The sequence below is a fragment of the Protobothrops mucrosquamatus genome, unplaced genomic scaffold, assembly GCF_001527695.2.
Source record: "Protobothrops mucrosquamatus isolate PMUCROS unplaced genomic scaffold, P.Mucros_1.0 scaffold8, whole genome shotgun sequence".
NCBI classification, from domain to species: Eukaryota; Metazoa; Chordata; class Lepidosauria; order Squamata; family Viperidae; genus Protobothrops; species Protobothrops mucrosquamatus.
Genome location: NW_015386395.1, coordinates 132387 through 204475, shown reverse-complemented (window position 1 = coordinate 204475; position 72089 = coordinate 132387). Strand labels below are relative to the sequence as shown.

The 72089-nt window shown below is 43.1% G+C and overlaps 1 protein-coding gene across 1 annotated transcript; it reads left to right on the top strand.

Moving 5' to 3' along the window:
* The first annotated feature begins 16611 nt into the window (after window positions 1-16611).
* LOC107282533 (glutamate receptor ionotropic, NMDA 2D) lies at window positions 16612-48855 on the top strand. Its single transcript, XM_015810325.1, has 12 exons — window positions 16612-17010; window positions 17597-18189; window positions 19979-20093; window positions 20812-21008; window positions 21576-21729; window positions 22886-23039; window positions 23985-24110; window positions 24267-24496; window positions 30450-30610; window positions 35272-35459; window positions 40829-41061; window positions 47413-48855. Exons 1-12 carry the CDS (start codon window positions 16612-16614, stop codon window positions 48853-48855), a joined length of 3993 nt encoding a protein of 1330 aa, XP_015665811.1.
* Window positions 48856-72089: the final 23234 nt, after the last annotated feature.

Genomic DNA, 72089 nt, shown 5'->3' with positions numbered 1-72089 from the left:
TTGTCCATCGTATTCTCAGAAATCTTCCCCAATCCCAGTGTTCAAAAGTGTCAATACTCTTTCTATCCTAACAGAGTTTAGCATACCGTGTTTTAATTGATCTTGTGTGAACAGATCAACCTGGATTCCCACAACCTTAGCCCAAAAGAGAGTTTTGGAGTTCAGTGGGGCTGTATCTTTGCCATCTAATACTCAGCCTGAGTTCCCATATCCTACATTAGAGCAGCAAGGTTGCTCTCTGGGACTGACCCACAGATTCCTATACTTTTCTAGCCTTTCTTCCCAACTTTATTTGGGATTTTTTCATAAGGAAAAAAAATCATAGGAGAAAACATAAGGAACCAATTGCTAAGAAAAGTGTTTTGGTCTCTCTGCTATCCAAGGCCTGTGGACTAAGTGCTATTGCAGATGCAGATGGAGAGACGTGCCTTCTGGTTTTCTTAACTTGCCTCTTGTAGCCTCAGCCTTTCAGATTCTGCCAGTGAAATATACAGTCTTTCCTTCCAGTGTATTTCTGTAGTATAATATAACCCTTGGCTTGGAAGGGGACATTAGACCATCTGGTGCTCACTCCAGGAATTCAGATTAATGCAGTGAAAGCATCCAGACAGGTGGCTGTCTAGCCCAGTGTTTTTTCTCAAACTTAGCAATTTTAAGATGTGTGGATTTCAATTCCGATGCTGGCTGGGGAATTCTGGGAATTGGAAGTCCACAAATCTTAAAGTTGCTAAGTTTGAAAAACGCATCAAATGAAAAGGAGTCCATCTTCCTCTTTGGGATGTTGGGTCATGATCCAACTACAGGTAGTCAATCCTCAACCTACAACTACAGCTGAGCCCAAAATTTCTGTTGCTAAGCAAGACAGTTGTTAAGTGAATTTTGACCCATTTTATGACATTTCTTGGCCACGTTAAATGAATCACTGTCGTTGTTAAACCGGTAACATGGTTGCTAAGTGAATCTAGCTTCCCAGTTGACTTTGCTGGTCAGGAGGTCGCAAAAAGTGATCACACGATCCTGCAACCATCATAAATAGGAGTCAGTTGCTGAACATCTGAATTTCAATCATGTCACCATGGGGATGCTGCAGTGGTCATAAGTAACCTTTTTCATTGCAATTGTAACTTTGAACAGTCACTAAATGAACTGTTGTTAAGTCAAGGACTACCTGTACTCTTACTATTGGGAAGGGTTTCCCTCCCCCCCCTAACATCCATTTGGAATTGATCTTCCTGTGTCTTCAATCCTTTATTCTGCATTCATCACTGCAGGGTGAGGGAGAATTGAGATGGATGAGTGGGGAATAGCTCAGAAAATGGAGTGGAATTTCTGTACTGTACATGTTGTAATTCAATTCCTGGTCTGAACCAGAAATCAGAAAGAGTCCGTAGTACTTTTCAGGCTCACAAATTTTATTAAAAGGCATAAACTCAGTGGAGGCTCACAAAAGCTTATGCCCTTTAATAATATCTGTTAGCCTGAATACATGCAGCAGAATCCTTATTTTTGACTATCATAAACTCACACAAACGTCTTCCCACATGGTCTAAACCAGGATCTTTTTTTTTTTAAAAAAAAAAAGATAATTCAGAATGCTCAGGCCAGGTAGTTCAGATGAATGATACTGACCTTTTGAATTCCACCCTCCTTTGCCTTCAAGTGATGAAGTGCCTCCTTTATACCCTTAGTATTTTGGCAGCGTTTATGCTTCTTGCTGCAGTGTTAACTAACAGCATATTACTTTTGCCAAACATAACAAAGCCACAGTTGTATCCTGCACTCTATCAAGAAGGTTCTGCAGAAACCCACATGAAGAATTTCTAGGTTCGCAGAGACTCCCTTAGGAGGCACATGCCCAACTGAAGCATCCCTCCAAATAATGGATGTACTCCATATGAGAAACATCCAGGTTGGACCCCAAGCCAAGCTGCCATCTCTTTTAATCCCGGGTGAGCGCCATCGGCCGGACCTGGGTGTCAGGCAGAGAGGCCCTGCGCCCAGATGGGTGGCATTCAACCAGCCATGTCTTACACCTTGAGGCCGTGTTCTTTTCTGCGTTCTTCCGACTAAGACACGCGCAGAAATACAAAGCAAGAAAAGGGACAAAAACACAGCACGACTTGGGCCCGAGGGGAGGAAGAGAAAAGGCAGGAAAAATCAATATCTCCAGCAGGAAGTAAAGAGGGAGGGGGGGGGTGGAGAAGGAAAGAGAGAGAAAAAGCTCTTGAGAGATGGGGGAAAGAGGCAGGGATGAGGGAAGTGAGAAGCAAAGCTTGAGAATAATGGAGCAAGAATCAGGAAGGACTCCTGGAGAATGGAGAAATCCGTGCAAACACGTGCGTGTAAATATAGACATTAGCAACTCCAGCTTCCCTTTCATTTTTGCTGGAACTCCTCTAAGCAGGTGGCAGGCTAAATCCAGACTGAAAGTGAATTCTTTTTCAGAATTTTTAACCAGCTCTTCCTCAGAGGGCGCCAATTGAGGGCACATCTTTTCCCCCTTGATCTCACAAAGATTTGGAGGGGGAGGATTAGCAGAGAGGCAGACCAGTCAGAGTCTCCCCAAGGACCCCTGGGCTTCTTTAGCCTCCTTCTCCAAGCTGTCGGACACTATCACAGTCCTTCATCTCACACATTTAAGAAGTTCAAGGAGACTTGGAATATTTTGTAGCACGATGAGGAATTACCCCTTCCTGTTTGTCTGTATAATCTCAATCTCTCTCTCTCTCTCTCTCTCCCTCCTCCGGTTCCACTTACCTCTAAGCAGTCTTTTTCAGCCTCAGCAATTTTAAGATGGTTGGACTGTAACCCCCAGAATTCCCAAGCCACCAGCCCAGTCTTAAAGTTGTTGAGGTTGAGAAACACTGACCCAGAGAGATTAGCTGACTCTGTTTCAATTTGCAAACGATTCACAACTACCCCAGTAAGAAAGCCTACTATGATATAATTCCCATTTTACAAAGCGGGCATGATGGAGTTGTGAAAAAGCAACTTTCTTGAGGCTCTAGACATCTATAGCAGAGTTTTATTTTATTTTATTCTTCTAATTTCTACGGCCACCCATCTATTCAAGGAGTTCTGGGAGGCGAACAAAATAAAAAATCAGGGTTTCCATTCAACCTTGGAAACTTTGAGAGGGGGGGGGATTTCCCTGAATTCTCCAGCCAGCTCTCAGAATTTTGGATGTTGAAGTCCACCCCTCTCAAAGTTGACAAGGCTGACAAACATTGCATTAAAGCAAGAGAAATCAAATAACCGAGTCACAGTAAAACTACAAATCTCATAACCCAGGGCTTTTCAACCTTTTCACCCATTGTACCACTTTTAGGATATGGCAACATCCGAGTACCACCAGTCATCTAGCAAGGTGTCAAAAACTTGATGACCAAAAAAAAAAAAAAGGAAAAAAGTGATAAAGTACAGATAGTCCTTGACTTACAACAGTTCGCTTAGTGACTGTTCGAAGTTACAGTGGCATGAAAAAAGTGCCCCCCAAGCCACAGCCGAGCAAGACACCTGCCTGCCCACCCGGCCGCACTCTTCCTCCAGTCCGAGGTTTTCATTGTTGTGAGCATTTCTGTTGAGGATTGGCAGCGGGAGTGGGGTGGGGGGTATTTGGTATTTATTCCCATGTCTGCTGGGTGGTTGCAGCAGGTTTTGGTCACTTCACATGACCCCGGGACACTGTGACCGTCATAAATATGAATCAGTTGCCAAGCATCTGAATGTAAATCACAAGACCCTGGAGATGCTGCCACATTCCAGCTGATCGGTGCTTCTTATGGGCTCAGCAGAAGCGTCAGGATCAGTGCCGAGCTCCAGCTGGAGCCTGGCACTGATTCTGGCGCTTCTGCAGCTCCAGCCATCTCTCACTCAGGCTTGTATTGTATGGTGCTGCCACAGGTTCAGCTCATTCCCCTCCCCTGCTACCACTTTTCTACTCCCCTGCTACCACTTTCGCATACCACCTGCCAGGTGCTAATGTACCACAGGTGGTACCCGTACCACTGGTTCAAAAGCCCTGTCATAAGCCCATATCAAGCCCCACCTTGACTTCAATTTCTGGGGAAGAGCTAGGTCTTCAGGGCCTTGCAAAAGGCCAACAGTAAGAGCTGCTTGTATTGTGTAGGCTGGAGAGCTGTTCTGTAGGGCAGGTGCCAGAATGGAGAAGAAATTGACTCTCCAGCGACTCCCTCTGTTCCTTCTGGATGCAAGCTGCCCCCTTCCCCAGACTTGCTGCAAGACACTCTTCTGACCAGGCTGCCGTCAGTTCTTGGTTGCATGCCATTTAGTGGTGGCAAGCAGCAAAACCAGTCTGTCATTTGGCTTAACGCATTAAAATGCATACAAAAGAACTCCCAGATCTCTCTCCCCACCTCTCCTTCCAGGATATCCTGGCTTTCTATTATTATCCCTCTTTTTTGTGACTCTTGTCCCTTCCACCACCACCACCACTGCTATTCAGGATGGCCTCTGGATACAAAAATAAGGATTCCTCCCCCCCCCCGCCCCGGGGATGGAGTGACAGAAGCAGAAAAGGGAAAGGCAGCATGGAGGCAGCTTGGGGATGCTGGTCTCTGCTCGCACATGGCCCTGATGAGTTGGGCAGAGTGCTGGTTTTTGATTGCGCTCCCAGGAATAGAAACACTTCTATGATTGCAGAAATTGCTTCCTCCTCTGCGAAGAGACGTAAGAGATGGGTGCTTAACTGCTCCTCCATTTGGGATCGAACCTGTAGACCCGTCTCTGCAGATCAGGTCTTATTCTCTTACATCTCTGAAGGAGATCAAGGATTACTCTGTGTTCCATCTTAGGTAGACAATTTAGGGGCCTGCTTAATTTATGCAATACTGTCAAAAAAAACCCATGGACTGTTTTCTCCCAACGTTGGTGTTGTCTACGGTGCATTTTTACAACTTGTATTTGAAAGAAGAACTCGGTTTACTTCTAAAAATCTAAACATAAACAGTACATTTCAGAGGAGAGAGAGCTCGCACTAGCGCACACGCTTCGCCTGTGGTGAGAGAAGAAAACCTCTCCTGAAGTCACTTGTAATGATGGGTTTGACAAAGATGTACAGAGGCTTGACACAACCTTCTGTGTATTTGCCAGCAGATCGCACTAGCAAGGTGCTGTCTGCATATATGGGTAAGGACATGGTCACGGACATAGACATGTCTTTGTTGTATATATACATGTGACATACATGTCTGTCTGTGGTGTGCCTTTACTGAATACTGTGTGATGTTGATAATGGGATTCTGAATTGCAGTCTTGGCACATGGAAATGTACGGAATTCATCTGAGTGCACCTATACCAGGGGTAGGCAACCTTGGCTCTTTTATGACTCGTGGACTTCAACTATCAGAATTCCTGAGCCAGCATGGCTGGCTCAGGAATTCTGGGAGTTGAAGTCCACGAATCATAAAAGAGCCAAGGTTGCTTACCCCTGACCTATACTGTCACCTATCCAAACAAGACCTGGTAGGATGTTGAGCCTTGCAACTTGGTTTCCTAGGGCAATATGTACAGTATTTTTCTCTTGAATTATCATCTTTTGTTTACATTTTTTAGAAAGCATTAATATATTCATTTTCATGTTTCATTCCAGAATGTGATGTATTATTTTTCTATTTTTTTTAAGAATTTGGTTTTTGGTGGTTTTGTCTGTATATGTGTGTATTTGTGGGTGTGGTATACTAACACATAATTAAATCACTGCTCTAAATGACAGGCAAAACACATCTGAGAAGAAGAACTTCTTCTTAAAAAAACACCTTTACCTTGAATTAAATGTTTCCTGTTTGGTGAGTCATCTTATTTTACATCATTCCCCATAGAACACTAATGATGAATAGCCTCTTAATTGTTGCTGAAAGTCTATTTGATTTGCCCCATTGTCACTTCCCAATCCTGTAAAGAGAGAACCCTTTAATTCAGGGGTGTCAAACTGCTGGCCTGCGGGCTGGATGCGTCAACAGGAAACCATGCCCACCCCATTGCCGGCAATGGGGAAAAAGCTCCGATACGTCGCGTGACGTCACGTGACGTCGCGAGTTTGACATGTCTGCTTTAATTGAAGAATGTATAAACCTTCTCCAGAAGCTATAATCCTAATAGTGGGAGAGCCAAGGGGGGAAAAAACCCAATTTAAATGTAATTTAATGAAAAGAAAACCATTATTTTACCCATATATTTAATAATTTTATCTATCTAACTCATTGATGGCATTTGCGGGGAGGGAGATTCAAGGATTTGAGAGAAGTGAAAACCTAATTTTTGGATTCTCAGAGCTGGCAATCCTCCTTTAATTATTGTTGCTTGGAGTTTGATTTTTGGGTGCAAATGTAACAACTATTTGCAATTTCTTAAAGCAACTAGATTGCATGGGGAAAGATGTAGCTGGTTTAAAGAGTTGCAGACAAATACTGGGCAAACCCCACTCCTTACTAGCAATGATGACGTTACCTAGTTTGGGTAATGAAAAGTCTGCAAGAAAACAACCAAGTTCAGAGAGCACCAGGGACCCCTCATTTCAACCCTGAACTACAAATAGTCTCCTTTATTGAGACAAATACTGTGTTTGCATTCTGAAACACTTCACAGCATCTTTTTGGAACTGAATCTGAAGGCCAGCATAGCCTTAGTAATTGCTGGATAATATAGCACTGATCTTTAAGCTGTGATTCCACCTGGCTGTGGCAGGTGAAGGACTGGGATTTGGAATCTATGCTAGTCTGGGTCCTGACCTCTCTAAATCATTTCCATTTAAGCTGCTGCTGCAAGTACTAAGAACTAGTGCCCGAATGTTCTTGTTTTTTTCTTCCTCTTCATCCCCTTTTCTATTTCTGCCATTCATTTATAGGACTTCCTTACTGTACTTGTAATTTATCTGTAGCACTTTAGGGGTATGGCTATTAAAACTAATAACATATTCAGTGTTGCTTTTGATTTTAGTTCTGTTGATGGAGAGGTATTGCCTCATCAGCATTAACACGCATGGTACTGTAAGTCCACCTCAACCATTTTTGAGAACCCATTTGCTAATACAGATTAACCACAAAATTCCACATATCATCATCATTTTAGCCATTGTCTATCCCACAGGTAGGCAACCTTGGCTCTTTTATGACTCGTGGACTTCAACTCCCATAATTCCTGAGCCAGCCATGCTGAGGGGAAAGGGAGAGGTTTCCCAGCTGAGCCATGCTGGCTCAGGAATTCTGGGAGTTGAAGTCCACGAGTCATAAAAGAGCCAAGGTTGCCTACCCCTGGTCTATCCACTGCAGGATAAAGGCCTCTTCTGCATGTTTCCAACCAATACGGTCGTGAGCTTTCTTTTGCCAACTGGGCCCGCCATACTTGCTGATGTCACCGATCCATCTTGTTTTAGGTCTCTTTCTTGAACAATTTTTATTAAGTGGGATCCATTCTATGACTGCTTTGGTCCACCTGCCATCTGCTCTTCTTGCTATATGACCAGCCCATTTCCATTTCAGTTCTTTTACTCTCTTGATGATATTGTATACTTTTGTTTGTATATATATATATATATATATATAAATAAATATGTAAAATGTAGAATATAAAATTCCACATATGTTTTGAATAAGAAAGCAGAAATTTAAATATAAAAATATAAAAAATTAAATATGAAAATATGAAATATAAAATTCCACATATATTTTGAACAATAAAGCAGAAATTTCCTATTTAGGGTGGGCCCCATATAAAGCCTTTATCACACAAATTCTTTTTTTATCTATTTATATAGGCCCAGTACCATCTTCCTTCCTTCCTTCCTTCCTTCCATCCATCCATCCTTCCATCCATCCATCCAATTATTTATTTATTTATTAATTGCATCCCTTGGCTTTCCACTTTGGCTCATATTTAAGCCATTAACCAAACGCATTGATCCAAAAAGTTAAACACATATTAATTTGTATGAAAATTAATAAAATCACCACACAGAAGTCAGTTAAGAAATACAGGTCTGGCAGAAGAGATGCGTTCAGAGGCCAAAAGCAATTTCCAAGGTTGTTGATAGCAGAAGCATCTTCAAAAGAGCCTCTCCTGATTGCAACAGCTACATAGATCATTAAGGGAAGAGACTTGTTTTGATATTCAGACTCTAAATGGTGCAGGGCTTTAAAGGTTAGAACCAATGCCTCAAATTGTGGCTGGTGAGCAGCTGGAAACTAGTGCCAGTCTGTTAGTACAGGTACCAAATCCTTCAGAATGTTGTAGCAGTCAGCAGCAGCCATCAAATCCACCCAGTTTCATTTCTCTTCCGTGCTTTTTCTATTTCATTTGTCCTTCTCCTCCAAATCTTTTCTGGACAAAAGAGTTTCATGTTGTCTTGGTAATGCTATTTCTCTGACATCCCCCCCAATTTAGCTATGGTTTAAACCACCACAGTTGGGATTACACAAAAGGGCAGAATGAGATGAGGGAATAAACCTTATAGTACCGTATAAGGAATGCTCCCTTTGGCCAAGCTTTTATACTCAATCAGCGTTAGTTGATCAGTTGCATCCTAGTTTGTTTTAAGGCTCTCGTTTCTATTTTGGTTCAGACGGCAAATTCACCGAGAGTTTTATAACTTTGTAAAATGTGATTTTTTTTGGTGTGGCCTGGAGCTGTTACCTGGAGACAAGGTATACATTTCCCAGAGACAAGGTATACATTTCCCGAGGAGCAATATTAATACAGGGGTAGAAATATCTGGTTAGCTGTTGCAGGACTTCTCTCCAAGAAAGCCAAGTTCCCTTTTGCCCACGCATTTATGATGGCACCAGGCCATTGTGTATGCGTGGGCAAAGGGTAGCTTTCATTTCTTGGAGAGGAAGCTTTTCTCTTTCTATAATGCTGAGAATGGCTCAGTGGCATTGAAAAGGATCGCAGACATAAAACAACAATAGAGAGCAAAAACCAGCAGGAAATTCCTGCTTAAGGATCAAGATGACTGATAGGCTGGAAGAGGCAAATCTCTACCCAGCTTCAGTACAGGTAGTCCTCAACTTACGACCATAATTCAGCCCCAAATTTCTGTTGCTAAGTGAGACATTGGTTAATTGAATTTTGCCCCATTTTACGGCTTTCCTTGCCACAGTTGTTAAGCAAATCACTGCAGTTATTCAGTTAGCAACACGGTTGTTAAGTGAATCTGGCTTCCCCATTGACTTTGCTTGTCAGAAGGTCACAAAAGGGGATCACCTGACCCCCAGACACTGCAACCGTCATAAATATGAGTCAGTTGCCAAGCGTCTGAACTTTGATGATGTGACCATGGGGTTGCTGCAAGGGTCTTAAATGTGAAAAATGGTCATAAGTAATTTTTTTCACTACTGTTATAATTTTGAATGGTCACTAAATGAATTGTTGTAAATTGAGGATTAGCTGAATTGAGGAGGATGACAAGGCGTGTGCATGTTTGCAGATTTGCGTGCCTGAGATGGAGTGGGCATGATATGCTAGGCATGTCTCCATACACCTGATCTTCTCTGGCGAAGGAGGGAAGTTATAGACCAGGCATTTGTGGTTTGGACCTCTCTCTAACTACCACTTCCCTGTCTCTTTGTTCTGTCCTGGGTTCCTCCTACCTGGATTCCCTCCATCACTGAGCAAGCCGTCCTGGTGCCAGTCCATTCCCCAACTGCTGGTATCACCCTTTCTCAGGTACATCCAAACCTGAAGGAGTGGAGAATGATGAACCCACTCTGTGCCAGGGAGGTGTGTAATACTTAACTTGGCAGCAAACACCTGTTTGGAATCAGCTCAACATTTCTGGTGAATTCAGCAGCGGCTAAAAACCCTTGTGAGACACTTTGCCTTGGGGAATGAATTGATCTCCGCCAGTGTTTTTCAACCTTGGCATCTTGCAGATGTGTGGATTTCAACTCCCAGAACTCCCCATCCAGCCCTCTGACTGGGGAATTCTGGGAATTGAAGTCCACCCATCTTCAAGTTTCCAAGGCTGAGAAATACTGATCAATTCTCAGAATTGCAGTGAAGGGGAAGGGATATTCCAGAACAGAGTTCTTCATTCATAAGGAAGAAGTCAAACTCATGCTATTGTCTGCATGTCAACAGTCTCCATCATTAGGTTGTTGCTACACCCTTTTTTATGGCAAGCCCTGTCTGAATACAGAGAATGCAGTCTTCGGAGGGAGAAAGTCCAGGTGAATTCACCATGGGCCAAGAAGCATTGATTGCAACAGTTGACGACAGAAAATGCTCCATCACAACCAGGGAGGAGGCTGAGAATTAAGAACCCAGACAGATGGAGATTGTACCTTCATCCAATTATATTTATCTTTCAGCACAGATGTTTTCTGATCCCAATCCTTAGAGCTGTCACTTCTTCATGCTGGAAAGGAGTTGCCATACCAAATACAATTTGTTATTGTCGTCAATATATTCCCACAAATGATCTAAGCTGCTCCCTTCACTGCCTGTCATTTAGCATGCGAGTTCAAACATTCTCTTAAAAACAGATTAATGTGCGTTATGGTTACATCCCTAACTAAGGATCATCCAGTTCCACATGACTGGTGATCTGAGCATTGATTTGAGAAGAGGATTAACAGGTGCAACCAGAAACCAATTAAGGGAGGCTTGACAGATTCAAACTGGAGCTGAAAAATCGTAAAGGTATCAAACGATAAAGAGAAAGAAGCCTAAGCAAGAACCAGAGCTAAAGTCAGTTGCGCAGAGCCAGGGTGGTGAGAATGAAAAAGACCTTGTTACACATTGCTATGAAGCTGTGGCTTTAGGTCCCCAAAGCAGGATTTTCGTGCCTATGGCAGTGTTTCTCTACCTTAGCAACTTGAAGACGTGCGGATTGCTGGCTGGGGAATTCTGGGAGTTGAAGTCCACACATCTTCAAGTTGCTAAGGTTGAGAAACACTGGCCTCTAGCATTGCAGGAGATAACTGGTCGGTCAAGTGTGCTGGGCACATCCGGAAGTGAATTGAGTTCTTCTGCTGTAGATGAGATCTGCATGGTTAACCTTTTCCATCTGTTGCCAGATCAAGAGATTTGGCAATCATCGGATGCAATTTTGCCCATTTTTCTGCAGGGAAATATCAGCTGGCACGGTTGCCGTCAGTGGGGCTTTATCTTGTTGGGTTTTTTCCCCTACCGCGACCGATTGAATGTGCCAAGTGGCAGTGGACCAGGAGCAAAAAACTCACTCTCACACTGCGGACTGCATCACAATAATACAGTGAGCCAGAGGGCCGGAGCTCATTTGCATATTAGAGCAGTCCTGAATTAACATAGTTGGCATAGGATTTCCTTGAATGTGGCAGGTGGTGGCCATATTATTATACATTATAATCCCCGCGGCACTTGGTATGTGTAAAGGATTTTTACAATATCTGTCAGCTCTTCAATTCTCATTGCAACTTTATGGGCAAGGGAGCCAAAATCATTTTTGCTCGTGAGATGAGATACCTTCTTCTATCAGATAGGGGAAATGATGGATACGCTTGATCATTCACCCCCCCAGGGAAAAAAACCACCGAAAAGGAAGAATAAAGTATCGTATATATAATAACAGGAACAACATGACTATATATATATATAGTCATGTTGTTCCTGTTATTATCAAAATAGGGTTGAAATGTACATTTTGTGAATGCAGATTCATCTATGTGGCAACTGATTTCTTTCAAAATCAGTTGATAAAAAAAATATGCATTTTACTTTTATCTATGCTATAAAAAGAAAAAGTTATCAGAAGTTTTCCTTCCAACCCATATTTTTAGCTTCCTGATAATTTGAAAAACTCTTTCTGTAACATATTTTCTAATTGTTGTGGTTAGAAGGTCCTCAAATCTGAACAATCCACAAATGCAGCTAGTCCACAACTTACGACTGCAATTGAGCCCATAATTTCTGTCGTTAAGTGAGACATTTGTTAAGTGAATTTTACAACATTTCTTCCCACAGTTTTTAAGTGAATCACTGCAGTTGTTAGTAACATGGTTGTTAAGGGAATCTGGGTCTTCCCCATTGACTTTGCTTGTCAGAAGGTTGCGAAAGGGGATCACATGATCCCGGGACACACTGCGACCGTCATAAATATGAGTCAGTTGCCAAGCGTCTGAATTTTGATCACGTGACCATGGGGATGCTGCAACGGTCGTAAGTGTGAAAAATGGTCATAAGCCACTTTTTTCAGTGCTGTTGTAACTTTGAACGGTCACTAAATGAAATGTTGTAAGTCGAGGACTACCTATACATTGAATGAGTGCTCTTGTTTCATAATTAAAGGACTTCTGAAGAAAGAAAGAAACCGTAGGTACTAGTAAGTTCTTTAAGCCACACATAAGAGAATACATATTTTCACCAATGCTGATTTTTTTTTTCCCATTGGGGTGGTGGTGGAAATAAACTGTATTGTTTTAGTTTGAGAGTTATTGTCAGAGGTTTTTGTATTCTTAGGAGCATCCTAAAAATACTTCATGTAATTTATGAAGCAGACTTGGAAGATGCTTCTCCATTGTCCATAAAGTGTTTGTGCTAATGATCAATTGGGTTTGGCAGATTGCTTTGAGGCAAATGAAAGATTCAATATAACTACAAGTTAAACCATTCTGTTAATATTCTCTCTCTCTCTCTCTCTCTCTCTCTCTCTCTCTCTCTCTCTCTCTCTCTCTCTCTCTCTCTCTCTCTCTCTCTCTCTCCCCCTCCCTCCCCCCTCTCACACACTCACACACACACACACACACACACAGATAGGGAGAGAGGGAGGGAGGGAGAGAGAATTGATTCAGTTCTTGTAGGCTGCATGTTTGGGTGTGTGTGTGTGCCTGTTTGTGTCCTGTGTATGTCCTGTGTACAATCTAATTCACTTTTGGTGAATGTGGGTGAAATGTCAGGAGGAAAGGAAATAAGCAGCAGCTTAAGGTTACTGATATCTCAGAATGACTCTTTGTGGAGAGCTGTGTGGGTAAATGGCCACATAGATAGTCTGTTTCAGGGTAAAAGTGGTAATAAAAATTAGTAAAGGCAACATAGGATTCTTTGTAACATTTTACCTTGTGATAAGAATTTCCCTTGTGAAGAAGAGGCTTTTGAGGCGCACACAGAGATAGAGACAGGTGGTTAATTATAGTTTTAAAACTGCCCAGCCGCCAGTTGTCTAACATACCAGGGGATTCTCTTGGCTGTGTAGCACCTGGATGGTAAGGACTGAGTATCTATAGTAGGGGTCCTCAACCTTGGCAACTTTAAGACTTGTGGACTTCAACTCCCAGAATTCCTCAGCCAGCACTGGCTGAGGAATTCTGGGAGTTGAAGTCCACAAGTCTTAAAGTTGCCAAGGTTGAGGACCCCTGATTCTATAGGATAAAACTGGGGGTCAAGGATGTGTGTGTTTAGTCTCTGCCTTTAATTTGCAGGTTTCTGCTGACCTTTTTTTCCTTAGCTGAGATGAAAATAATCCCAGTTAGATACTTGCAATTTGTAGGCACAAAAGGGTAAATCCTCACTCCCTTCCTAGGACATCAGGGAGTTTAAGGATTGGTTCACACACACACACACACACGCGCGCACACACACACACACACACACAAAAAAAAACCCCTTCCTGCCATACATAACCTTCCTGCCTCATTTCTTAGTAAATCAGTAGCTTCCGCTAGTAATTCAAGAGTTTGGATGATAAAGCATTATAAAAAAAAAATCACAATAATTAGATGTGGTTTCTGCATAGTTTATATTAGAGAGAAACTTTATGAACAGCAAGATTATACGCTGCAAAGTTTCCTGGATTGTGTTTCCAAATAAATGAGAATTTCATCTTTGAAGGGTGTCTTGTCTCATATATTAAAACATGCCCTGCCCATAAATAGTAAGTATTTATTGATATCTTTTCTCTTGAGGACGAAAAGTAGAGTCTCCCGCCATTTCCCCCCCCCCCATAATCATCTTGTGAAGTAGGTCAGGTTAAGACCGAGTGACCCAACATCAGCCAGACGAGATCCATGATCAAATTTGGTGGAGCGTTGGGTAGGAACGATGGCAGGAACACAAATGCACGTTTGAAATCCAGAGATGTGGCTTTTGTTTTGTGGGACTTGGCTCTCTGCTTCTGAAGTAGCATTTCACAATGTCTGAGCATCCATTTTTATGCAGTGAAAGAAATTATATTATGTGCAGGTAATCTTCGACTTACAACCATTTGTTTAGTGACTGTTCAAAGTTACAGTGGCACTGAAAAAAGAGAGTTCAGCGGTCTCGCACTAATAACCAGTCCTTTTTTTGTTATAGAATGCACCAGAATGGAGTTCCAGCACCTTTTTTTGATGGATTTTCCAAGTTTTAAAAGTAACTTTTGAAAAGTTGATCTTTGGTCCACGTGGACTTGAATTGCCCCGTTGAGTGTAGCAAGTCGGTGGCAAAATCATTAAAATGGTGCATGTGGGCTGCTTGTGTGTCGAGTCTGATGCATGTGTACTTCGTCTGCGCTGGTTGTGATGGCGCTGCTCGGCTTGTGGTACTGCTCAGCTTGTGATTGGTTGTGTGGTCATGCACTGAGTGCTTACTGCAAGCGGCGACGGTTAGGTTTCGTTACACAACTGACATGTGTGGGTATGTGTACACTGATTAACTACGTGCGAAAGGTAAATGATTTCTTTATTTTCTTTATTTTGGTGAATTGAAAATCTTTTTAAAATTTTTAGTGTAAAAGTGTGACCCCAAATTTAAAAATGAAAAAAAAATACTAATTACTTCTCAACCATCGGTCCTGTTAAGAACTGAATATATAATTTTTTAAATAAAAGATTAACAAGATGTGAGTTCCAGCACCTTTTTTCTTACAAAAAAAAGTACTGCTTGCAACCATCACAGCATCCCTATGGTCACGTGATCAAAATTTGGATGCTTGGCAACTTGCATGTATCCACAATGGTCGCAGCATCCCAGGGACACGTGATCGCCATTTGCAACCTTCTCAAGCAAAGACAGTGGGCGAAACCAGATTCCCTTGGCAACCACATGATTCCCTTAATAGCCATGGTAAAAAAAGTTCATAAAATTGGGTGTGACTCACTTAACTTCCGGTCCCAATTGTCATAAATCAAGGATTACCTGTACATAACCATAGCTAAGTGGTTATCAGTCCTATCTCATTTGAATCAATTCCATTGAACTACACTCAGTCTGTGTTACGGTCAGTGCTTTTTTTGTAAAAAAAAAAAAAAGGTGCAAGAACTCACACACGTCATACAACCTGCCTTGCCTACCCTACAAGGTTCCATCCAAAAAAGGTGCCGGAACTCCGTTCTGGGCGTTCTATGACAAAAAAAAAAGACCTGATTACGGTTAGCTTGATTTTCTTTAATTGGCCTAATCCAGGGGTAGGCAACCTCAGCTCTTTTATGACTCGTGGACTTCAACTCCCAGAATTCCTGAGTCAGGAATTCTGGGAGTTGAAGTCCACGAGTCATAAAAGAGCCAAGGTTGCCTACCCCTGGCCTAATCTTATCCACTGCTTCTTTGGAATAGTACAAATGTAGCGAAGGACTGACAACTGACAGTCAGACTCTGAATTAGGTTCAATAGATTTGGGTGAAGTGCTCATTTTTAGTTGGAAACGATGGGATTTCAATCATATACAGGTTGTCCTTAACTTACAACCATTCGTTTATTGACCGTTCAAAGTTACAGCAGCACTTAATGACTGTTTTTCACAGGACCATTGCAGCATCCCCATGGTCATTTAATCAAAATTCGGATGCTTGGCAACTGGCGTGGTTTTATGACGGTCGCAGTGTCTCAGGATCATGCGATCCCCCTTTTGCGATCTTCTGACCAGCAAAGTCAATGGGGAAGCCATGTTACTAACATAAGAACTGCAGTGATACGCTTAACAACTGTGGCAAGGAAGGGTGTAAAGTGGGGCAAAACTTACTGTCTTGTTTAACAACAGAAATGTTGGGCTCAACTGTGGTCATAAGTTGAGGACTACCTGTACATCTACAGGACTGGAGTTCAGAAGGACTGACCCTTCAGGGAGGAGAAATTGGGAAATGTGCAGTTTGGGAGAAAGAGTTACGTCATTTCATATGATCAGCGGATTCTCTTTTTACCTTCACAAACCCTGAGCTGGTCCGTGTAGCAGGGGGAGGAGAATGATATAAAGCAGAGGTGGGGAACGATGGCCCTTTTATGACTTGTGGACTTCAGCTGCCAGAATTCCTGAGTCACCCATGGGAGTTTAAGTCCACAAATCACAAAGGAGCCATGGTTCCCCACCTCTGATATAAAGCAGGGGTCTTCAAACTTGGCCCTTTTATGACTTGTGGACTTCAAGTCCCAGAATTCCTCAGCCAGGCACGCTGGCTGAGGAATTCTGGGAGTTGAAGTCCACAAGTCATAAAAGAGCCAAGGTTGAAGACCTCTGATATAAAGGAATTGGGCACCATCAGGAGCTGCCTTGGGAGAGAAAGTCTAGACTAGCCCAAACACCAATTCTTTCCATTTGAGCTCTGAGGTCACAATCAGCCTCCTGTCCTCTTTGATCTTCTGCTTCTCATTCCCTAGTCTCTTTCTTCTTCCAACCTTCTACAGGGGGAACTTAGAGGTCCTGCGAGATGAGCCTGCCCCCGGGCACCCCCGCTGCTAGGATGCTCTTTGTTATGGCTCTGGCCTGTGCCAGCCCTTTCCTGGACCTACGGCGACGAACCATCAACATTCCCATTATTTTCAGTGGCTCAACCTACACACCAGAAAGTGCCCGGTTCTCACTTGAAGATTTTCGCAATTTCTCCATGGAGATCAATCCCATCCCTGTCGTTCTGAATGACACCAATCCTCGTAGCCTAATTGTACGGCTCTGTGATGTCCTCTCCTCCTTGCATATCCATGGAGTCGTTTTTGAGGATGATACGCGAACGGAGGACGTTGCCCAGATCCTGGACTTCATCTCAGCACAGACCTCAGTTCCAATCATTGGCATCAATGGAGGATCAGCCATTGTTCTTACTCCCAAGGTAACATAACTTCCTGTGCTTATTCTGCTACCTGAATATACATGGAAGCTTGGTCACTTAACAGAAATCTGCTTACTCTGTAGGCAAACAATTTGGAAAAAGGGCCCCTAGGAGATAATTTAAATGCTAGATGTACAGAAATGTGCATACGTGCGGGAGGGGATTTGGTAGGGATTAAGAAATACTAGCAGAGTTGAAAAGATCAATATTACCAAGTTATAATATAAATATACTACATCTTCATTTTCAGTTACAGATAGGAGCTAATAGTTCTAACAAGATGATCTAATTCTGTTCATAAAGACTTTGGGAATTATTTTTGTGAAAGACAGGTTGTTGGGAAGGGCTGGGTTAAAAGCAGAATTTAAAACTGAACTTTTATCTCCTCAACTGAAAACATTTGGAAATCTCTGTGCTTTATTTGAATCTGGATGGAAAACAAGGGGAAAATTCATTTTAAGATTGTAAGCTGCCCAGAATTACCTTGTGATAAAGTGGGCGGCCAGTAGATTTTACAACTAAATAAATATGTAAAACTGTTTCTGCTTTTCAACCTGATCACTTTTGTCCTTTCTAAAACCCCTAGGAGAAAGGATCAACATTCCTGCAGCTTGGTTCCTCCACCAAACAACAGTTGCAGGTGATGTTTGAGGTCCTGGAACAATATGACTGGACAGCATTTGCCGTCATTACTACCCTGTTTCCTGGCTATGAAGATTTCGTAGATTACATTGAGGTCCTGACTGACAGCAGCTTCATTGGTTGGGAACGCCGCAGCACTGTGACCCTTAACCTTACCGATGACCCAGATGGAGCCCGCCTGAAACGCCAGCTCCGAGAAATAAATGCCCGTATTTGCCTTCTCTACTGTTCCCGTGAAGAAGCCGAAAGCATCTTCCGTGCCGCTCGTGAAGTCAAACTTACTGGTCCTGGGTATATTTGGTTCATGGCAGGTGCCAACTTTGGTAGAACTGCCTATCTGCCTGAGGAACTGCCCGAGGGTCTGTTCATGGTGCTTTCAGCAGGATGGAAAGATGATCTTTACCATAGAGTACAAAACGGTGTGGCCATAATTGCCAAAGGGGCTGAAGCCCTCTTCCAAGTCTATGGCTCAATTCCCAAATTCAACAGCGACTGCCGGGCACCCAATCTCACCCAATTCAACGAGAATCTACATCGGTTAGCAGGGAAAGAGGCTGGGGAGGGCGTTTTAGGGGGGAGGGTAGTATTCTGACCCAGAATTAAGTTGCATTGTAAACCCAGGTCAGATAGATAAACTCAATAGAAATGATTGCAAAACAGACATATTTATTCAGAGAGTTACTTGCATTTTATGATGGTTGCTTCTGGATATTACACGCCCATTCATTTCCATAGGTGAGAAAATAATGCTACCTCCATACCAGCTTGTAGCTTGGAATGAAGCCAACTGAGGTGTCCGAATGGCTTCATGCTTCTCTCAGACAAAGAACATTCCCCTCTGGCTGTCCAGGAAGTCCTCCAATGCCCTTTAGAAACTCCTCCCACTGACCTACTAACATGATATAGCTGACTAGCTAAACTACACTACTCATTAGCCATCTCTTAAGGAGACAGCACTTAACCCAATAAATGCCAGATTCTAACATACTGATACATGCTCTAGTCAGGTTTACCACGGTCCAGAACAGGTAGTACAATCAAGAGGAATCTACTATTCCCTTTCATGAAAAACTCTGACCTGTTCCTACCCTGTGCCTTTTTTTCTCCACTTTCATTCTTTTCTTGATTTGCACATCATCCCACCCATTTAATTCCACAATCTGATGCCTCCCAGATGTGTTGGATACAGCTTTCACCTTTCCCAGCTGGCATCAGATTGTGTTGTATCCAAGACAATTGGAGAAGGCTCATCTTAAGCAATAAAAAATCTTGCACCATGCATACATTTACAAATGGCATAAGCCTGAATGGACCACAGTTGTATCTAAGCACCTGGAGTCCAACTCTATTCCTCTGTTATGTCTTTGAGTATAGTCATATTACACTTCTTCCTTGGCACTGCAATACTGCTTCCATAACGGTGTTCTAAGCTGTATTTTTACCTTCAGATCCAGCAGCTCTGATAATCCTCCTTGTAGTCTCCAGAATAAGGGATGCCGAAGTAGCTTTTTATTTATCAGTTTCAGTCCCATTCATGGAAGCAGCTAGTCAGTGTCAGTTCTGCCATTCTAATTTAAGGTAGAGTACAGGATAAGGACAGGACCACCTTCCTTCTTCTCTGGTCTGATTCGCTCCTCTGGGCCGTCTTTATTTCACATTATTTTTACTTGGAAGTTGTTTAAATGAAGGAGAAATGCAGCACTGGAGAAACGACAAGGAGAATATTGAAGCCAGACCCATGCCAGTTCATGTTTTCCCCATTGGCCAATAATAAGGGGATAGATGTAAAACCTGGACAAGAAGACAACTCATGTGGTCAATAATGAGTGGCACCTTCACAAATCACGACAAAACCATTTGACTGCTCTGTGGAACAGATGTAAGGAAGGCAGATGTAAGGGATTAGCAATGGGTGCACCAATGAATGCTGACATGCTTTTGTATTGTTTCTAAAGTGGGTAGAGAATATCCTAATTTATTAGTGAGAAAAGTTGCTTGGATTTAGCTGAGGGGCCCCCAAAGTCAGCTAGCTTTTCTGCAGCTGTCAAGAAATACGGTAGCTCTGTTTCTTTTCTCTCTGCAATTTTACCTGTTCCCCACCATCTCATACTCACAAACTGAATTCCGCACACATGTCATCCATCTCTACTCAAAACTGGCTTATTTTTCTTGGTTTCTTTTAGAAGCCTAGTCCACATCTTCCCAAGTACTCTGTCTCAGACATTGGATAAAAGTGGTGTCAGGCATGAGGACAGGAAAGAAAGTAGGGGTTAAAGACACAGATTGGGGTTGTCCAAAAGAGCTTCCCTTCTGCCTTTTCACACAGATATTTCATGAATGTCACTTGGGGTGACAAGGACTTCTCCTTTAATGAGGACGGCTACCTGATCAATCCATCTTTGGCTGTAATCTCACTTAGCAAACATCGGACTTGGGAAGAGGTGAGTTTAAGGAGGTGGGGTAGGGGTGGAATGAGCTGTAGGTTGGCAAGAAAGATAACTGGAGGACAGGAAGGTTTAGAGAAGGCGTAATATGGAGTGAAGGTGACTTTGGGGAAAACATGGTATGTGTGAATTTGGAGTTGGGGCAGGTTTCTGGAAGCTTCTGAGAACTAGAAACAGAGAGAGAGAGTCTTCCGGTCTCCATTCTGTCCCTGTCATTCACATCCGAGTTCCCTACAGATAAAAGAGACTAAAGAATTTTTAATTACTCACACAAACAAACTAAATTAAACCAGATTTTATAACCACTATATGGCTTCTGGCCAGCAGAAGAATGTAGCGGGCTAATGTATACAGTACTGACTCCAGCTTTGGAAACTGCTGAGGGTGGACACTGAGCCAAGCTAAGCTGCTGAATGATGCCAGAGGACATGTCTCCTGTCTACCCAATATTTTTACCTCTGTCTTAGTCGGATGTTCCCAAAGGACGTTAGTTGAAGGATGAGTGTGATTTTAAGGGAAAAGGGTTGATGGGAAAATTCAAAAGGTAATATAAGAAGCTGAATTTGGGAGCTCTTTTTTTTTTGAAAGAAATGTCTGCTTTGATGGATTGAAACAATTCTTGTATATTAAATGAATTTGGCATCCCTTTAGGGGTCTGGCAGGAATATGAAGATTGGGGATGTGTCTAATCTCTTCTCTTTGCCTTGGGAGGCAGGTGGGAAGGTGGGAGCGACGGATCCTGAGTATGTCACGCTATAGGAAATTCCTACAACCCGTGGATGACAACAAGCACTTGATGGTGGCAACTCTGGAGGAGAGGCCCTTTGTAATTGTGGATGACATTGATCCTGCCACCAAGACTTGTATCCGTGACTCGGTGCCCTGCCATCACCCTCTCAACCTTACTGACAGGTATTTTTAATATGCTTGAGGAGGGTTCTCATAAGCATGGTAGATTATTCTTAAACTTGAATCCTGTTCTTCCTGAAAAATATCAGAGCACCTCATGGGACTTATATACTTAATTCCAGCTAGATCCTACCTTTTTCCCAAGGAACCTGGAGGGGTACAGGTTGTTTTCTTTCACAGCTCCATATTTCTTATCAGTTTTATTTATTAATTTATATCCCACTTTATTATTTTTTATAAATAATTCTAGGCAGTGAACATACTAATACTTCTTCCTCCACCTATATTCCTCGGAATAACAACCTGTGAGGTGGGTTGGACTGAGAAAGAGTGACTGGCCCAAAGTCACCCCCGTCAGCTTTCATGCCTAAGGTGGGATTAGAACTCACAGTCTACTGGTGATTGGCCCAAAGTTATTCAGGTGGCTTCCCCAAAGTCCCAGCCAATGAAATTTACGACTGGCTGAGGAATTGGGTTCCACACTAACCACTATGCCATGCTCGTTCTTAATTACTTTCTACGATGTTCCTAAATTACTCACTGAGTTCCTTTTCCCTTTCCTGTTCACAGCAATCAGTTAAAGAAGAGATGTTGTAAGGGGTTTTGCATTGACATCCTGAAGCGTTTGGCGAAAACTCTAGGATTCACCTATGACCTCTACCTTGTCACCAATGGCAAACATGGGAAAAAAGTCAATGGCATGTGGAATGGCATGATTGGAGAGGTAATTGGGAAACTAGGGGCTTCAATTTCTGCACAAAATCTTAGAAATGCAGGTTATTCCTATTCCTGTTCTCAACTTCTCCTGAACACTAGCTACTCTTGTTCTTCTTGACTCTTAAGTTCTTCTCTATGGTAGCCCTCCAGTTGCAACCATTCGTTTAGCATCCATTCAAAGTTAAAATGGCACTGAAAAAGGTAACTTACATTCCTACTCACACTTATAACAATCACAACATTCTCCATGGTCCCATGATTAAAATTGGGGCAACCGGCATATATTTACTGTGGCTGCAACATCCTGGAGTCATATGATCGCCATTTGCGACCTCCTCAGCCAGCTTCTAACCAACAAAGTCAATGGGGGCTTCACAACCACATAATTCATTTAACAATTGCAGTGGTTTTGTCAAGGTTCCAACTGACGAACCCAACCAAGTAAACATCTTTGAGGCTTGTCAAACTTTTAATGTAAAACTTTATTGAGTACATCATTTCGGCACGCATGCAAGCAAAACCAGCTCTGGCAAAACCTCACCCGATCCCATATAGTAAAAGTATAGAATTCCCCCTCCTCCTTCTTTGTCAAATCACGTTGCCCAATTGGGAGGAAAAATATTGTTATGAGAAAGTGTCTCTGGGTCTGGCCAGACACCTGGTGAATGGTCCTTAGTTCTCACCGTCTGCTTTCTTGATGTTTTGAAGTCTGCATTATGATCCCTTTCCCTCCCCCAAGTTCATTGGCAAGCTGAGAAGCAATAATTGTCAGACCAGCAAAAACATGCTTGACAGGTTTGCTTTATAAGCTGGCAAAAAAAAGGATGTAACCTGGATGTGACCCATTTAACCATCTTGCTTAGCAACAAAAATTCTGATCCCAATTGTGGTCATAAGTCAAAGACTACCTGTAGGCCTTCCTGGATATTGTATGGAAGAAAGGGACTATAACAATTCACTGACAGTGACTGCTCATCTAATCTTCATCACAGCTTATGGGAAAGCTGCCCCTGTCACCTTAAAACTATATATCCCTGCTTCTTATATTATGCCTTTAGACAGTATTAATCTTTTCACCTGGGTCACAAATCTCAGGATGTTTATTTGTCTCCTGCCTCAGAAAAACCAGCCCACTCTCTCCTCCTGTCTGTTTCTCCCATCAGGTGTTTTACAAGCGAGCTGACATGGCAATTGGATCCCTGACCATCAATGCAGAAAGAGCTGAAGTCATAGATTTCTCCGTGCCCTTCGTCGAGACAGGCATCAGTGTCATGGTGTCCCGCAGCAATGGAACTGTTTCACCTTCTGCCTTCCTAGGTGAATGCTCAGGCCGAGATTTGAGCAAAGGAAAAAGCATTGGGGGTGGTGATGCTGATGGGACAAAGAGCTTACAGGTCACTCTTATTCCAAAACATTGCACTAGAAATCAGATGCAAGACCCTTAAACTCCCCCATAGTAACATCCACTCATTCCAGAACAAGGGTTTAGTTCAGGGGTAGTCAACCTTGGCTCTTTTATGACTCGTGGACTTCAATTCCCAGAATTCTAAGCTGGCTCAGGAATTCTGGGAGTTGAAGTCCACGAGTCATAAAAGAGCCAAGGTTGACTACCCCTGGTTTAGTTAGTCTCAGGGAAAGCATCAGAGGCAAGACAAGAAACAATGGATGGAAACTGATCAAGGAGAGAAGCAACCTGGAACTAAGGAGAAACTTCCTAACAGTGAGGACAATTAACCAGTGGAACAGCTTGCCTCCAGAGGTTGTAGGTGCTTCACCACTGGAGGTTTTTAAGAAGAGATTGGTCAGCCACCTGTCTGAAGTGGTATAGGGTCTTCTGCTTGAGCAGGGGGTTAGACTAGAAGACTTCCAAGGTCCCTTCCAGCTCTATTCTGATTGATTAAATAACATAATAACAAACTTGGAAAGGACCTTGGAGGTCTTCTAGTCCAACCCCATGATCAAGCAGGAAACCCTATATCATTTCAGACAAATGGTCGTCCAATCTCTTCTGAAAAACCTCCAATGTTGGAGCACCCACAATTTCTGGAGGCTCATCGTTCCACTGTTTAATTGTTCTAACTAGTGAGCTTATGTCTTGAATGTTTTGTTACCGCCTTTAATTTGGTATCAATAATATGACTTGGAGGCTGGAAAATGAAGACATGGGACGAGCATTTTAATTCACGAAGGAGAGAGGGGTTCTTTTCTTTCTTTTTTTGTCTGTATGTCAGATAGGCACCCACCCCATTTCTCTTTCCACAGAGCCTTACAGCCCTGCTGTTTGGGTGATGATGTTCGTCATGTGCCTGACGGTCGTTGCAGTGACTGTCTTCATCTTTGAATATTTCAGCCCAGTGGGCTACAACCGCAGCCTCAGCAACAGCAAACGTGAGTATACCACTGCTTCAGGGAGAGAGGGAGTGAGTGGAAATCTGGGCTCCCTCTAGAAGTCAAGCAATGCATCTTATTGGTCTTCAAGCCTTCTCAGGTCACGCTAGTTTTTGAAAGTTGTTTTCTCCTCCCATTTCCCCATCTGCTTTCTAGGCACTGGAGGCTCCAAGTTCACGATTGGAAAATCAATCTGGTTGCTTTGGGCATTGGTGTTTAATAATTCTGTGCCTGTGGAGAACCCCAGAGGCACCACTAGCAAGATCATGGTGCTGATCTGGGCATTCTTTGCTGTAATCTTCCTTGCCAGCTACACAGCCAACCTGGCTGCCTTTATGATCCAGGAGGAGTACGTTGACACGGTGTCTGGGCTGAGTGACCAGAAGGTGAGAAGAAGGGAATGGGTAATGGGGTTCATGAGGAAAAAAAAGTGCAGACCTACTCATCTGTTTGGCCTTCCATCCCCAGACAGATTTATAGACACAGTTGCACTGATTCCATTTCACGTTCCTCATTTCTTGGGCTTTCCCCTTCTCTTTCATCTTTAAAACAGTTTTGCTTTCGTTAAAATAAAACAAGACACTAGGTGACGAAACCTGACCTTCACTAAGGTTAAATGGATTGACAACTCTGCTATTTTTTAAACTGAGATGTAAATGAAGGTTCTAGTGACAGAAAACTCCTTGTCAAGTCCATTGCTCCGATATTTGACTAACTTAAACATCAGGGAGAGGCATGCTACTGGTACAGTTTAAGATGAAGAGTAGGGTTGCATCTTTGTTTTTCCTTCACTGTCCATTTTCATCTAGCATTTCCTGAAGAAACCAAGATTGTTTTTTTACATAGTCTGCTTGCATTGTCTTAGATCTGAGCTCCGTGAATTGTCTTTCAAAGCAGCTTGTCTTGCAAGATAACCTTCCTTTGATTGAGCCATTCAGACTTTGCAAGGGTTATTTTAAATAGTGTTTAGAAGGTGTACCTGGCTGTGATCAGGCCAGCTCAGCAAAGGGAAAACTTGCTCTGTATTCTAAAGAGTGGCTCAGGAAATGTCAGTCAAAGAGAAGATGGAATTATCCAGAATAAGAAAGGAAGGCAAGGACCTATAAAGATTTTTTTTTTCCCACTGCAAAAGGCCAGAAAGTTATGAAGTCTGTGATTGCTGGAGAACTATTTGTAAAGACCTTGATGAAATTAAATTTCAGACTTCCTATATAGAAAGCAAATGTGTTCGTCGTATTATAGTTTGCACTACCCAGCATGTGCTTCCCTTGAATTTGATAATTTTTCCTTTGGAGAATCAGAACAAGCCCTGATGGCGTGGCTATCAGAAGAGCTACCAGCTCTACATCTGCCACAAATCCAGCATGGTTTTGTATTTTTTTAAATAGTATACCCTCCTGTCTGACCCATAAAAAGGCATCTCAATAGCCAATGCAGGTAGTCCTTGGTTAACAACAACAATTGAGACCAGCTAAATCATGTCATAAAACAAAATGACACATTTTGTGGCCATATTGCTTAGCGATGGCGATTTCAACACTTCTTGGTGTTGTTAAACAAATCCTATGCCATCATTAAGTGAAGAAGTCACATGGTCACTATTTGTGACTTCCTGTAGGAAAGCAACAAAGAAGTTTCAAATGGCAGCTAGCTGACCATTGTAGGGATGCTATAACAGCTGAAACATCTAGGACTGATTATAAGTACCACTCATTCAAATGCAAGTTAGAATGGCCATTGAACAAGTGGTTCTTAAGTGAGGACCATTTGCTCTTAATTTCAAACATAGAGGTTATATGTTTTATATGATTATATGATTATATTATATGATTATATGAGAGAGAGAGGGAGGGAAGGAGGGAGGGAGAGAGAGAGAGAGAGAGATTACAGGGACATAATAATAAGTATTAAATTTGTATGTAGCTTGATTGCAATGACACTAGTTGACTCACAATAATAAAAGAAATTACATAAAAGATAAAAAAAATGGCAAGCCTGAGAGACTGGATGGAAGGAAGCAAGGGGTCTTGTTCCCCATGTTTGTGTATTAAGGTGTAAATTATCTAAACCAGTGTGTTTCTCAACCTGATGCCTTCAAATGCTTTGGACTTCAACTCCCATCCTTCCTTCCAGCATGGGACCTGAATTCCAGTACCTTTGGAGATACAAGTTACAGGAGATGGACAAGCTGTTGGATTCATCTGTCACATTTAGTAGCTCCACAGGGCCCTCCACCAGAAGCCTTGTTGGTACCCAGCATGTATTGGATGTATTTATAAACCAGGACGTGGCTGATTATCGCCTGGCAATTAGCCCCTGACGAACAACCACAGCTGTGGGAAGGAGGGGGCCACGCAAATCGGACCAGCTGTGGCATGGCAGCCCCGTTCCCATTGAATCTCTTTCGTTAAGAGCTAACAAGCCGGGGTGTAATTAATAGGCATAATTAATGTCCAACAAGAAACGCAATCTCAGATAAATATTAAACAGCTCAGTTTAACAAATTCACACTGGGTGGGGAGGGAGGGAAAGTTGGTAATTGGAAGTAGAGAAAGGAAAGTTTTGCAAAATGTGCTGGAAATGGGCATTTCTGGATAGATTTCATACTCTGAATTAAGCCACACAGAGCGGGTGGTTTTCTGCCTTGGCAGGCGTATCTGGGACTGCAGATTTAGTGGTGTAAAATTCCACAGCGGAGGCCTGTTAATGTCTTACAACACTACAGTGAGGAATCTTTCAGTAGCAGTTAGAAACAAACAGATAAAATTGGAGATGCTAACTTTGAAGCATTGCTCTTCTGGAGCTTGCTGTGGGGAAAGGCACCGGTTTTCGTTCTTTCGTAGCCATGGGCAACCTGAGGTCTCGCTCCTCTGGCCTCATTTCAAAGCCCCCAGCAAGCCTTTGGCTCAGAGTACCGGTCAAGAGAAATGTGCTCCTCTCCAGAAGTGAAAGGCAGAGATGGCTGGGGCAATAAAAGAAGGGGAAGGGAAATTCTTGTTTTCCCCCTCTCTTTGGCTCCAGCCCAACTATTTGCTGGTCTGTGACCCTCCCTCATGTGGCTGTTGAAGGATAAAACTTCTCCAGGTTGCTGCCTGTTAAAACAGAAACCTTGCCTTTGTTTTTCTGTCAAAGTTGCGCAGTCCATAAAACCTAACAAGCCAGTTCATCTCGAAGGTATCACAAGCCTCTTCGTGTTCTTAATCACAAACCTTTCTCCATTTCTGCATCCTCATCTTCTCCTGCCATATATTCTTAGCCACTTCCATTGGTCCTTGCTCTGTTCCTTCCCTCCCCCCCTTCCTTGATTATATCCACAGTTCTGTCAAACTGCAGATAAACTGCGCCCATCGCCTTATTCCTTTCCAGCTTTCTCTGGAGGCACTTCTCCCTCTAATGCAGGCTGTCCACAAGTCATAAAAGGGCCATGGTTCCCCACCCCTGCTCTAATGGCTCTTCAGCCATTTGCCACCGAGTAGCCTTTATCCATAAGAAAGGCTGAGCGACAAAGAATTGAGGCCTTTGAACTATGGTGCTGGAGAAGACTCCTGCGAGTCCCTTGGACTGCAAGGCATTCAAACCGGTCAGTCCTAGAAGAGATCAACCCCGACTGCTCTTTAAAAGGCCAGATCCTGAAGTTGAAACTCAAATACTTTGGACACCTAATGAGAAGGAAGGACTCACTGGAGAAGGGTCTAATGCTGGGAAAGATTGAGGGCAATAGAAGAAGGGGACGACAGAGAATGAGGTGGCTGGATGGAGTCACTGAAGCAGTAGGCGTGAACTTAAATGGACTCCAGAAGATGGTAGAAGACAGGAAGACCTGGAGGAACGTTGTCCATGGGGTCGCGATGGGTCGGACACGACTTCGCAATTAACAACAACAACAACAGCCTTTATCCATCGTCCTCATTTAGAAGAATCAATCCCTTTGGTGTGCTGACCCTCTAATTTTTGTCCCTGACTAGGGATGGGTTTCCTACTGATCTGTGCCATGCTGAGGAAGGATCCAAGGGCCCCCAGAACAGCAGTCTCTTATAGGCAACCAATTTGATGAGGCTTGAAATATGACAAGGATGTTTTTTTTCTACAGCTTTCTGAAGAACAAACAGGCCGTCCCTGCCCTTGATCCTTCTAAATATGTCCCGGTCTATTTCCGTATTGTTGATCTCTGTGCACCTCTCTGTCAACAATCATTTTCTGACAACTGAATCCTTTTGTATGTAGAATTATCTTTTCATGGCGTCCATCTATTTCCAAGGCCAGTGGAGGCCTCACTTCCACCCATTGGCCCATCTCCTGCTTGCACTTAGCCTTCTAAATCATTTGCCCTCCTTTTCTTTTGCATAAAACACAAAGTTAACTGTTCACCCCAGAGTTTAAATCTATATACATATAAATAGCTTGAGTTTAAATCCATGCATACATACATCTTGAGTTTAAATATATGTATGCATGTATCTTGAGTTTAAATGTATGTATGTTTAAATGTGTGTATGCATGTATCTTGTTTAAATGTATGTTGAATTTAAATCTATGTATGTAGTATATATGTATGTATCTTTATGTATGTACAGTGTGCATGTATGCATGTATCTTGAGTTTAAATGTATGCATGCATGTATCTTGAGTTTAAATGTATGTGTGTATGGTTATGTATGTATCTTGAGTTTAAATGCATATATATCCATGTATGTATGTGGAGAGAGAGAGAATCAGCCTTGAAAAGCTTTACCTAAATTTTGTGCAGCCTCAAACTATCTCTGGAATTCAGGATCTCTCTAGGCTTTTCCTAGATACCACTTTCATAAGTGTTCTTAACTTTTAAGCACTAGACTGTAAACCTAGTAATTGATTACAACCTGTAGGGTTAATAACCAGTTGTGCTGCATGAAATTGACGTGCAGAGCCATTATGAAATACAAGGTAGATTCAAAAAATAATATTTAGAGCAGTGAAATACAATCAACAGTGTTTAATTTTCTTTCTTCCTGACTGTTACTATGTGACTTGCGCTTGCACATACCGTATACGGCTGTTTTTTCTGCTAAGGGGATACAAAAGCTTATTTGGCCTCACATCCTTGATTCTGAAAACCTCTTTCCCAAAGCTGTTTTTAATTACAAAATGATATTGGAGTTCAGTTATACCTGCTTATATGTGACAAGTGAGGAGCCCCTGAGATATGCTTTCAAGAAATACTAACATCGTTCACCTAGATTGCGGGCAGCGCTTTGATTGCCAGAAAAATTAAATAAAAGGAGACACTTGACTACATCCTTGGATATAGTCTCAACATTCTTTCTAACCCTCAAAGTCCTTTTGTTAGAATAAAATACAAAGAGTAGAAAGAGAAATTAGATCAATATATAAATATATATTGCAGTGATGGCAAACCTTTTAGAGACCGAGTGCCCAAAAATGGGCCCCGCCCCCTGCCCTGCTCCCCCCATCCTCCACCCCGCCTGCCCACAGGACCACTCACCGCTTCCAGGGCCCACCGCAGATCGCCCAGGCAGCCCAGCAGCGTATGACGGCCACACCCTCTGCCCGCGCCCTGCAGCATCAACTGTATGATGGGGCGTGAGAGCAGAGTCTTGTCTACGCTGCCTGGCTGCCATGTCCTTGGCTGCGCTGCTCCATGTGGGCCACGCTCGAGGGCAACTCTCCTTCAGGGGGGCTGCTGGAGAGGAGGGGGTCGTGGGGGGAGGCAAGGCTGTGGCAACGGCACATGTGCCCACAGAGAGGCTCTCAGTGCCGCCTCTGGAACCCGTGCCATAGATTCGCCACCACTGATATATTGTATATTTTATATACATTGTAAAAAGGTAAAGCAGTTTCTGTGAATTTTTACTGTGCTAGTTGTGTCCAACTCTAGGGGGCGGGCGTTGCTCATCTCTGTTTCAAGGCCATATATACCCGCACAAAATAAATACACACATACACACACCGCAGTGGCTCAGCAATTAAAACGCTGGGCTTGTTGGCTGGAAAGCCAGCAGCCCAGCTTAATTAAGATTAATAAATTTAAAAAAAAACACCAAAATTTTCATCAGTCCAGCAATGAGCTATCCTCCTAATTATCCATCTACCAGCCAGCCAGCTCTAGGTTTACATGACCCCTGACATAGCAGAAATCTCCTGATATCTAGAAATCCTTTTTTTTTTTTTTTAATATGATGTCTATTGTGATCAGGGCTAGCCAAACATCATGTATTTCACTCAGCCAAAACACAGAAGCCTCCAATCCTCCCTGATAGGATTAGTCTCTTCTTTTCTGAGTGTGTTTCCGTTTCTAAGGATGGGCTGGCAATGCCTGTTTCATTTGTCTACTCTCCACAGTTCCAGAGACCCCAGCACCATTATCCTCCTTTGAGATTTGGCACAGTTCCTAATGGTAGCACCGAAAAAAATATTCGGAACAACTATGGAGAAATGCACGAATATATGGGGAAGTACAACCAGCGCAGTGTGGAAGATGCACTTCAAAATCTGCAGACAGGGTAAGTAAAGGGGGAATGGCAGAAAAGATGGGTATAACATTGGGAGAACTGGGGTAGGGAAGACAAGATTGTTATTGTTCTTCCCCTTGTCTTCATTTAGCCACCCCAATTTTAATACTGTCTTCTGTGACCTAGAGTATATGGTCTGTGGTCACTCACATTCCAGCTGGTGTTGTCAGGTACAAAGAATCAGGACGAGACATTAAGTTCCAATTAAGAAGATTCATAAGCATCTAGTCAACTACCGGTCAGCACTAAATTGGCACTAGATAAGAGTTAATGGAATTCAAGAGGGGCTGGTCTTAGACCTTTGTAGGAACTTAAGGACTCCAGGCTAATTACTCACTTGACTCCACCTCCAGACTCTGCCTGCTCTTCTCCTACAGGTGTAACATCTGAAGATCTTACCGGCAAACACATTCCAGCAAGTTTTAGATGTATCTCACATGCACTCCATTGATTGGCTACGCTTGGAGTGCAGTCATACACCCTGAAAAAGGGGTCATGTTTCGCCCTGCTTTTGCAACTCACAGCTGCAAAGGGATATTAATTGCTGTGGTGATTACAGTGTGACATTTGATTAAGCAAGTGTCATGGGTGGCTGTTGGATGTGGCTGGTGACATGGCTGACTCTCACAGCCATATTAGTTTGTGACCTTGTAACACAAGTTTGTTAATTAGTTTTTATTAAATAAATCTTAGTCAAGTCAATAACGTGAGTTTTGGTCAATTAATCAGTGAGTCGGTTGAAAGACTCATGTGAAAAAGGAGCTCTAAAGGCGTATATATATATATATATATATATATATATATATATATATATATATATATATATATATATATATATATATATATATATATATATATATATATACCAAATTTCTTTTTCTGACATTGGATTTAAAATGTTTCGCAGTTGCGACTTGAGCCTGCTTAACGCCCCTAGCTGGGGGCTGCATGGTAAAAGATATTGTAAAAAGAAAAACTGCAGTATAGCAGTTAAAAATGTCAAGGTGTACTCAATCAGACCGGTCTGTCTGAGAAACTTCCTGTAACCTGGGCTGTCTGCATGTTAGGCAGATGTATTAACCTCTAGACCACAGGCTCTTTCTCACTTTGTCAGCTATGAGACAATCAATATATATATATATATATATTTTCTGAGGTTTTCGCGGGTGTTTGTATGTAGGTCTTTGGTTATTCGGGAGCACTAACTGGCTTGTAACCCTGATGATGTTGGGAGCTCCCAACGAAAGCTTGTGTCATATGTCTGATTAACGAAACACTAAAAAGGACTTTCAGGCATATTTTCTCCTAAAAGCATTTATTAATGTTACAGATACATCAGCACAATATGGAGGAAATGCTTAGGACTGGCTTCTTTTCCGCTATGCATATATTTCTAAGCATTTTCCTCCCACCTTTCTTTGGGGTCATGGTTCACATCTTCCAATCAACTTGGAAGATGTGATTTACTTCCGGTTTCTTTTCCCCTTCTGCTTGGTTTAATTATAAAAATGCCAGACAGCTCTGCATGTTGTCAAAGCAAGAATATACAGTATTTGCAGCATTGACAGCTTGGTTTTTATCTATTAAAACTTTTATAGTTTTATAATTTTTTCCTGGTGTGTATATTATTTTCAGAGCAGGCACAACTGAGATAGAGAAAACAACTTCTTAGACGTGTTTCTCCCATGCGAAAGGACTGTCTCTTCAAGGACTTGAATTACTTCAAAACTAAAAAATGTCAAAGCCTGCTGGCTTATTTATTTATTTAATTTTTATTTTGCATTTATTGCTTTATAAGTAACTCAAGGTGGTGAACATTTATAGTACTTCCTCCTCCTCCTCCAATTTCCCCCACAAAAATAACTCTGTGGAGTAAGTTGGTCTGGCAGAGAGGGACTGGCTCCAAGTCACCCAGCCGGCGGGACTAGAACTCACAGTCTCCTGGTTATTGGCCCGAAATCACCCAGCCGTCTTTCATGCCTAAAGTGGGACTACAATTTAAAATCTCCTAATTTCTAGGCCAGCACCTTAACCACTATACTAGACTGGCTCTTACCATTTTTATCAGTGGTAAACGATTGCTTTGGGACAATCACAATATTCTGAATCTTTTCAGTTCAGTCAGTGTATCTGCAAATCTTCTGAATACAGTACTTACCTGAGAGTAAGTCTGTATTTATGTTTAAAGAAATAAATAAATCTGACAAGGCTGGGTGTGACTTCCTGGCATCTTGTCATGAATGCATGTTAGTCCAACTGTGCCTACTACTAAACAGGTTTCCCACTCACTGCTTTCTGTGAATGTCTATGAATTCTTGCTGATTTCTTTTGGAAAGAAATTAAATAAAACGAGTCCCACCCCATGTGGGACCCAGTGCTAAAAGAATTATGCAGCATTACGCTTTTTAGTAAAACTGCTATGGGGGGGGGTTATATCTGAATTTTTCATTTGTGAATGTTTTGCGACTTAAATATAATTTTCCATAATACAGGAGGGATTATAGCTCAGCCTCCTTTGAGCAGACATATGGGTAGGGTCTTCATTGCTATTGGAACAGCTGTCAAGCCTGCTATCAATTTAAAAAGCCAACTGGCTGGGTTATTATAAATATATGATTTACTATTTAATCCTATATACCAAGATCACGTTCATATATGCTGCTAATTAAGATAGATTAACAGCTACCCCATGATTCTGCAGAAAATTATAAACACTCACACACTTACATTAGTCTCACTAGTTTAGTTAAAAGTGAATTTTATCCTGAAGGGTATTTGTTATATTTTATTATTTGTTTTGCTGTTTAAACTCCTGCAGACTTCTTTTGATTTTGTTTGCAGCCCACTAGCATTTCTACCCCCATCCCAATTTCAAATCCGGAGCTGGTTCCAGGCATCACAATGTTGCTATGATGTGCAAAATTATTGAAGAACAGTGTTTTCCAACCTTAGTAATTTTAAGATACGTGGACTTCAACTCCCAGAATACCCCACTCTTCTCATTTCTGGCTGGGGTATTCTGGGAATTGAAGTCCACGCATCTTAAAATGGCTAAGGAAGGTCTCTTTAGATAAGGAAGCAAAACTGTAGACATCTCCCCAGCCTGTAATGAGTGCACTATAATAAGAATATCAGGCTATTACGCGTATAAATTCACTGAAATAAGAACATCAGGCTATTATGCATATTAGGAACTAGAAGTGGCATTATTGTACAACTAATGTATTTAAGAGGAGATAGATGAAAAGATGGAGGGTTATATATACATCAGTGAATCGATCAAATTGAGGGAGCAATGAAGAACAAGATGGAGGACAGGATTTATTCTAACAATAAATAACTTTTTTTCTTACTGGCTCATGAATTGTATTCCCAGTGCTTTAAATCTCTGCCTATTTTTTTTACTGTTTTAGGGATATTAATCAGTCATAAAGAGCCAGTTTAGTGGTTAAGGCACCAGGCTAGAAAGTGGGAGACCTCGAATTCTAGTTCAGCCTTAAACAGTGGTGGCGAGCCTATGGCCCGGGTGCCAGAGGCGGCACTCAGAACATGGCAGCCAGGCAGCATAGACAAGACTCTGCCCTCACACCCCATCATGCAGTTGATGCTGCAGGGCGTGGGCAGAGGGTGTGGCCGCCATAGTGCTGCTGGGTTGCCTGGGCAATCTGCGGCGGGCCCTGGAGGCAGTGAGTGGTCCTGTGGGCAGGTGGGGCGGGGGATGGGGAGGCAGAGCGGGGGCGGGGCAGGAGGGTGGAGCAGGGGCAGGGCCAGTTTTGGGGCATTCAGTCTCTAAAAGGTTCGCCATCACTGGCCTTAAATATGAAACAGCTAGGTGACCTTGGACCAGTTATTCACTCTCAGCTGAACCCACCTCACACCGTTGTTGTTGTGGGAAAAATAGGAGGAGAAAAGTGTGTTGGATAGGTTTGCCACCTTGAGTTAGTTATAAAAAATAATAAAAATGGAATATAAATAAATAAAATAATATTTATGTTATGCTGTTTATTGATATAGATTGAGGTTTAAGATAGACTCGGCTAGGCTACCAGACCAGTCCCGCAGATTATTTGCTAGCTTCTTCCTTCTGGCCATCTCCAGACATGGTTTTCATCCCAGTTAGCTAATCTAAACTAGCCACATTTTGCCTCTCAGGAAAACAGCTCTGCAACTTTCTGTGCATCTATCAAACCAACTTACTTTTAAGCTTTGTGGATTAGACTCCAAGAAAACTCTATATTCCTTCAAGATTCAAAAATGTGTATAGGGTTCTTGGTGTTCTCTGAGCCTGGTTGGTTTTTGTTGTTGTTGTTGTTGTTTTGCAGATGTTTCATTACCCAACTGGGTAACATTATCAGTACTAGGTGCATCATCAGAGCTAGCACTGATGATGTTACCTAGATGGGTAATGAAACATCTGCAAGGAAATAACCAAGCTCTGAGAGTGTCAAGGGGAGCACAGTTTAATCCTGAGCTACAAATGTTATCTTCTATTGAAAAAAACAGGTGTCCAGTTTATTTGGAACAAATACTTAGATTGGTTTCAAAAGAAAGACATCAAATGCGCAGATCCTTACAGCCCATCTTCCCTGAGGTGCACCTTTTGATGTGTTCCCCTTAACTCATCTCAGCCTGCCTTTTTTCCCCGCCTGCAGGAAGCTGGACGCCTTCATTTATGATGCAGCTGTCCTCAACTACATGGCCCGCAAGGAAGAAGGTTGCAAACTTGTCACCATCGGAAGTGGGAAGGTCTTTGCCACGACAGGCTATGGCATTGCCTTGCAAAAAGGATCCAAATGGAAACGGCCCATTGACCTGGCCCTGCTTCAGTTTCTCAGCGATGGTAAGATTTCACGGATCAGGTCCAGGTTCTAAGGCCAGGGGTGTCAAACTGCCGGATCGTGGGCCGGATGCATCATGCTGAAACCGCGCCCATCCCATTGCCGGCAATGGAGAAAAAAAAGTCACTATACTTCACGACATGTCGCGTGACGTTGCGAGTTTGACACCCCTGTTCTAAGGAGACGCACCAGAATTAAAGTGGAATGCCTGGGTTAGAAGCAAATGATGAATTGGGAGGCGGAAATAAATGCTGAGATGGACTTTTTGAAATATATCAGTGCTTAAAAGGGAGAATATTATGCATTATGCATAAGTTAGTGTCACTGGAAAAAATGTATTTTTTTTAACTATATAGCCCCACTGAACTGTGAAGAGGTCTAGAATGAAAAGTACCAAATGTGATTCAGAGTACCTGTAAATGTAGCATGTATGTAGCATGTCAGGAGCATCTTAAAGCAAGGTTAGCTCCGTCTTAAGATTTGACAAATTCAGGAAAAGGTACAATGATTTTAAGGTGTTCCTGAGAGATGCTATAAGTGGCCCCCTGCATGCTCTCAATCAGATGTTGCCCTTTGGAGCCAAATCTCCATGCAGCCATTTCCCAAATTATATAGCCTAAATTGGTAACAGCTTCCACTGTGGGGCATCTGGCATCTAATTTCTAAGATATATATTTAAAATAATTCCTAAAATTTTAAGTTCAAGGCTTATGCATGGTCCACGCTCTCTTCCCAGATTGACAAACAACAATCTACTTCACCTGTCTGCCATCAAGTTGGATTAAGTAGCACCACTGTGATAACAGAAAATATTTCTTCTCCTCAGCTAGAAACGTGCTGTAATGCTATTTTTCAGTGCACATTTTTTTTAAAAAAATACTTTTTATAATACCTTTTACATACATAATAAGTACATTCAAAGAAAAAGGTATAGTAAATGTGAAAGAGGAAGAAAAGAAAGGAAAGGAAAAAAAGAGACAAACATGAAAAGAGATATTAAAAATGGCTTCCAATTTTTCTCTCAGCAGTAATAATAATACATATAATTCTAATCAAATCTCTCTCTCCAAGATTTCATCATAATCATTATTCTTTTTAATCATCAAAACCATAAGTCACAGAATCATTTTCTTTTTCATGCAAAAACAAATCCATAAAGAGTTTCCAGTGGTTGATGAATGTCAATAATAACCTTTCTCTAATCAAAGAAGCCAATTTGGCCATCTCAGCAAATTCTGTCAATTTCATCTGATATTCCTCCATGGTGGGTAATGCTGAAACTTTCCACTTTGTGCATATGATAATTGCCACAGTAATCATATATTGAAATAATCTTCCATGGCTTTTTAAAAACCCTTTATCCTTTATCAGTCTCATAAGGAAAGGTTCTGGCTTCAATTGAATGTCTAAAATCCTCTGTATGTATTGAAATCCATTTTTTAAAAGCTTTTTTTACACATCTCCCAAGCATGATAAAATATGCCTTCAAGTTGTTCGCATTTCCATATATTTGAAATGCCTTTATACCTTCTAAATAATTTCTCTGGTATCATGTACCCATAATACATCATTTTTATAAAAATTAACTTTGAGATCATAACAATGTAAATTTCAACCTTTTTGACCGTATATTGATAGATTGATCCATTTGTATATAACATAACTTCTTTAACCTGCTTTTCTTCCATTTCAAATTTCAAGAAAAGTTTATATATTTTAGCAATTACACGTTCATCATCAGTGCACAACTGCATTTCAAATTCTGTCTTCCTTTTCTTTATATCATAAGTCTTTCTATCCATTTTAAATCTTTTTGATAACTGTAAAAGGGAAAACCACTGACAACTATATCCTACTCTACCATGTTAAATTAAAGGGGTTGGCGAGTCTCCAGTAATTTCTAGTATGTTAACTATTTGTCTATTTGTCTTTGCCTGTTATTTCTCTTATGTAAAATGTTTCTTGTGCTGAGATCCATAGAGATGTTTTGGGGCACAGCCTGAGTTTATATCTATTCCATGTTCTCAGTATGGTGTGTCAAATGAAATGATTTTTAAAATCCACATTAACTTTATTGTAGCATAAATATACATGCCATCCATATGTCAGGTCCTGTACTTCTAATTCTAAAAGTCTTTTGTTTCTCAGCAATACCCATTTTTTCATCCAAACAAACAAACAAATAAACAAACAAAAGCTCCAAAATATAATTTCAAAACTGGAAAACTCCTCTTTCCTTTGCATCTTGTTAGCACTCTGTATTTAAATTGTGTTTTTCCCCCTGCATACAAATCTATTTGCCTTTGCCTGAATGATATATCAGTTGTCAAAACAGGTATTGTCTGAAACAAAAACATTCTAGACAAAACATTGATGTTTATCACAGAAATTCTCCCCCAAAGTGACAATTTTAATTTTTCCTATCTTAATGTGTCCTTCTTAATTTCATACCATGTCCGAACATAATTTATTTTGAAGTAACATACAGTTCACATTTGTCACAGTAATACCCTAGGTATTTTACTTTTTCTCAATATTAAAATCAGTTTTCTCCATCAGTTCTATTTGATCTTCTGTTTTCATATTTGTTGATAGCATCTTGTTTTGTAAGCTTTAGTTAGCACTGATGAGTTTTAACACACTAATTATTCATTTACACTTACAGTAAAAATTGTCAAATATAAGATTGCATTTTTCTTCTGTACTGAGAAGTCTGTGCTTAGTTTCTTTCAAATGAAATATTACTGGTGATATCAATTTGATTTACAAGTAGAGTATAATAGAATCAAATGGATATTCCTGCAGCAAGCAGCAAATGCACTGTTCACGGACTGAAAATTAAGGGACAAAGAATAAGGCATTGTGTTGTGCTGGCTGCTTCAACTTCAGCTAGCAAAATTCAGTTCTATTCCAGTTTAAAAATGCAAACTAAGTTTTTATCATCACTTCTCAAACATTCACGATACTTGCAGTGCTGCAGACTCAAATTCATTATAGCTGATGAAAATCTATTTCTAAAACAATTGTTTATGGAAAGAGGCCCCTTAGTGGCCTCCTCTATCCTTCCACTCTTGGCCTTTGCACCATTCCCAGATATAACAGCCAGTTAGTCCTTGACTTACAACCATTCACTTAGTGGCTGTTCAAAGCTACAATGGCACTGAAATAAGTGATTTATGACCATTTTTCACACTTACGACCATTGTAGCATTCCTGTGGTCACGTGAACAAAATTTGGATGCTTGACAACTGGCAAGTATTTATGACGGTTGCAGCATCCTACGGTCACGTGATCCTCTTTTGCCACCTTCTGGCAAGCAAAGTCAATGGGGAAGCCAGATTCACTTAACAACCGTGTTACTAACTTGACAACTGCAGTGATTCACTTAACAACGGTGGCAAGAAAAGTCATAAAAAGGAGCAAAATTCACTTAGCAACTATCTTGCTTAACCATGGAAATTTTGGACTCAATTGTTGTATGTCGAGGACTACCTGTAACTTCTCTGGTCACACACCAACTTCTTTGTTAACAGCAGAGACAAACAACTTCTGCCTCTGCCGCTTCAGTTTTGCAGCATGTCTAAGCTTCAAGTTTCCCCTGGGTGGGAAGTCTCACTTCGTTCCAAATTCCCAACACCCCTGGCAACATTCCAGGGCTGCATCATGAAGTATCATGGTAGTCCTTTGCTGGTCTTTGCCACTGTTACTCTGGTTATTTAGAACCATGATCCCCAACCTTTTGGGGACCAGGAACCGGTTCCATGCAGAAAGGTTTTTCCACAGACTGGAGAGTGTGTGGTTTTGTGTGGGCTTTGTTTGTGCGGACCGGGACCGGTCCACGGACCAGAGGTTGGGGACCCCTGATTTAGGAGACATTAAACAAATAGGCAGAATCTTTAAGTTCTGATGGGAAGCGTAGCCCTGATCGGATGCCAGTTTTTCTGTTCAGCCATTGGTCAAATTGAGGTTTGCTCATATGATGCTGTTTGCTGCTGAGGTTGAGAGGAGAGAGGAGAATTACTGGCCAGTGTTAAGAAGAGTAGATGAAAGTCTGAGGAGTGAAAATGAGGCACTGTGGAAGAGCCTTCCAATATTGCTCTGGTCCTGAATCAGCTTTTCCCCGTTGTGTTTGTGAATACCACTGGCAGATTTCTCTAGCCCTCCTACATACAGGCAGTCCTCAACTTACAAAGTTCACGTAGTAGTAGTAGTAGTAGTAGTAGTAGTAGTAGTAGTAATAATAATAATAATAATAATAATAATAATAATAATAATAATAATAATACAGTTGGAAGGGACCTTGGAGGTCATCAAGTCCAACCCCCTGCTCAGGCAGGAAACCCTATACCATTTCAGACAAATGGCTGTCCAGTCTCTTCTTAAAAACTTCCAGTGACCGTTCAAAGTTGCAATGGCACTGAAAAAAGTGACTTATGTACATTTTTCACAGTTACACCCTTTGTAGCATCCCCACAATCATGTTATAAAAAGTCAGATGCTTGGCAGCTGGTTCATACTTATAACCGTTGCTGTGTCCCAAGGTCATGGGATCATCTTTTGCGATCTTTTGACAAGCAAAGTCAATGGGGACGCCAGATTCCCTTGACAACCAGGTTACTAACTTATCAACTGGAATGATTCACGTAACAACTGTGTCAAGAAAGGTCATAAAACGGGGCAAAACTCACTTAACAAACGTCGCACTTAACAACAGAAATTTTGGGCTCAATTGTGGTTGTAAGTCATGGACTGCCTATACTGCTAATGCAACCAAAGGACAACGGCTTAAGGAAGGCTGTGCGAGACGGTCAGTGCTGCTTGGTCATTTGAGGCCTTGGCAATCAATTTCTGTCCAGAACAAGAGGATTTGCATTTTATAGCAGGAAGGAAAGGACAGTAGAGAAGGACATCTGCGCAGTCCTATCATAATGGTATGTGACAATGACTTTGGGAGAGGAGAGGGAGAGCTGCAGACCAGACAGCAGCCAGTCTGATAAACAAAAATCAGACTCTGAATGAGGAGAATGGAGGAAGTGTCTCAGAAGGGATTCTCCCTAGTTTTCAGCAAAGTACAGGAGGGGAGAGATACTTTCAGACTTGAAAGAGCCTTTTGCTGCAACTTTACAACAGGGGTCTTCAAACTTGGCCCTTTTAATGGCTTGTGGACTTCAACTCCCAGAATTCCTCAGCCAGGCATGCTGGCTGAAGAATTCTGGGAGTTGAAGTTCACAAGTCATAAAAGGGCCAAGTTTGAAGACCCCTGCTTTACAATAAAGGAAGTATTAGTCCTCACAGGTGTTGCTTCTTCTCTGGACCACCTCAAAGAGGGCCGACAGCCATATTTTCTACCACTGCCCTTCTCTGTTTCAGATGAGATTGAGCTCCTGGAGCGCCTGTGGCTGTCAGGGATTTGCCACAACGACAAAATTGAGGTGATGAGTAGTAAACTGGATATCGACAACATGGCAGGAGTCTTCTACATGCTTTTGGTAGCCATGGGGCTGAGCCTGCTCGTCTTTGCCTGGGAACATCTCATCTACTGGAAACTGCGCCACTGCATGAGACACACGGGCCGTCTGGACTTCCTACTGGCCTTCAGCAGGGTGAGTTTGTAAAAGAGGCTGCAGTTCCCATGTACACCCCACATCTGTTTGCTTCCTTCTGCAGACTTCTTCCCAGTTTCTCTTACTTCTCTCCTTTTATCTAGAGCTGCAGGAATTCATTGATTGCATTGCTCAAATATTCCAAGGAGTAATGGATACATAATTTTTTTTTTAGAATTTTATGGTTTTAAAAACCCCCATTTTTCTGGAGGCTTGGAGGATGTGTGTGTATATAGGCAATGAAATATGGAAACTCATAAACAAGAGCAAGGAGCTCGTCAAGATTGCAAGTATGACTGTTAGGTCTGACATTACCTAAAACTAAATTATGCAAAGGAAATCAACTTACACAGGTTTGCTTGTTCTACATCATTTGTTCAGAACATGGAAGCTAGCCTACTTGAGATAGGAATCAGCTGTTTTTAGGTCATGCGTTCCTGCTTCTATTTTCCTCAATCCCATCTCTTTACCTGGGCATGTCTAAAGATAAACATAGATTGAGTAATACCGTGTGTGGGGGTGGGCCTAATATAAGCCCTATTCTAAAAATAAGCCCTAATTAGGACCCCGCCCACTCCGTCCCACCTGGCTGCCGCAATGGGGCAGGACGCTGCGGTGGCAATCTCACCACTGCCGCCACAACAAGGCAAGGCAGGTGGGGGAGCAGGTGGAACTGCCCCACCCGCCCCACACCCGCTTCCTTCTGGCCCCTCCAGCCAGACCATTCCTTGCTCCCTTTCACTCCCCTCCTGAGCCGGATTGCCATGCTACTGTACAGAGGATGGGTGGGGTAGGCCTGGTCCCCCTCCGCCATTTCGGAGCCAGGCAGGAGTGACGGCGAAAGGCTCCGCTGCCACTGTGCGCTGCTGGAGGGGCTTTCTTCACGCTATGCCCCACAGATCACCTGCCTGGCGGCAGCCTCCTCCTCCTCCTCCTCCTTCTCCACCACCACCACCACCACCACCTCTCCTGTGGCTTGCGCCGTGACTGGATGGCACAAGCCTTCCCTGCCGCCTCCCTCCGCCAGCCCTCTGTCACCGCCACTGGAGAGAATGGAGAACAGGAAGCTGAGTGGCTCTGTGCAGCAATGCAAAGCAGAGAAGAGCACTTGCTTGCTGCCCTGCATTTCAACACTAACCTGCTTTCCAGCTCTGGCGTGTTTCTCTCCTGCTGAAACGGAGTTCGTGGGACTAAAAAAAAGTTCAGTCAGACCTTCCAACTTCTCCTGAGATCTTTTTTTTTCCGCGAAAAGTTGGAAGGTCTGACTGAACTTTTTTTAGTCCCATGAACTCGGTTTCAGCAGGGGAGAAATGCGCTAGAGCTGGAAAGCAGGTTCGTACTGAATTTTTTTATGTTCGGGAGGAGAAGCGGCAGGAAATGGAGCTACCATTTCAAGAACGGACAAGGGAGACGTGGGGCGATGCAGGGCGGCAAGCAAGTGCTCTTCTCTGCTCTGCATCGCTCCACAAAGCCGCTCCACTTCCCGTTCTCCATTCTCTCCAGTGGCAGCGACGGAGGGCTGGCGGAGAGAGGCGGCAGGGGAGGCTTGTGCCATCTGGTCACGGCGCAAGCCATGGGAAAGTTGGCGGAGGAGAAGGAGGCAGCCGCTGTCACCGGACAGGTGATCTGTGGGGTGGAGCATAAAGAAAGCCTCTCCAGCGGGCGTGCAGTGGCAGCAGAGCCTTTTTCTGTCACTTCCCCTGGCTCTGAAACGGCGGAAGGGGACCAGGCCTACCCCGCTCCTCCCCCGTACAGAAGCATGGGGAGTGAAAAGGGAGCAAGGAATGGCCTAGCTGGAGGGGGGGCTAAAGGAAGCAGGTGTGGGGCACGTGGGGCAGCTCCACCCCTTCCCCACCTGCCTTACCTCGTTGTGGTGGCAGCAGCATGATGTGTCACGTGGCCTCCTGCCATGAGTGGCCACAGCAGAAGTGGGCCAGCAGCCATGCGGGCTCCTGCTGGATGGGGCTGTTGGTGCCGCCACCGCGAGGCAAGACAAATGTCATGAAAAATATAAGACACTGCCCCAAAATAAGACCTAATGCCTCTTTTGGAGGCAAAGATAATATAAGACCAGGTGTTCCTTTCGGGGAAACACGGTAGCCCCACTTTTGAAGCCTACACGGCATGTTTTGGTCACTAAAGGGCATCTCTTTTCTAAGGAAAACTGGCTGTAGTAGTCTGTAGCAAAAACTAGCTTGCAAATATAACTCAGTTGTTAGCGCCTTTAATGTTAAACAACACCCCCCTATTTCTCAACATTTTTTTTAAAAAATGCACTTCTTTTTAAATCAAGGCAGACTATTAGCATGCTGTCGAATAAATATGTTTTCATTCAACTTGAGGGGGAAAAAAACTGGCTAGCTTGCCTGAAGAACTGGAGGTGGCAACGTGCTGATTTATACGTCTATCAAATGCAGTGACACACTGAGAAAAACCAGATTCACTCCCAGAAGTGGGGGGAGGAGAAGAGGAATAAATTCATCAATCAAATGTTAATGTGATGTTAGTCGGCATCCTACAACTCCATGCCTCTAATTTTTTTAAAAAAGAAATCTAACTAATTTCTAAAAAGTTGGGGAGAAGGAGAAGGAAGAGGAGTTATGTATTTGATTTTAAAGCCTAGTTTTGAGCTTTCATAAAGACCACTAAAGAAAGCCTAGGCGGCATCAAGCTCTGATGTGGTTTTAGAGCAGTGGTTCTCAACCTGTGGGTCGGGACCCCATTTGGGGTCGATCGACCATTTCACGGGGGTCGCCAAGCAAGGCTGTCCGCCATTTTTTTTGTCCATTTTTTTTGTCCATTTTTTTTGTCTGCCATTTTTCCCCCTTTTCCGGCGGGTCCCTTACCTCCCTTGGGCTGGGCCAGCTGGTGGTCGGCCTGCTCCATCTCTGCCGCTTGCCAGCTACGCCTCGGCCGGCGCAGGGGGCGGAACCACACATGCGCGGCGCTCCCGGGCAGGGAAAGTCCTCGACTTACGACCGGTTGGGTAGTCCTCGACTTACGACCGGTTTAGTCCTTGACTTACGACCGGTTTAGTCCTCGACTTACGACCGGTTTAGTCCTCGACTTATGACCGGTTGGGGTCGCGGCATTAAAAAGGTTGAGAACCACTGTTTTAGAGGAAGAAACAAATTACAGGTAGTCCTTGACTTACAACCATTCGTTTAGTGACTGTTCAACCTTACAGTGGTACTTTAAAAAGTGGCTCATGACTGTTTTTCACACTTATGACCGTTGCAGGATGCTTGGCAACTGGCATGTATTTATGACAGTTGCAGAGTCCCAAAGTGATGTGATCAATATTTTTAATCTTCCCAGGGGCTTCCAAAAAGCAAATGACCGCAGTTGTAAAATCAGACGTGACTTACTTCCACTTCCAGCTGTAGTTGCAAGTCAAGGGCTGTCTGTAGTTTTTATTTGTACGTGTCAATCACTTTATAAAAACCAATGAAAATTGCTGTTGTCTTGTGCTGAAATTAAGTTTAAAAATGGTGGGAGAGAATCCAATCCATCCAAGAGGCAGAAATCCAATCTAACATTTGATTTCTCTGCTTGCTCCCCTGATCTCTTGTAATCCTAACTGTCTAATTGGATTTCTTCCATCCCGTACCCATCCCTTCTGCTCTTCTTCCTCTCTGCTTCTCTCCATTTATTAGCCTGGTGTTCCTGCTCTGCAACCAGTTGTCTACACTGAAAGGCAAATTCAACAACATGACGGGATGATGTCTATCAGTAGCAGGAGGCTATTTGTAGGGGGAAATTATCTTTGCAATAGTGGTGAATATTATCTAAGAAAGAAATTATCTTTCTTAGGTTCAGGGTGGAAAGATTCACATGGTGTTCCCATAACCGAGTAAGAGAGAAGATGGAAAGTTGAGAGGTCACCGTACACAGAGCTGGCTGGGGAATTCTGGGAGTTGAAGTCCACCCATCTTAAACTTGCCAAGGTTGAGAAACACTGATATGGAGGATGCCCTGGATAGACAGAAGAAAGATGCAAGTTGACAATCAAATTGGCTGGAGCCCATACAAGTAGTCCTTCACTTATGACTGTAATAGAACTTTCCCATTACAGTTGTAAGTCATGACGATTGTAAACCAGGCCACCAATCTTTTTTAATGACCTTGTTTTACGGTGGTCATTAAGCAAACACCACAGTTGTTAAGTGAACCACTTCTTTGCTATGGGCTGGTTTTGCCTAAAACCTGTATTTGCTTCCAGTTTTCAGCAAGAACATTGTAAAACATGGTCATATGACTGGCATGCAGCAACTGGCCATACATGCGGGCAGTGGTGGGATTCAGCCGGTTCGCATCGCTTCGGCAGAACCGGTAGCTAATTTTTTATTGCCCAGGCCCAGAATGGACTTCCAGAAGCGGCATCAACACAGAGAACCGGTTGTTCACATATTTGAATCCCACCACTGCACGCGGGCCAGTTGCCAAGCATCCAAAATATGGTCACGTGACCATGGGGGCTATAGGTCATCAGAGCTTCGGAGCTGAATTGTAAGTACCCTGGGGAGGTCTGTCGGTCCTTTGAACAGTTGCTAAGTGATTGATTGCAAGTCAAGGATTACCTATACCAAGAAAGATACAAATAGTCCTCAACTTATGACCACAATTGAGCCCAAAAATTCTGTTGCTAAACGAGACATTTGTTAAGTAAATTTTGCCCCGTTTTACAATCTTTTTTGGCGCAGTTGTTAAGTGAATCACTGCAACTGTTACGTTAATGACAAGTTTGTTAAGTGCATCTGGTTTCCCCATTGACTTTGTTGATCAGAAAGTCACAAAAGGTGATCACATGACTCTGGGACATGGCAACCATTATAAATACGAGCCAATTGCCAAGCGGACAAATTGTTATCACATGACCGTGGGGGTGCAGCAAGAATCATAACTCTGAAAACCAATCATAAGTCACATTTTTTTTAGTGCTGTTGTAACTTTGAATGGTCACTAAATGAACTGTTGTAAGTTGAAGACTACCTGTACTTTAAAAATGCTTCAGACCCCCTCCCCCGCAAATTCACATGAAGATAAAAGAGGGAGGAGGGCAAGCACATTCCAATTTACAAGATCCTGTTACTATAGCTATTCTAGTGAAAATAGATCTAGGCCTACAGAATGTCTGTTTTTTAATCTGGTCTAATGTATAGGGCTGACCAAAGTAAAGAATTCCAGTTCTTCTGGAATTCATAGCGCTGCCTTGGTACATCTTGAATAGGTATGTTATGCAAAGGTTCGTTAGGATGACGCTTGTCAAACTGGGGATTTGATATAAAGAGACTCAAAAAAGACAAATTGGCCGAGGAATTTGATGCTACATTATTGTGTTCAGAGTAAAGCTGTTGGGTGGCAGAGGCGACATAGGAAATGGACATATGGGGAAGAAGCGATATGGTTGGTGAGAGGAGTCATCTGTATCTCACTGAAATTCTCAAGTTGCACTTAGAAAAAGATAATTGTGTAAAACCGGGGAGCAGTGATTTATTATACAGTATTGTTATTATTATTGTTGTATGTCAGGAGTTATTATAGGTAGATAAAAAGGTGTTTTAACTTGAGTGAGATCCCCAGTTCAGCTAGCTTGGCTATTGTTTCCCTTATCTGGGCAATCTCTGTGAAGGCAGGCGTTTTTCCAAGCTATTCGAAGATTATGCTGAGAACTCAACTTAGAATTTTCTTGATATAGAACTAATACAGATAGTTCTTGACTTAAGAAGAGCTTGGAGAACCATTTGTCTGAAATGGTATAGTGTTTCCTGCTTGAGCAGAGGGTTGGACTAGAAGACCTCCAAGGTCCCTTCCAACTCTGTTATTCTGTTACTTATGAATGGTTACTTAGTGACTGTTCAAAGTTGTGACAGACTCCCCCCCCCATGGTCATATGATTACATTTTGGGTGCTTAGGACTGGCCCACATTTAGGATTGTTTGTAACATCCCACAGTCATGTGACTGAATTTTACAACTTTTTTTTTGCCAGAATCTGATGTTTATTTCCAGTTTTCCACAAAAAGTGCCTATTGGGTACAATGGGTTTGCTTAACGACTGCCAGAAAAATGGTTATAAAATCAGGGGTCATCAGGTGGTGACCTGCTTTAGCAACCACTATGATTTATGACTGTAATTCTGAGCTTAACTACAGTCATAAATTGAGGACACCTGTATTTTATTGTCCTACCTGCCCAGGCATCATTTTAGGGAGCGTTCTCTTGTTCGCAAAATTTCCAGTGCTTTGTCTACATTATAGTTTTGCCTGCTTGCTAGATGTAAAAACATAGCTATAGTTGAAGAACCTTCTTATATATATATATATATATCTATTTCTCCCATTTCTTCCAGGGCATGTATAGTTGTTGTAGCAGTGAAGACCCCAAAATACCAGACCAGCAGCAGTTGCCCATTCTGAATCACACCTACGGGCCACCACGAGGTACAGCCCCAGCTCTGCCCAGTCCTCCTGGGCCTCCGCTCCCCTGTTCCAGCTTCCTGCCTCGTGAACGGCGCATTGTGGAGCGGTGGCGTCATGCCCGTAGCCCCAACTGTTACAAGGATTTGTACCCCCCTACACCTGCAGAACTCACTACCACTAAACCACCACGCCACAGCCTCAAGAGTCCTTTCTCAGATGGCTTCCACCGATTCTATGGCCCCATCGAACCTGAAGGGCTTTCAGATCATGTCAGTAGCAAAAAAATGGCACCCTGTCAACTCTCTCCCCCACAGCCTTCCCGTGGGCTGGAAAACCCTCCGTCCTACTTCGCTATAGTGCGGGAAAAAGATTCTCCAGACATGCCACCGGTGGCATCAGGTTGGCAACGCAAATCTCTCCGGGGTTTGTATGAAAGTTTCCAAGCAGGGAAAGGGGCTGGCCGAGCTTCCGAGGTGAAAAAATATGACGGTCCTACAAGCAGTTATCCTACTAAAAGCCCTTGTGAGTTGGAGAGAGGCACCTCCCGGTCTTTCGGGAAAGAGCGAAGCCGGTATGGCTACACCCGGCTCTCCTACGAAGATGAACGTTCCCCACCGGTCCCCCGTTACCGACATGCTGAGGAAGCATCTCTGCCACGAGCTGAGCCAGAAGCAAAATGCCCAACCACGTCAAGCCGTGAGAGGAGCTCCCGGGCTCACATCTGCCGCAGTCATTCTCACCCACTTGCCGTTGGTGCCAGTTTGCACAGCCAAAGTCATTATGTGGACTTTTCAGACTCTGATTCCGACATCTGTGAGAGGGATAGTGATGGCCACAGCTGCTGGTACCAGTCGCCAGATTATTTCTGCACCTACCCCTCCCGAGAGAGGCAGCTCTTTGCCACACACAAGCCTCTACACTACTGGTCGGCCGACAAGTTGGCCAAATGCCACGGGTGTCACGGTCCTTGCCAGCACTGCCTGAGCCTAGAAATGCTCCCACCACCCACTCCGCCGTGCCGCAAGGAAGCCTTGCATTATTTGAGCTGCTCGGAAGAGCATTTGGAACGTCGGCTGGACTGGGAGCATCGACACTGTAGCCACTACAGTTGTCTAGTTCCTCGGCATCGCCACGGCTTCCACCGACGCTGCCACCACCATTCCTGTGAGCTGGGGCCAGGCGGTGGAGTCCTTCACCCGACCTCCCGTAGTCTGGAGGACCTCAGCTCCTGCCACATGATGCGCTGTGGGGCTTCCCATCGACACCAGGGTGGCTTCTCCCCAGAGTGGCTGCCACGCCGGGTGAGTCGAAGCGGGGAGCTTTTTGCCAGGCGCGGTTCGGCCCATTTCTCCAGCCTGGAGTCCGAGGTATGACCAGCGCCAGGTGGGGCGGGTGTGGGAGAGGGGTAGAGAAAGACATTTAAGATGAAATAACAGAAAAAAGACTGAATTGTGGTTGAGACTCAGAAGGTGGAGATGGCACCGTGGCCCAACTCAAGGAACAAAGGCAATACCACGAAGATGGCCACAGAGAGGGGGATGCAGATCAGGGCCACCAATGAACCCACTAAGGGCATGCTGCTATAATGCCACCAAGAAGAGATGGCATAGTGTCATATCTCCCTGCCACAGAGAAGGGGAATTGTTCAACCAAAAGAGTATCACAGATAAAACCACAGTGAGGACTGGAACCACTAATATTCTCATTTAAAAAAACAAAAAAAAGATCAGAAGGGAGAACAGAGACAACATCTCAGAGAGGGGCAACACTCTGCTACTGCTACCCCAAGTGCCACCAGAATAGCCCCCCTGACAAAACACCCAATCCCTTGCACCAGCCAATTTGCAGCGGGGGGTGGGGGTACAGGGGAGCTGTTCCCACCTGCGTTTCCATAACAGACCTTTTATATCCAGAAAAAGGGCTTTCCTGCCACTCTGTGGCACTTCGGTGGGGTGGGGTCCTCTGGTCGGTGGCAATAGGCTACTGCAACAGCAGGGCTGCTCCTCTTTGAACAAGAGCCGAGTGAGAGTCCCAGCAGGTGGGGGCGAGTCCCTGTCCTCCCACAGATTGGCAGCTGGAGCAGCCAGTGCCATCTCAGGCTCCAGGGTGGGTGGTGGAGGGCCTCCTCCACACGACTGTTTGGATCTTGCGGTGGGAAAGGATGGTAGGAGACAAAACTGTGACTTTGTTCAAACAGAAAACTGTGATATTTTTTCCTGCACATTTTCCTCTTCTCCCGTCTCACTTTCTTTGCTCTTCTTGTGCTTAACTTTTATTTCTTCCCTTTCTCCATCGCATATATAAAAATTTGCAATCATGGGCTCCCCTCATTAGGGAGATAGTAACCCTCGGCAAACAAACACCACCTCGTAGGCAGAAGCGTGCAGACTCATCCATCTGGGTGCTGTGATGGACGTAAATAAGTAAATGAAACAATCGCAGCCCCGCACTTCACGCATCCCACCCGAGTCATATGTGAAAGGGTCTCTTCTCACAACACCTGCACCCCATATCCACCAATGCACTGATGCTCTCCATGTTAAGAGAGCGATTATAGAAAATGATAGAAAACAGGACTGGAATGTTCTTCAGTTGACTGAAAGGGCACAGCGCTTCAACTGAGCAAAACAAAGCCAAGAGAAGAAGAAAAAATCTGATGCAATAGATAGAGCATTTCCATCTACTGTCTTAAGCCAACTGTGCAGGGCTTCTCTGTGCACACAGCAGGGGCAGAAACGGAAGAGGTGGACGTGATTGTGTGACTTCCCCGTCCCTTGCTTCAAAGGGGTAGTTGTGCCATGCTGTGTGGGAATCTGAATGGGCTGCTGCTCTTGCAGACATTTCTTGTGCTTCTTCCCATACAAAAGAAGCACAAACTCACCATACGCACTTACACCCACAATTGGGACCAGAATTTTGTTGCTAAGCAAGGCAGTTGTTAAGTAGGCTCACCCAGTTTTATGACCTTTTTCCCACGGTTGTTAAGTAAATCACAGCAGTTGTTAAGTGAATCATACAATCATGAAGTGAATCCAGCCGCTCCCATTGACTTTGCTTGTCAGAAGCCGGCTAGGAAGGTCGCGAATGGCAATTACATGTCCCCGGGATGCTGCAACCGTTGTAAATACATGGAGCCGAGTTTTAGTCAAATGACTGTGGAGATGCTGCAACATTCAAAAGTGAGAGGACCTGTCATAAGTCACTTTTTTCAGTGCTCTTGTAACATTGAAGAGTCACTAAATAAACGGTTGTAAGTTGAGGACTATCTATACTTAAGAGTGGTCAAAGGAATGGAAATTTGTCTTCAGAGCCCAAGAGCTTGAAATAACCCCACCTGAAACCTGACTTCAGCTGCCAAATGTACCACCAGACAAAACTAGGAAAGAGCCAGGTTTTTAGAGAAATGTGTGCCATTGTTGATTGGTGGGATCCACTGCAACAGGATGTGATTAGCCACCATTGTTGCATTTTCTCAAGGAGTGAAATTTTAAATTAAATGTCTGCAAAACTGCAGTATGACTGATAAGTAGGTGTGAGAGGAGGGAGCGTGGAATGGCAATAATCCAGGAATCAGCGAGGATTGAACGTGCTACAAAAAGCGACATTATTCTTTGCTTCCAGTGTTATTTAGAACTTTTCTCTAGTGTGAGGTAGCATGTATCCTAATCAAGTTTGGGGAGAAATAAGATTGGATGGTGGTAGAGCCTTCTATTATCATCAGGCCACTGCCAGATTTATGTAAAACGAGTCAAGGGTTCTCAATTTTTCTGGCCATTTTCGGCTGCCCTAAGGACAAAGGACTAGCCATTCCAGAAGTGACTGCCAAGGTGGTATGGCCCATGTCCCCCCCCTCCGCCAAGACCTCAAATAGAACGGGCCATCTTGATAAGACAAGGACATCAAGCAGTGACTATAAAGAGTAGGAGGGATGGCAGAGGAGAACTTTTGGGTGGGGAGGGCCCAGGCATAGTTGTCACCAAAGTAATTTATTAGCAGTCTATTTCCTCCTGACAACCTAATAAAAATCCATTAGGATATGAAGGTTTTGCTTTAGGGGACCAGACGGGAGGGAATTCCACAGGCATAAGCAGAAGAAATATTCAAAACCTTTTTTTCTTTGCATTCATTTTGTGCTGATATTACGTTTCTTACTAACCCCATTTTTGGTTATTTGGTATGACCCTTCTTTTAACATCAATTCTAGCCCATGAAATAAGCACATCCATTTTGAGGTTTATTCCAAGCTCCCAGTTTCCATTTCCATAAACAGGGCGATCAGAGATTCTGCCAAGGAAAAACTTGCGTGGAGGAGAGTCGATTTCACCTTTATTTCAGAAGTTGCCCCCCCCCCAGCCACAGGCATTGTGTTTGCCCAACTCCTCTTTCACTGTGTTTGTGCATATCTGTGCAGAATTCTAGGCAGGCTCAGTACTGTATTCGGTGTCAGGCCCAGAATTACAGATCCTGAACCTTCTTAATATTTCTGGTCCATATAACTGAAAGAAGGCAGTTCAAAAGATTATCCTATGTCTGAAGATAGGGGTTTCTCCAGATTTGGAGGTGGGAATTCACTAAATGGATCCCTCCTTAAGTTGGTGGATTTCAAATTCTGGGGCTTGTTGAGTAGCTCCAATTAATCTACTGTTTTATATTTTCTAAATTGCTCTTGATGGAGCACCGCAGGGAGGGAGGTGGTTTAAAAATTCTCATTTCCCAGAGTAATGCTTTGATTGCAAATGCAGCCATTTGGAGTAGAGGGCAGGCCTCGTTTGATGTTTAATGCTGGTTTGAGGTCTGCTTGCCAAAGTCTGCCAAGCTTAGTAGGATTCTGGAGGAGGAGGAGGCTCACTGGAGTTCCTGCTCTTTCTGTGTGGAAGACTAGAAACAGAACAAGACCACCAAGCAAATACCGGATTCCTCCATCTGTGAGCCTTCAACAGACTGCCAATTTAAACTTCTCTCAGTGCAGAAGGGGAACCAAATTTCCACAGTTTCTGCCTCTCAGACAGGACTCCCTGGGCTAGATAGGCCATCAGTCAGACTTAGTAATCAGATTCTCTCCTTGTGCTGTTCCAGAGCCAAGTGATGCCTGTTCGCAGGGCCTTGTTCGAAGCGTTGCACTTCATTTGAGCCCCTTAGTCAGAGCAGGAGCTTGACAAATTGAGAAAGATGCAGAAGGCAGCAGCAAGGATGATCAAAGGTCTGGGAGAGGCAAGTTATACGTTGAGATGCTAAAGGAACCGAGGCTGCTTAGCCCCAGAAAAAATAAAATGTAGTTGTTGAAGGAAGAGAGACCTGGTGGCAGTCCTCGCATGTTTTAAAGTGTTGGAAGAGAACCCATGAAGGAGACACAAAAGAAGGAGCTTTTAATGAACTGGAAGGTGAAAGGAGGCCGAAGACATGAGATTGGATATGTTTCTCTCATGAACACCACTGGGATTTAAAGGAAGCACTGATCTCGTGACATTTTGTCACCAATAATGAAAAACACTGTGGTGTCAGTTATTCCCTGTCCTCCCATCATTTTTCCTTGAGGTGCTCATGTTCTTGAAAATTAATAGAGCCCTAAGGGAGACGTAAGGGGAATAAGACTGTTTCTGGGAAAACCAGCTGGTCCTGGCACACCCCAAACTACTCAGCCATAGAACATGCTAAGCTGGCGGGGCACTGGCTTTAGGAACAGGACGTCCTGTCTCAGGGCTGGGGTTGGATCTGAGGGTCTGCAAAGTCCCACCCAACCCTCCAAGTTCTCCAATACAGTAGCAGCAAGAGTGGCGCAGTGCCAGGTGCCACAATAATACACTGTCACTCCCAAACTGGTGCATACACTGCCAAACAGTGAACTGCAAGAAAATCTCTCTCTATACACACACACACACACACACACACACACACACAAACACACACCCTCCCAGTTACACATCTACAGTCAAGCACAAAGGCATACAAGCACACACCGATCATGCCAGCAGACAGAGTAGTCCAGCTCTGCAACTGAAACCCACGTTGCACCAAACGGAGCTAGTGTGTGGCTGACAGGAGTCTGCACAGCAAAAAATAAGAAGGAACCGCAGTCAATGTCACAAGCACAGGGCCTCCATCCCCAGCGCAGGAAGGCAGGGTCACTGTCACCCACCCGTGCATACGCTCTACGCTGACGGTGCATTCTCGAAGAGCGATTGTAGTAGGACTGTGGCTCTCTCGATGTTTTCCCTCTCATGAGGTAAGTGTATCCCCACTGTCACTTGTGAAGTGTAGCAAAAGACTTCCTTCCACTGTGCATCCCTGGATCTGGAGTCTGTGTCTTATGTGAAGTAGCCCCTTAGTCTATAGCAACCAAGGATGGATGGTCATAGCACCCCAGAGAGGACCAGCTTGGATGCCAGCAATTCGTTTCGTGTCCCATAAACACAGAGGCTCCAGTGACACTGCAGTAGGAACTCAAAAGAAGCCGTAGCCTATTTGAAAACATGCAGCAGAATATGCACTTCCGTGATGTACATCTCAATTAAGACAGAGATACTACCATATGTGGAAACTCAGAGCCACACACACAATGCCCCTCACATATAGACACCCATCGAGAAGTCCATAATTTCTGCCTCACTCTCCCAATTGTGCTTTTATTCTCTTTTCTCTCTCTCTTTCCTTCTCTTTCTCTCTTTTTCCTCGTGTCTCTCTTGGTCCCTTTTCCTAGGGGGGGGGCAATTTAGTAATAACTTTAGAAATGCTGTTTTAGGGAGCGGGTTAAGGGGGTGGGGGTGGTATTTCTTTGAGCGGGAGGGGTTTCGCTGGGGAGGGGTCATGGGGCAGTGCCCCACACTAGAATGGGGCAGGGCTTGGGTGGGGCAGGGACCCAAGAATCCAGATTGGGGGTGGGCCTGGGGTTTTCGATACTATTTTAGGGTGTTCATAAGAAATAAAGGCTTTTTTAATCCCGCTCAGATGTTGACTCGTGTGGTGTTTTTGGAGTGTGCGTACCAAAGAATCATTTCTTTATTGGATAAATAGTTCCATTTTTCTTTTTCTCCTGCAGTCTTCATTCCCTTTTCCCATTTCCCCCTCCCACTCAGTCCCTTCCAGTGTCAACAATAAGCAAAACAAAAGAGCAAACAGAAAAACTGTGTAAGCTTTGTTAAATCCTGTAAAATAAGCAACACGTGACTTCAGTACATGTTTTAATTATGTAGCATCTAGTTCTCCTCAGTAGAGAGTTTAAACATTGCTGATCTGGATTTTTATGAAATTGGCATAGCATATTTATGGTTAAACATGCCTTCCTCATCTCTGAAAAACACAGGGTAGCATACTAAGACTTGGCTTCTCTTAGAAGGGAGAACTCTAATTTACAGTATATTAAATTTGTAATACAAATAGTCCTCAACCTATGACCATAATTGAGTCCAGAATTATGGTCATAAGTCATGCCAGTTGTTAAATGGATTATAATATGACTATGCGAGATGTAGGACCTTTTTTGCGGTGTTTCTTGAGCATACCGTCATAAAGTGAACATCGTGGTTGTTAAATGAATACTGCAGTGGTAAAGCAAAGGTCATTAAGTAAACCCATTGTCTGCAAAGGGTGTTTTTGTTGCCAGAAACTGGATGTAAACACCAGTTCCCAGCAAAAACAGTTGTAAATCACAGTCATATGAGCACAGGATGCTGCAAATGGCCCTAAAATGGATCGATTGCCAAGCGCCCAAAATGTGACAAGGGGAACAGCCTTCAGAACTTCAAATCCAGATCCTAAGTACCTTTTGAGGATGCACATAACTTTGAACAGTCACTAAGCAACCGGTCATAAGTTGAGGACTACCTATGTCCGTTTTTAATATACAAGGTGTGTCAAAAGTCAGACCCTATAGACAGTTTGTTTTATAAATTACATTGCATGTTTGAATTGGTTGCCATTTTCCTCTAACTACTTCTTTTCTCTTTTGACGCATTATCCTTGAACATTCTTAAGAACAGTAACATTTTTTTCTGATGCTTGCAAATTTTGATGTGCTGTTCTCCTTCAGATCCTCTATTGCAATGTTTCTCAACCTCAGCAAGTTTAAGATGTGCGGCTGGGGAATTCTGGGAGTTGAAGTCCACGCATCTTAAGTTGCTGAGGTTGAGAAACACTGGTCTATTGGCCTATGGGGCTTGACTTTTGGTGCACCCTGAATATAATAAATAAATCCTACTGGAATTAAGCAGATTATAAAGCAAGCACGACGATCGGTTCTATATAAAATTTTACACAAAAACCTCTCTAGCTGTAGCCATTCTTCACTACAAGAGAAAAGTCTCTTGAAGTTCTTTCTGATTATCTGCATCTCTATGCAATTCAAATATGTCACAGTTTCCTTTGCCATTTCAATTCCTGCAGAGTACTGAGAGCCAGTTTGGTCTAGCGATTGAGGGGCTGGCCTAGAAACCAGGAGGCAGGGAGTTCTAGTGCTACCTTGGGCATGAAAGCCAACTGGGTGACTTTGGACCAGTCACTCTCTCTTAGCCCAACCCACCTCACAGGAGTTGTAAGGAAAATAGGAAGAAGGAATGTTATGTATATGAAACAAAAAAGATAAAAATTTTAAAAAATCGGTTACTAAAAGCATGGTAAATGATTTCATAATTAAAAGAACATTGTTGCTCATTGCCATTAACCCATGATAATTAAGATGCTCAATCAATAACAGTGTGGTCTTGTCTGTATCCATCTCAGTCTCTAAGGCATATCCCACAGTGTATGACCTGCATGCTATTTAACCCATAACTGCAGACAATCTTGGCAATTAAGCCATCTCTTCTCTTAGAACAGGGCTTTTCAACCTTTTCACCCATTGTACCACTTTTAGGATATGGCAACATCTGAGTATCACCAGTCGCCTAGCAAGGTGTCAAAAACTTGATGACACCCCCCCAAAAAGGGAAAAAGTGATAAAGTACAGGTAGTCCTCGACTTACAACAGTTCGCTTAGTGACTGTTCGAAGTTACAATGGCACTGAAAAAAGTGTCCCCCAAGCCACAGCCGAGCAAGACAGCGCCCGACGGCGTTCTTCCTCTTGTCCAAGGTTTTCATTGTTGTGAGCATTTCTGTTGAGGATTGGCAGCAGGGGTGGTGTGGTGGGGGTGTTTGGTTTTTATTCCCCCCCCTCTGCTGGGTGGTTGCAGCAGGTTTTGGTCACTTCACATGACCCTGGTACACTGTGACCGTCATAAATATGAATCAGTTGCCAAGCATCTGAATGTAAATCACAAGACCCTGGAGATGCTGCAACATTCCAGCTGATCAGCACTTCTGGGCTCAGCAGAAGCACCAGGATCAGTGCTACTTTCCAGCTGATTGGTGCTTCTTCAGGGCTCAGCAGAAGCACCAGGATCAACGCCGAGCTCCAGCTGGAGCCTGGCGCTGATCCTGGCGCTTCCACTGAGCCCTGATAGCCCTGCAGCTCCAGCCATCTCTCGCTCAGGCTTGTGCGGTGCTGTTCATTCCCCTCCCCCGCTACCACTTTTCTAGGATGGTCACGTACCACCTGCCAGGTGCCAATGTACCACAGGTGGTACCCGTACCACTGGTTGAAAAGCCCTGTCTTAGAAGACTAGAGTTAAAACTCAATGGATGTATAATCCAGAGCATTTTAATTCCCTGGCTACAAACTAGAGCAGAATGCTAAATATTATTCTCTTCTGGTTCGAAACAAAGGAAAAAAAACGGTTTTCTAATGGCCGAAACTTTGCTTGCACGATGAGTATGGAGAAACTTCCACTGGATTTTTGCTGGCTCTACAGATGTTATTTCTTTATATATTATTTTACAGGTGATCCTTGACTGATCAGTCACTTAGCGACCATTTGAAGTTACGATGGATCTCCCTGGAGGGTACTTGCAACCTGGATTAGAAATTTTGATAGCTGGGTCTCCCTCCCCCAACGGTCACATGATGACACTTTGGGCAGTTGGCAACTGCCCTGCATTTGTGGCTATTTGCAGTCTCCTGCATCACGGTTTTGCTGAAAACCAGCATTTACTTCCAGATTTTGGCAAAACTGGCCCATAACGAATCACTGGTTCATTTAACACCTAAAATGTTTGCTTACTAACCACTTCGAAAAAGGTTGTGGGTGAGTTGATTTATGACCGATGCAACTTATGACCAGAGGAGTAGGCTCCATTACGGTCATAACTCAAAGACTACCTGTAGGTTCTTTCTCCAAGAAAGATACATAGAGTACTGCAGCTTTCCCCATCTCCCCAGTGTATTCTTCTCAACGGTCCTGTGAAATAAACTAAGAGGGTAGCTGGCCGAAGGTTACCCATTCACAATTGAACAGGGATTAATATTATGGCCTCCCTGGTCCTAGTTTAACCACTATGTACTAGGAAAAGAAATTAACTACTATCAATTGAGAATAACAGAGTATTGTTCAAGATACAGTTAAATGCCTTTCTTAAAAAATAACACTTGAACAAGTGTCTGACCTAGTCCTCGACTTACAATTGCAATTGAGCTCAACATTTATGTTGCTAAATGAGACGATTGTTAAGTGAATTTTGCCCAATTTTACGACCTTTATTGCCACCGTTGTTAAGTGAATCACTGAAACTGTTAAGTTGGTAGCATGGTTGTTAAGTGAATCTGGCTCCCCCATTGACTTTGCTTGTCAGAAGGTGGCAAAAGGGGATCACATGAGCCCCCCCAAGACACTGCAACCGTCATAAATATGAGCCAATTGCCAAACCTCCAAATTGAGATCATGTGACCATGAGGGTGTTGCAATGGTCATAAGTGTGAAAAATGGTCACGTCACTTTTTTCAGGGCCGTTGTAGCTTCAAACGGTCACTGAATGAAGTGTTGTAAGTCAAGGAGTACCTGTACAGAGATCACAAAGGGAAACCCGGTCTCTTAAACAAGGTAAAGAAAACCTATCAAGTGTGGCTTACTGGATACTTTCTGAGGTAATGCTTTCTTTCTGTATTTTCTGTGCAACAAAATAACTGTGTGTGTGTGTGTGTGTGTGTACACAGTTTCCTTGCATTGCATCTCTGTATGTGAGCATATACAGATGCTGGATCTGCCCCGCTCGGGTCATGTGACCAGGAGGGAGGAGGGAGGGGCCTAGAAAAGAATGATCAGCAACATGGCTTGAAAGATTATTTGAAAGACCACAATTTCCCAGTTACATCCATCTATCCCACCAGAGTGGGGAGGCAGGGTATGATACACCTCCCTTCTTGCAAGGAGGCCCATCTTAATGGGACCAAGAAGAAGAGCCTTCTCCATGGTGGCTCCCTCTCTGTGGAATATCGTCCCTGTGGAGAAAAGATTGGCCCCCACATTGATTCTCTTTCAAAAGGTCCTGAAGATCTAGTTTTGCCCCATGGACTTGGGGACCCCAGGGTGATATGGAACCCACCAAGTGATTTGATTATTATCGTTCATGGGGTGGGGGTTTATTGGGTTTTATATTTGGGGTTTTATTTCTGTAAACTGCCCAGAGGGACTGTGAGTGAGTTAGGCAACTGTATAACATTTCTTAATAAATACATAAAAACCCCTTGATCCAAAGAGATTTCTAAATACGTTTTATTTTACAGTCACCCACATCCAGCACATTTTTAACTCAATCTTTCTTCTGCTGGCTTCTCTTGTCATACCAAGCTTGGTCCCATTTTATTCCATTTGGAAGCAATATCCTGCACTGTACAGACAGCTGGACAAAGTCTTAAATCTCTTTAATTTTTTCTCCACTTTCTGGTACATTGCAAAATTTTAAAAAAAAACACCCACATTTAGCAATGCATTTAATGGTTTTGTAAACATAAATATGTATATATGTAAATGGTGATGCTTGATGGGGGCCTTGATGCTCTGTAAGTTTCGTTGTTTTCTTGAAGACATTTCGTTACCCAACTAGGTAACATCTTCAATGCTTCAAGTGAGAACTGTCTCACCAACAATGACAGGACAAGCCACTAGTATAGAAAAAGAGAACGAACTCCACTCCTTTCTAGCACTGATGATGTTATCTAGTTGGGTAATTAAACTTCTGCAAGAAAACAACCAAGCTCAAAGAGCACCAAAGACCCTACAGTTAGTTCCACTTATCTCTTCCAATTATTCCAGAATTTGCCTACTAGAACTATTTGGGGAGGGGGGTTACCTTCTCTCCCTACTGCTCTACTACTATTTTCATCACATTCACTGATTTCCTTGCTTTCTTCTGGGTTCACACTAAGCTATAGCTTGCTGCCTTGCCTGAACTAGGCAAAATAATTTACAGCACAAATTATAACTTGCAAAGCTGCAAACCAGAACTCCACACTGCGGAGGAGGGAAATTCCACAGCTTTTTCAAAAATCCAGAATGTATCTCCTGACTTCTCCACTCCCTTCGTTAAAAGCAGATAAAATCTCTGGGACACTCTGAATCCCACACTTTTGTTTGCTTTTCTTAACAAGTAGGAAAAGGCTCAAGGATAAGATGAGTGAATGAAGAAAGCATAAATCAAGAAGATGAATGTATCTAAGGGACCTGGGGAAGGCCAGGGTCGAGACAGAAGCCACTGAATCTTTTCTCTAAATGGCAACAGAGGAGACCGTAGGATAGATGGATTCAATTCAATTTGTTATCCATCTTCATCCGGATGCCTTACAGCACAAGGCAGCAAAGTTGTGACTTTCTTTGAGTGAAATGAAAAATGTGTCTGCTTGAGGTATGCACCAGCCGCCATCATCAGGTAAGTTTTTTTCTTTTCCTTTTTCTCTACACCCAAAGTTTGGATGTTCATATTGAGCATCTGCTTCAGTTTTTGGAGACCCAAAGCAGGCTATAGGCCAGTGATGGTGAATCTTTTAGAGACCGAGTGTCCAAACTGCAACCCAAAACCCACTTATTTATTGTCAGGTGCCAGGTGGGCATGGCCCACTAGGTGGGCGTGGCTGTGGTGGTCGTGGCAGATAGGGTGGGTGTGGCCAAGGTGGGCATGGTCACCTTGATGTTGCTCGTGGGGAGGGACATCTGTGGGGCCTGGGCAACTTTGGGGGAGATCTGGGGGGTCTCTGGCAGGAGGCTCGTCCTGCGGGATGAGGTGAGGCAAGGTGAGGCAGGGCAGGGATGCCATTGTCGCAGGGCAAGGCAAGGCAGGGGCCGGGGCGGCTGCTTCCTCACACCATCGGCCCCCGCACAAAGAGGCCAGTGAGCGCATGGGGGCCGACAGTGTCCTTCAGCAGCCACAGCCTGCCGGCCCCTCGTCCGGTGCACTCTGGGGCTCCACAGCCCATCGCCAGCAGTTCAGAGAAGCCGCCTCTGAGCTGGATGGATAACCGACAGCTGAGGAGGCAATGCAGTGGGTCGTGCCCGGGAAAAGGAGAGCATGCGAGGCCAGGAGGGATAGGGCAGAGGGGAGGGAAACTAGCGTGCTGGGATGCATCCGGCCACATGGGACCTTGGTGAGTTAGCGGGCGCTTGGTTGAAGAGGGACAGTAGCCATCTCTGGGGCATGGCGCGCATGCCCACAGAGAGGGGTCTGAGTGCCACCTCTGGCACGTGTGCCATAGGTTCGCCACCACTGCTATAGGCAAAAGAAACTGGCCAAGATGACAGAGAAGTTGAACTACAGACCTGTAAATGGATAGCCATACAAGGACGTTAGTATCTATCAAATACTGTAAGCTAAATCAGTCTTTCCCGGCCTGGTACCGCTATTCCTTGACTTACAACCACAATTGAGCCCAACATTTCCAATGTTAAGCAAGTCAGTGAAGTGAGTTGCACCCTATTTTACAAACTTTTTTGCGCCACACCTTTTAAGTAAATCACTACAGTTGTTAAGTGAATTTGGCTTCCCCCATTGGCTTTGCTTTTTGGAAACCAATTGGGAAGGTCACAAATGATGATCACAATGGCCCGGGACAGGGCAACTGTTGCAGACACACATTACTTGCCAAGTGCCCGAATATTAATCATGTGACCTTGGGGATACTGCAAACATTGTGTGAAAAACGATCATACGTCATTTTTGTCAATGCTCTTATAAATTTTGAATGGTCACTAAACGAATAGATGTAAGTCGAGGATTACCGGTAGCCTCCAGAAATGTGGATTTAGAACTCCTTGCCATGGTTAGCATGGCCTCAGCAGCTGGGAATTTCGGAAGATGCAGCCCGCACATCTGGAAAAGCCTCAGTATGGGTGAAGGGGACTACCCTGCCTGGCCAGATATATAAACCCTTTCTTTATCTCAACCCTTACACCCCTCCTCTTCCTCCAGTCGCAGCATCTGATTAGTCACATTTGCATTAATTTAATTTTTCATTTCTATGTAAATGAAGTTTCTTCAAAGTTCCAGACTGCTGCAGCAATGACAGGGCAGCCCACAGAAAAGATGGGGGAAAGAGGAGGGCGGGGGGAGGGAGCAGACCAGGCATTCCTCGCAGTCTTACACTGCTCTCTTTGCTAAATCTTGAGATGTGGATGCTTATTACGGGCAGTCCTTGACTTACAACGGTTCATTCAGTGACTGTTCAAAGTTATAATGGCACTGAAAAAAGTGACTTACAACTGTTTTTCACACTTACAATGGCTGCAGTATCCCCACGGTCATGTGATCAAAATTCAAACGCTTGGCAACTGACTCACATTTATGACAGTTGTACTGTCCCAGGGTCACCTGACTACCTTTTGCAATTTTCTGACAAGCAAAATCAATGGGGAAACCAGATTCACTTAACAACCGTGTGATTAATTTAACAACTGCAGTGATTCACTTAACGAATGGCAAGAATGGTTGTAAAATGGGCCAAAACTCACTTAACAAATGTCTCAGCAACCAAAATGTTGGGCTCAATTGTGGTCGTAAGTTGAGGACTACCTGTATTTGCTTTCTTTGTTTACTGGTTCCTCTTCCAGTTAAGATAGCCAGCTTCTAAGTAATCCTGGCTGCTATGCCTTGAATCAATAATGGTGATTCTGTTTCTGTGCCTTGAAAACAAATTATGTCTTGATTATTACTAATTTAAAATATTGGAAATTAAAGACACAAAATCAAGTCCAAGCATTTGTATTTTCAATTGCTACTTTTTCTGAAATGCCACTTGGAAATTTGGATTCCAAATTATCCTCTTGTGATTTAGCCAGAAGCTCAGAAACCTGTTGTGCTAGAAATCCTAGAGATGATAAATTCTTTATTGCCTTCCTCACTTCTAATCTACCAACCCTGTTTATTTTTATTTATTATTGTTTTTGTTGTGCATTGTTATTTATGATTACACTGATGTTTTTATCTCTGTGGGCGGCTCAGAGAGGCTTGCCTAAGACGAAGTCATATAAATGGAGTTACTTGGTTACTTGGGTGAGAGGGAGGCATATAAATTGAATGAACATATATATATATATATATATATATATATATATATATATATATATATATATATATATATATATATATATATATATATATATATATATATATATATATATATATATATATATATATATATATATTCCAATATCTAAGGGGTTGCCACAAAAAAGAGGGAGTCAAGCTATTCTCCAAAGTACCTGAAGGCAGGACAAGAAGCAATGGATGGAAATTGACCAAAGAGAAAAGCAACCTAGAACTAAGGAGAAACTTCCTGACAATTAGAACAATTAATCAGTGGAACAACCTGCCTCCAGAAGCTGTGAATGCTCCAATACTGGAAGTTTTTAAGAAGCGATTGGACAGCCATTTGTCTGAAATGATATAGGGTTTCCTGCCTGAGCAGGGGTTGGACTAGATGACCTCCAAGGTCCCTTCCAACTCTATTATTCTATTCTATTCTATTCTATTCTATTCTATTCTATTCTATTCTATAAATCCTTCAAAATCTTTCTGTAAGTGCTATTCTTCTTCTTTATTTTAACAATTTGCTTTCTGCCCTCTCAAACATGTTGGCTTCAGGCATTTTATATAAATGATGATATGCAACAAAAAGCAATAAAACTTGGCTACAAGATTCTAAACATTATTTTTTAAAACCTAAATAAATTATTTTTTAAATGGGTGACATAAATGTTGTAATCCCTTCGTATACCAATAGTCCTTGACTTAACCCCACAATTGGAGCCAGAATTTTAATTGTTAAGCAAGGTGGTTGTTAAGTAAATTGTGTCCAGTTTTATGATCTTTTTTTCAACTGCAGTTGTTAAGTGAATCATATGGCCATTAAGAGACTCTGGCTTCTCCCATTCAGTTTGCTTATCAGAAGCAGACTGGGAAAGTTACAAAGGGTGGTCACATGACCCTCGGACACTGCAACTGTTATAAATGCATGCCAGAAGCCAAGTGCCCGAATTTTGATCACAGAGATGCTGTGTAAGTATGAAAACCAATTGTAAGTCACTTTCTTTCAGTGCTGACTTCAAACTAAACATGGGACAATGAACAAAGAAATTTAGAGGACTACCTGTGCAGCAATAATGAAGGGGATAGTTTCAGTAGCAAAAAAATCCCATAACCTGGCACAAAAAAAGACAACAGGTGTTAGGTGTTGACAACATTATATGCATCTGTGAGACAGTAAAAAGTGTCTCCTTGAAGACATGAGAGATTCAATTTTAAGACCTCTGGCCCCACACTCGACTTTCCAGACCTCAGTTCCTTTGCTGGAAGGGCTGCAAATGGTCCCTCCTGGCTCTTTTTCTAGATGAGGTCTTTCTTCGAAAGTCAACCTTCTCGGTGCTTCTGAACTTGGTTGATGTTATCTAGTTTGAGTAATGAGACATCTATAAGAAAACATCCAAGTTCAGAGAACACCAAGGAGCCCTCATTTCAACCCTGAGCTGCAAATATTCTCCTTTATTGGTCGATGTTCTTCTTTGACCTTGGAAGGCAGTTGCCTTCAAAGACCCATGAACAGATAGAAATTGAGCGAGAAGCGCTCCCCACAAACATATTAAGCCACCGCTTAGAAGAAGCAGCGTGAATTGGAGCCGCCACCTCTACCCCCCCCCCACCCCCATCCAGCAGACACTGTGACCTACCTGGGACTCGGGACAGAAAAATGCCTGATGGGCAACGATCAAGCAAATAAATGCATCTCCATCTCTTCCAAGCAGGACTGTTTCAACCCCATCGGTCTTTGACTTCCCCTGCTCCCTGCTCTGCACCGATAGGCCCTCAACAAGTCTCATCAGAGCAGAGGAGCAACTTGTTGTATTTAAAGATTCATGTAGGGCTTCTGAAATATTCAGGAGGTGTCAACTTTGACAGCAGGTTCCATGCGAAAGGAGAGAATGGATTAGACAGCTTGAGAGATCCTTCCTTTCAGGAGACAAAGGCGAAGGGAGGAGGATCAGTTGTGGGGAAGGGGAAGGGGGAAGTTAGATCAGGAGAGTTCAGGGTGGGAAGAAGGGAAGCAGCAGCAGAGAGAAAGATCTGGACATGCTTGTCAGCCGCTGGGTCAGCACAGCTTATATTTCGGCTTTGAGGCCATGTTCGTAGAGAATAACTGCCAGTTCTCTGCCGCAAAGCTTTCCATCCCTCCATCTTATTATTTCCTAAGTGCCTCACCTGCCTCTGAACTTAAAAGTGGTGCTGAGTAATCGAATTGGGATCCTGCTGCATCGTGGCATGTGGGGTGTGGGGGCAGAAGGAGGCTGAGTCCTGTCAACAGCTTCTCTTCACCCGCTAAGCTATCCTTTGGAGAAATCTTAGCTAGTGGTCGTTTCTTCTTCCCCATACATGCCTTCCTCAAACCACAAGGTTATTCACTCCCAAGGACAATGTGTCAGAACAGGGTAATTATAAGTAGTCCTTGACTTACAACTGAGCCCAAAATTTCTGTTGCTAAGCAAGACGTTGACTGAGTTTTGCTCCATTTTATGACCTTCCTTGCTACAGTTGTTAAGTCAATCACTGCAGTGGTTAAGTTAGTAACACGGTTGTTAAGGGAATCTGGCTTCCCCATTGACCTTGCTTGCCAGAAGGTCACAAAAGGTGACCATGTGACCCAGGGACACTGCAACTGTCATAAATATGAACCAGTTGCCAAGCGTCCGAAGTTTGATCACGTGACCATGGAGAGGCTGCAATGTTCTTAAGTGTGAAAAATGGTCATAAGTTACTTTCTTCAGTACTGCTGTAACTTTGAACATTTTTGAGTGCTTAGCAACTGCCCTGCCTTTATGACTGTTTACAACATCCCATGGGCATGTGACTGCAATTTATAATGTATTTAATCAGAGGCAATCTTCTACTTCTGATTTCTGGCAAAAATCACTCATTAGCTAAAATGGGTTCGCTTAACGATTGCATCAAAAATATTGTAAAATCGGGTCGGCCACATGGATGCCTTGATTTACGTCCATCATGATATATGACATTAATTCCAGACTCTATTATGCTTGTAAGTTGAGGAATATCTGCAGAGATATCCTGTGGATAAGAAAGCATCCATCCATTTGAGGACACTGCCTGCTGTGAGCCTGCCTTGCTTCCTTCCATTGAAGGCCAGATGTTCTGTATGAAGTCTTGTGAGATGATCACAGACAGATCCTACATACTCTGTTTCCCAAAAAGTAAGGCCTACCCCGAAAATAAGCCCTAACTTGATTGTTGGGGTGGGCCTAATATAAGCCCTACCTCGGAAATAAGCCCTAGTTTTGGGGCAGGGCACACACTTAAAAATCAAGCTAGGGTGGGGGGTTGAATCTGCCCCATGCGCCCCACACCCGCTTATCTCGCAGCCAGGCCTCCCCTTACCGGCCCACTTCTTCTGAGGCGTTTTTTGCAGCCAGGCCTGCATTTCTTAGTCACAGGCCTTTCCTTAAGGTCACTGCAGCCAAGAACCGAGCTATAGATTCAATCCATAGTTTGGTACTCAGCTGCATAGGCCTTCTGGAAAGGCCTAATTACAAAATGCAGGCCAGAATACAGCTGCAGAATGAAGTTGCTCCTTCAGCCCCAGAAGAAGTGGACCGGCTGGGCTGTCGGTGCCGGAGGTGAGTAAGACACCCCCCGAAAATAAGACCTGTGCCTCTTTTGGAGGCAAAAAAAAAAAGACCCAGTCTTATTTTTGGGGAAACACGGGTAGTTACAAGAATTGAGTAGAAGAAATAATTTCGCTGCTGCTTCCCTGCTTTGTGGGGCAGACTGCTAATATTCTCCTTGTAGGCCTGGGAACGAACCTAATGACCCAAATGCCTGGCTTTTTCTCTTCTATTTCCACTGGGGAAAAAGACATTGCAAGTATAAATAGTAGAGAATATTTGTGGCTCAGGGTTGAACTGTAGGGTCTTTGATGCTCTCAGAGCTTGGTTGTTTTCTTGCAGATGCTTCCTTACCCAAACAGATAATATCATCAATGCAAATCCCACTCCCTTCTAGCACTGATGATGTTACCTAGTTGGGTAATGAAACATCTGCAAGAAAACAACCAAGCACAGAGAGCAGCAAAGACCACACACTATAACTACATCAATTTACGTGCTATCTAGATATGTTGAATTTTGATTCCTGTTATCCTTGCCCAACACAGCAATTGATGGTGGTTGATCCAACACATCAGGAGGGCGCTGGGTTGGAGAAAAGTCCTACACATCACTCTTTTTCCGTTCTCTTTGAGAATCCTAATGCCCACGAGCTGATTTTTCTTTTCTTTTCTAAAGGACAACATCATGGCTTCAGCGCCAAGAGGATAGGAATGTAATGGATGTAACAGATATATCCAGAGATTGCAGAAGAGAAAATGCCAATAGCTGCCCTAACTGAATTTCTGCCTCCTTGACAGCCATTCAGTCTCTAGGAAGAAAAGAAAAGGGATCCATCCCTCTTATTTCTGTGGTAGAGAAGATGGGAAGATCATGACTCCAACTACGTATTAGAACATGAAGCAATTACTTGAATTCTCTTCTTTGTCCCTCCCTCCCTCTCCCCCCCCCTCTCTCTCACACACACACTGCAACACAAATACCCAGAATAGCAGAAGCACCCCAGATGGATAAATCCAAACACAATCTGTCATCAGCCGCCTGGAACATATGGAATGAAAGCACCTCACTTATCCGGCTCCTTTCCTTACTCCAAGCACTGTTGGCTTCACACTTCCAATGTGTGTAAACACTGGAGGGATCCTGATAGTACGCACCAAACCCATTGAGACAACTGCAGGAGTTTTCCCTTTCCCTAATCAGGCTCCCACTTCACCAGCCTCTCTTTGATGGTGTGTTCCCCACCCCACCTCACGTATCTTTCATATAAGGGAATGAGGAGGACAAATTGTCCATCTCAGCAACCTTGCCCTGCTGTGGGAAAGAGGGCATAAGACAATCCAAATTACTTCTCCATTGTTTGCAGTCACAAAAGGATTTGTTCCCTTTCCAATTCTGTCTGACCCATGACAACCCTGCCCCCCCCCCCCCCCCCCCCCCCCCCCCCCCCCCCCCCAGCGCTCAGTGTCAAGTTCTTATTTCTCCTCTATTGCTGTTATTTATGACTGAACAAGCCTAGCCTGATGCTTTGGCTTATACAGCAGAAATACGGAAAGGGATTCGAAACAGGTTGCCAAGCAAAGAACAACCGGGGTCTGCTCAAACCAGCAGCTCCCCTTTCCTGTCAAGTAAAATGCAAATGTTCTATCTCTCCACAGGCCCAAGTACAGGTAGTCCTCAACCTACAACCGCAATTGAGCCCAACATTTCTGTTGCTAAGCGAGACATTTGTTAAGTGAATTTTGCCCCATTTTATGGCCTTTCTTGCCACAGTTGTTATGTGAATCACTGCAGTTATTAAGTTAGTGACACGTTGTTAAGTGAATCTGGGTCTTCCCCATTGACTTTGCTTGTCTGAAGGTTGCAAAAGGGCATCACATGACCCCGGGACACACTGCAATGGTCATAAATATGAGTCAGTTGCCAAGCATCTGAATTTTGATCACGTGACCGTGGGGATGATACAACAGTTGTAAGTGTGAAAAGTGATCATAAGGTACTTTTTTCAGTGTCATTGTAGCTTTGGTCACTAAACGAACTGTTGGAAGTAGATGACTACATGTATATAAGCCTGATATGCGTCCTTTCATTTTATTTATGTATGTAAACACACCCTGAAGACCATAGTGCGACGATTTGACACTTAGATTCTGACATCCGCCTCTCCTGCCCTAATGCCGTATCCACCCGGTGCCCTTGGCTCCAACCTTCTGGCCTTTGCACAACATCCAGACATAAACCTCCCGGCAATGGGATTTGCATAATACACAAATCAGTGCCCTAAATTATGCAAGCGGGGTATGCTAAGTGTATTTCATTTACATTTGGCCTTCCTTCCTCTAGGAAGGGGAGACGAAAGGAAGATCTTCTTGCCTGGCAATGCCTCAATGCAAAAGAAGACGCACTTTTTATGCCAATCCTGGCCTAACTCTGGTCAACGCATTCAGGTTGGGTGCAGCAGGAGCTCTGGCACTCTGAAGTCCATTTTCCACAACCTCTTTCAGGAATAGATTGCAGGAATAGATTGAAGTGCAAAGCAGGCTGGAGAGGTCCAACATGAGAGACATGGCCGTTCACTTATTTAGGGGCAACAGCTGTTCCCCAGGTCTGGCTGCCATCTTCTCTCAGTAGCAGAATCTGGATCAATTCTCTGGAAGAACGAGGGAAAACTTCTCAATCTCAGTAGGAAGAGGTGTCATTTCTTAGGCTCCATAGGACAGAGGTCCCCAACCTTTTGAGCACCAGGGACTGGTTCCATGGGGAGAGGTTTTTCTGCAGACTCGAGGGGGCATGGTTTCATGTACTGCTTGCATCCCGCGGATGGGGCTTTGCTTGTTTGCGCAGACTGGTTTTTGGCATGCTGTGGCCCAGTGCTGGTCCACAGACCTGGGGTTGGGGAACCCTGCCATAGGAGATCCTGTCCATTTTTTGAAAATCAGGGATATTGGCATGGTTTTGAAACCTTGTGCAAGCTAAAAGGGTATCAGAAATCATGCAGTCCACAATCTTGTTTGTTTGTTTGACTTTTATCCCGCATTTATTACTTCATAAGTCTTTTATCCCACATTTATTACTTCATAAATAACTCAAGGTAATGAACATACATAATCCTTCCTCCTATTTTTCCCACAACAACAACCCTGTGAGATGGCTTGACTTGAGAGAGAGTGTCTGGCCCAAAGTCACCCAAGTTGACTTTCACGCCTAAGATGGGACTAGAATTCACCATCTCCTGGGGATTGGCCCAAAAACATCCAGCTGGCTTTCATACCTAAGTGGGACTAGAATTCAAAGTCTCCTGGTGATTGGCCAAAAGTCATCTTAAGCACCACACCAAACTGGCTAGGTATTTGATTTTGGCTTGATGTGACAAGAACAGCTTTTGCAACTTGCAAAGCCATGGTTTATAGTTTAGAAAGCCATTGTGATTTGCCTAACAAATAATAATTAAAACCTTGGCTTAGTTATCTTTGAACTTAATAAATGGGTTGGATCGAGATTTTGCAATAACAAGGCTATGTTGTACAATATGCCAGACTAAATTAAAATGGTTCCAAGTGTTCCTGAAACCCAGCCACTGTCCTAGATGTTGTGGAAAACAGGCCATCTTATTAAGCCTACTACAGTTTATTGGTTCAGGCACAACTTTGCATATAGAGAAATTGTATTTTAATAACCAGGTTTATCCTATTGTGAGAACACAGCCAAATCGTTTTTAAATTGCATTGATTTTTAAAATTGGTTTTTATTAAATCATTTTACTTATAAAATAAGATACATTTAAAGAAAGATGTAGTATAGTAAATGTGAACTAGAAGAAAAAAGAGAAAAGAAAATAGAACAAAGAAAAAAACAGAACATAAAACATGAATGTATAAATAGTCCTTGACTTACAACCACAATTGAGTCCTAAATTTTTGTTGTTAAGCAAATCAGTTAAGTGAGTTTTGTTCAATTTTACAACTTTTCTTGCTACAGTTGTTAAATGAATTACTACAACTGTTAAGTTAGTAATATGATGGTTGAGTGAATCTGGTTTCCCCATTGACTTTGCTTGTCAGAAGATTGCAAAAGAGGATCACATGATTCCAGGACTCTGCAACCGTCATAAATATGAATCATTTGCCAAGCATCTAAATTTTGATCATGTGACCATGGAGATAGTGCAGTCATAAATGTGAAAAACTGTCATAGTCATTTTTTTTCAGTGGTGTTGTAACTTCAAATAGTTATTAGAAGATCTGTTGTAAGTCAAGGACTACCTGTGCAGTATACATGGCTTCTGATCTTCTTCTCGGCAGTTATATGTACTATTATATGTACTATTCTAATCAAACCACCCTCTCCAGAATTTCATCAGAATTCCCTTATTTCTATAAGTTTAGTTTAGTTTAGTTTAGTTTTATTAAATTTATACCCCGCCCTTCTCCCAGAGGACTCAGGGCGGCTTACAGCCAGCTTAAAAACAATAATACAATATATTACAAAATTTAAAAGTAATTAAAAATAGATATTCAATAGGCCGCTTATACTAAAAATTTTGTTAAAACCAATTTAAAATACCCCTAGGCCAGTCCTGCCCGCTGAAATAACCAGGTCTTAAGGGCGCGGCGAAAGGAGGGGAGATCCGGNGGGGCAGCTCGTTCCAGAGGGTGGGTGCTCCCACAGAGAAGGCTCTCCCCCTGGGGGTCGCCAGCCGACACTGTCTGGTTGACGGCACCCTGAGGAGGGCCTCTCTGTGGGAGCGTATCGGCCGGTGGGAGGCAATCTGTGGCAGAAGGCAGTCTCGGAGGTAGCCAGGTCCGATGCCATGGTGCGCTTTAAAGATGGTGATCAACACCACCTATTCTGGTTTCTGGCTTCACTTGAATATTAATCTTAAAAATCCTCTGAATCAATACAGGTAGGCTTTAGCTTACAACGGTTCATTTAGTGACCATTCAAAGTTACAACGGCATTGAAAAAAGTGACTTATGATCGTTTTTTCAAACTTATGAGCATTGCAGCATGCCTGTTGGTCACGTGATCAAACATTGGACGCTTGGCAACTGACTCATATTTATGATGGTTGCAGTATCCCTGGGTCATGTGATCATCTTTTCTGACTTTCTGACAAGCAAAATCAACGGGGAATTCAGAGTCACTTAACAACTGTGTTATTAACTTAACAACTGTAACAATTCACTTAACAACTGTGGCAAGAAAGGTCGTAAAATAAGGCAAAACTCACTTAACAAATGTCTCACTTACCAACAGAAATTTTGGGCTCAGTTGTGGTCGTAAATTGAGGACTACCTGTGTGTATATCTGAATACATTTTTAAAGATATTTAAATCTTTCCACCAAGCATGATAAAATGTCCCTTCATGTTATTCACATTTCCAATAATCATGTGAAATGCCTTTATACCTTCTGGACACTTTCTCTGGTGTCATGGTACTAACAATATATCATTCTATAAAAATTCTCTTTAAGATCATAACATCGTGTAAGTTTCAACTTTTTTAACCACATATTTTCCCATTCATCCATTGTATATTATAGCCAAATTCCTTAGCCAACTTTATCATACAGTTTTTAACTTGTTCTTCCTCCATTTCAAATTTCAACAGAAGTTTATACATTTTAACAATTACGTCTT

Bases quoted from the DNA above. Each gene is read 5' to 3' on its own strand.
- LOC107282533 (XM_015810325.1), top strand. From the start codon at position 16,612: ATGAGCCTGCCCCCGGGCACCCCCGCTGCTAGGATGCTCTTTGTTATG. The intron at 17,011-17,596 runs GTAACATAACTT...TAAAACCCCTAG, and splicing joins CCATTGTTCTTACTCCCAAG to GAGAAAGGATCAACATTCCT. The intron at 21,009-21,575 runs GTATTTTTAATA...TCCTGTTCACAG, and splicing joins CCTCTCAACCTTACTGACAG to CAATCAGTTAAAGAAGAGAT.